At 37.5% G+C, this 72,089-nt stretch overlaps 1 protein-coding gene across 2 annotated transcripts; it reads left to right on the forward strand.

Moving 5' to 3' along the window:
* Nucleotides 1-11,938: 11,938 nt before the first annotated feature.
* On the forward strand, nucleotides 11,939-49,831 carry GRXCR1 (glutaredoxin and cysteine rich domain containing 1). Of its 2 annotated transcripts, XM_088056882.1 has the most exons (6): nucleotides 11,951-12,346; nucleotides 16,371-16,377; nucleotides 36,665-36,676; nucleotides 42,109-42,332; nucleotides 47,705-47,770; nucleotides 49,652-49,831. In XM_088056882.1, the coding sequence occupies exons 1-6, from the start codon at nucleotides 11,951-11,953 to the stop codon at nucleotides 49,829-49,831; spliced, it is 885 nt and encodes a 294-aa protein (XP_087913008.1). The 2 variants fall into 2 exon arrangements, with proteins under 2 accessions (XP_087913007.1, XP_087913008.1); XM_088056881.1 differs by lacking the exons at nucleotides 16,371-16,377; nucleotides 36,665-36,676 and having other exon boundaries at nucleotides 11,939-12,346; nucleotides 42,093-42,332.
* The last annotated feature ends 22,258 nt before the right edge of the window (nucleotides 49,832-72,089 follow it).

A 72,089-nucleotide genomic window follows, 5' to 3' on the forward strand; every position in this document is an offset into this window, starting at 1 on the left:
CTTTAGGCAAATGCATTGCTAAAACTTTAGCTGAGATTCCAAAACAAAAGAACCCTGCCTTTAGTTCCTGACAGTGTTTCTGACGGGAACTTTATCCCATTTTCTCATGCAAATTATAACTTGATTCCCTGCAATACTCTCTGTTGCCCTCCACTGTCTAGCTGCTGAAGGGAGAGAGCACAAAAAGCTCCCACTTCAATCACTTTACCCTTGACTCAGTGAGGTTTTAACCCTGTGCCTAACTGGGTGCTTGTGATATTTTTTAAAGGAAAGAGGGACTGAAACAACAAAAATAAAATTTGGCAGGTGGTCTAGAGTTCAACTTTTTCATCAAGAGAGACTTGGTCCAGCCATCTGAGCGCTAACAGCGGGCTGGCTCAGGTAAATGCTGTACAGTACCACAGCTACTGTGTAGTCTTTGAGCTGCTCAGAAACTCCTTCTCCTGTTATGAGATTTAGGTCTGTCCAGGAAGACTGCAGTGCCTGAGTGCCACTGAGGGCCTGGGAAGTGGCACACATTCTGTGTTTACTTCAAAGATCAGAGTGCTGCTTCCATTAGCTGCTGGCATGCATATTGTGTTCACACAACCTTCACAAGTCTCCCCTACCCCTGTAGTAGGCAATGTGAGCATCCCTCTGAGAAAGGTCTATGTCGACCTGGGATGTAATTAAATATTAAAATGCTGTCACTAAAATGATAATAAAGGACAGATGAACTATGGATAGCTCTGTATCCAGCTTCTGTAAAGAATTTCACCCCTGAGGTCCCTCCACACCTGGAGTCCTCCCACAGCAAGGGGTGGCAACTTGCTATCCAGCTGTTCCCTGATTAAACAATGTGGATAGCTGATGAATGCATTTGCATCACATTGTGAAGATATTCTAAAACAAGGTTAAGCGCTTATCCACTGTGGTAATATGGACCCAGCAAGAATTGACAGTAGAAATCCATGTGGCTAATGGATTATCAGATGTCAAGTGTTGAGATCTCACTGAAGAGGATAACTTTTGTTGTGTGAGTGAAAGGCTATATCGTTTTCTGGCCAATCCTTACACAATAGACTGTACAGAAGAGGTTCAAGACAGGTGCACGGTGCTGTATGCACTCTTTTGCAAAGCACCCCAAAATACTAGCTTTGGCAATTCTTGAAATTTTGTTGTATCACAATGACTGGTGATCTTCAGCACAAGATTGAAAAATTTCATTACTCAAAACCTGAGTGGACATGGTCATGGGAAACTGTATAACTGCTGAAGTAAAAAGATTGTATGGAGATCTTAGCTTCTCTGAAAAAATGTGTTGGTTCTCCATGTTTTTGCAAAGAAAGGTTTGAAAATAACCAATGAGTTCAAGATCAAAGAGAAAATAAACATGCATATTTTAAAATTGTACAATATTTACCCAGTCCTCAGATTTTAGGGGACCTGACTCAGTAGTTTTGAACATTTAGGGAATGTCATTGATAACTAAGATTCATTTGTGTCACTTACTGGGTCATCCTTAAATAACCGAATTTCTGTGCTAGAGATAAACCACCAAAATGTTTCATTTTCAAAAAGGAGTCTTTGCCTGCACAGCTGATTTAGCTTTCATCTGGGTTATTTTTGTTGAAAAAAAACAAAGCCTGCTGCAGGAAAATGAGAAACTCTTCCTCAAAATGTAAGATACAGAAACATTTGTGGGAGTAAATCTTACAAATTACTTGGCCTGGAATTGAAGCCCCAGAGAATGGAGATTTTTGGATCCAATAAATGCATGCCTTTGGAGACCACAAAAAAGGCATTCTGTGACATAGTGACATAGTGACAGAGCATGTCTATGAAAATTCACTGCAGTATCAGACATCCCAGGTGCCTATTTTATCAGGAATCATTATGCTGCTCAGTGTTCCAGGGACAGTTCTGGACAATGAAATAGCTTTTGCATTCAAAGAGGTGACATTTAGTCACCAGGCATTTAACTGCCAGGCATAAAGGCCACTGTTTGTGAATGGGGTTTGTTTGATACCTGTGTGGTTAACTGGAGACTAAGGGTAAATTTGAAAATTAAATGTGCTGCAGCTCAGTCAATATCTTGAGTTCAACATCATTGATATGGGTTGAGGAGGCAGTTTGAGCTCCTGCTAAGCTTAGAATTAGGACTGCCACAAAACGTCACCAAAAATTTGGTTTGAAGTTGTGCCTCTGAGAATACTTCAAACATTAAAACCCAGTAAAATGAGAGTGTGCATTTGAATTTGTCTCTGATGAATACACATCATGAAAGAAATAGTAATTTTCATATGTGTGTTCAGCTGAAGGCTGCATCCTTTGGAGATGATATAATTCAACTCCATGGAGCAAAAAAATAAGAAATACTAAGTTAACAGTTAGAGTAAAACTAATAAAACCAAAGCAATTCAATACAAAACAAAAAGCTCTTCCAAAATGTATTCTTAGCAGAAAGCCATTTATAAATGAAGAAATGTCACACTCACAGAAAGAATCTCATAACTAAAAGTGCATTAGCAATGTGATCAGAATAATGCTGTGGGGCTGGCTACACTAAAAAAGCTTGTACAGGCAGGCTCAGGAAGCAGCCCTCAGAGGAGTCTTCTGGAAGCAGTGTTGAATGCTGTCGCTGTCTCTCAGTAGTGACAAATCAAGGTAGAGCTAGAAATACAAAGATTCAGAGAGAGAAAAATGATTTATTTTGTTTTGAAACAACTTTAAGATAAATCAGGTAAAAAAAATAAATAAAGAGATTTAGCATACATGCCTTTTGGCAAGTCAGTCATTATTCGTAAAGATAAGACAAAGAAGCCTATAGAGAAAATCACATGCAACTTAATATTTAGTGGAGGAAAAGGAATTACTATTTTTCTTCGGTTTCTTTGCCACTTTTTTTCACCTACTGGATCCTATTTTGCAAGTATAAGAAATCAGACTGATGTTGCACCAGAACCTCCTGAGATTTTAAGACGCAGAGACCATTCTGACATTGAGAATTCCTGTGGAGATGCACCATCTTCCCCTTTCATTTGCAGTCTGGTTAATGAGCCTGTAAATTGAATTAACTCAGCTGAAGTGCTCAAAATCCAAGCTGCAATGAAAAGAAGACAAGATACGAGTGGAGTATGGTGTCTGTACCTGGTAAATAAGACTGAAATAATAATAGTAGTAGTAACAATAATAGCAACAACAACAACAACAGAACATGAGACTGAAGAGATAAGATTCACTATATTGTACAAAGCAACCCATTAAAGAGTGTTAAAATATCAGTGCTGGGTACTCAGTCAGTACATCAGTGTTTCCCAGCTCTAAAGAGCAGTCTCTAAAGAGATTGAGTAGCTAAGGGTGAAGACTTCATATTTCAATTTTTTCCCTGGTGCTATGGTATGTGCATATCTTTTTGGACAATGTTTGGCATCTCTTTTTTTAAACAGCAAATGAATGGCCCAGGGAAGTGACTGCAAATTGGAATCATAAATAACTAGATTTATGATAGCAACAGTGCATTCGAGTGTGAGGAAAAAGCTGGCTCTCATTGCATCATTTGTTCCCAATGGTTTTGAAACAATCAGTGCCAGAAGAAAAAAAAAAACAGTAATCTGTCCTTCCAAGCTTTTCTTTCCTTTATAGATCAAAAAGTACCTGTTTCTCTGTTGGCAAACAGAAAAGGAAGGCCTCCCTCTGTTGCTGTGCCTCTCCAGCCACCCTGCACCTGCCTGGAGCTGCTGTGTGCCAGGTCACCCAGACTGGCTCTGACAGAACCCGACATCCCTGTGCCAGTGGGTGAATCACTGCCCAGGCTGCTCATTTGCACTGACTACACTGAATTTCTGTTGGTATAAGGCAGTGATTTCACCCAGCTTCAGAGTGGTTTCATCAGTCAGCCCAGACAAGCATTTGCTGACATTGTTTCCCTGCTCACAGTAAGGGTTTCTCTGAATCCCACTGAGTGAAGTGATTCCCCATTTGTTCGCTGAGAAAACCGAGCCTAAGTGACTTAATGATTCATCCCTCTTGCAATTACCTCAGCCATTAGACTGACTGATACCCTCTCCCTGGTCTTTCTCTGTTTGCCTCACACAGTTATGGTTCACTCTCAGGTGGAAAAGTCAAACCTCTTCCATGTCTGTGAATGGTTCTCCTGCCTCCAGATATCATAAAGATTTACCTTTGGGAAGTCATGGCTATTAAACTCTCCCCAGAGGCACGCAAGAGAAGGCTATGTTTCTGATTTCCTGAAGCTGAATGAAATGCTCTCTAAAACTGAATATATTTGTATATAAATAAATATTTCTGTCACAAAAAATTATATCCACCTTAAATTAAAAACAGCACAGCAATTCAGGGATTGGTTGACATTTCTTATCAGCTGATGGGTGTATGGGGAATCACAGTGTATGCAAATCATCTTCTTTATATAGGAGTCAATGTGATGTTATGTTCAACAACAGCATTTGGAAGAAAACCCAATTTCACAAAATTTTTTCTTGTCTCAGCTGAAAAACTGAAAACATGGAGGGCAAACATAGAGATTTATCAAGTTTCGAATGAAAGAAACCTGCAGCAAGAATAGTAGAGGTGACATCATCTAGTAACGATAGAACTAAATGAAAGTCCTTTATCTGATTTTCATCACTTTTATTTCTGGGTATGAAATGAGACCTAAACTACATTATTATATATTATTGCTAGGGTGTCTGCTATCTACTATCACAATAATGATGTGGTCTTCTGGGGAGAAAAAAATGATAAAAAGAAAGCACTGAATATATTTTTTTCTCCCATGAAAACCATAAGTGACTAGTAGTCACATTTTTGGCTCAAAAATAAATGTCAAAAGTAGTATGTAGTGGAATGTTTGAGGAAGGCACACGAGATATGTGCTTCAAATCAGATTGAGGGTTATGGTAGACATTTGCAAGCTCAGCAGCAGAATTTTCCATCTTGTTAAGATCCAGTTGTTGAAATTATTAGAGAGATGTCTCTTCCCTAATTAAGGTGGAAATGACACCATATACCAAAGTCAATAGTACAGATTTTAATTTAACGGTAAATGTGAAGTAGAGTGGGAGAAGGAGAAAGAAACAGAAAAAGAGAGACTCTGTGGATCCTGTAGATCCTGTCCTGTTTATCCCCTCTTTTGGTCTTAGCAGTGAGTGTCCCAGTATTGTCAAAATGCTGGTGTCGGTCTTGATGGGGTGGGGCAAGCTGAAGAAACACAGAGTCCACTGGGTTTATATTCACTCAGGTTTGGGTGGGAATGCCCAGGTACCCCCGCTGAGGTGGGGAGTTTCATACTGGATGTTACCTTGCATCAGGGGCACTTCAGGAGTCTTTGATGGTTTAAGGTACCTTCTAAGACATTACAGCCACCTCTCCCATCAGTGAAATGAGTCAGTCATGGCCCATTACATCAGCAGGGATGAACACTTTCAGGCTATGTGTGAATGTCCTGAGTTCTCATGAAGGGGAGTTTTCACAGTGTATGTATATGTGCATGTCTAGGTATGTATGTATGTATCTACCTATCTATGGGAGTTTTCAGCCACTGTGTAAGGGAGGACATTGGAATGATGAAAAGCACTCTTCCACCTCACAGGATTTGCCTCTCATCAGCCTTTTCCCTCACCTTGTTCAAAATTCCAACCAAGGTGTGCATGCCCTCTGCCCTCTGAGCTGTTAAACAGTCAATTCTTTGTGTCATTAAACATTAATAGTCTAGTCTCTCAAGGTCTGAAAGCAGTAACCACAATAGAAGAACAAATCTGACCCAAAAAAGGGCTGATTACACTTTGTTTTCATTGATTCCCTCAGAGTGAGAGCCCCAAAATAACTTTTGCCCATCGAAAAACATCTGGTTGGATATAAACCAGCCCAAGAACATTCCTATAACCTAAGAATAAAATTTAAGAAAACATAAGCCTACTCACAGTACTTATAAGTCCTTTTAATTTCTCTATAAGAATCTCTGAGTAATTAAATGAAAACTGTATAATTAAACTTTTCTTGCCTCCAAAGAATATTTGGGAGATATGTTTTAATTAGGCTACTTAATAATGAAGTTTAGAGCTCAGCCATAGGACTCAGATGCTGTTTAACAGAACAAAACAATGTGTGTGGGGAAGACCTCCAACTTCAAAATTTAGCAATGCGACATTCAGTGACCTACTTGAAGTTTGTCCAAAATACAGTGTAGGGCATTCCTCTCTAAAGATTTTGGAAATGGACACTTCCTGCTCACTCAAGCAAAAATGATAGCAGAAAGTTTCCTTATGTCTCCCTAGGTCCTTGTGCATATCGTAGACACAGCTCTTGATTTCTTCATTCTATAAATTACTTCATTCTATAAATTGAACAAAAAATGCACCAAATTCACTAATATAAACAGAAATATAGACACAAACCCCTTGACGTTCTGTCTAACAATTGTTTAACAGAAGTTAAATGAAATCTACAAATAAAATGAGATGACAGTGTAAAGCTCTTGTCATGAATAATTAGGCATTACAATAGCAACAGTATGCTTGGTTTGTTCTTGTCTGTATTATTTTCATTTAGCAGCTGCTATACCTGACAAACAATTGCCAGATGCAAGAGTTCCCTGGTGGGGACCTGAACGTGCTCCGAGTGTCCTCATGAACTTTATTACAGTTAAAAAGTTGTTCTGGACCTGCAGAAAAGCAGACAGATGCTTTGCTGACTTAGCAAACGGGAATATTCTTTCTTTAAAGGAATATTTAAGCGGGAAATGTACTAAATTTGTCTCAGATTTGAGAAACAATTTGGTCAGCATTCACTGTTTAAATCATCTGCTTTTGTAATCTCTAAAGCATAGAGCATGTTGTTCACAAACTTTACTTACTCATAGCAAAATGAACAAACTCAGCTTAGCATGCATGCTTTTACAAATCAAAACACCTGTTCCCCAGCAACAGGAGGGAAATCTAGGTCTTTTGGATATCTGTGTCCTGATGATTACTCTGCTAATTTTGTATTAAGAATTAGAGATAGAATATGCTTCTGATTACTACCAGTGGAACAGAGTTGGAGGCACCTGCAAACAGTCTTTTGTAGAGTGAAAAAACCCAAAAAATTAGTATCACAAGACATGTCACTGGGAATTCATGCCATCTGTCTAATGATGAATGACGCCAGTGTGGATGGTATCAAGTCAGCCTACAGACTGGCTATATATACTTAGAAACCTGCAAATACATCACACAAAATGGCCTTGCATACACTGTGCATCAAAACACAGCACATAATGCTTTGTCACAGGGTAACCTGGTCTATTAAAATGGTCATGTGTTCAGAAATCAAGGTAGTTGCTGACTTCAGCTCATTTTACTTCTTTTCCTCTTGACATTTTTTCTCCTGAAGTCTCATTTTGTGATTCAGGATCCATTTTGCTGCTATTTGAATGCTACAAATTCTATTATTTTTTCACCTTTTATTCTCTGATCCATGGGAATGTCACTAGGTACATTTTTTACAGTAATTTCAAACAGAACACTCTACTCTTTTTCAGCAAAGTGCAAACAGTCTGTGCTTCTTAATACACGTCTAGATACTCTTTCAAACATTTTGCTACAGTTTATTGCTATTGATTTGTGGTTCTTTCCTGAGGTGAAGCTGGTAGTGTATGGATGCTAACTCTGAAGCAGGGAGCACAGTGCCTGTGGAATAGCAGGCTGCATAACTTCCTCAGTCTCACCTGAGAAAGAGGCCTGGGAAATCATAAGGAGGAATTAAAACAATCCTCAGAGATAGAAGACAGCCTTGCAGGTGCTGTTTGTCAGTTCCTTGTTTTCTTGCAAGAGAAAGTCGAGGGGTGGTGAACCCCACTGACCAATGATGATGATGTGTTAGTTTACTAATAAACCAAGAGAATTTCTCCAGTTCGACTCCACAAGAGAGTCTGTGTCGTTCTTCTCGCCGTTCCCAATAGAGTGACAGGTAGCGCTCCAAACTTAGTGAAATGGAACACCTAGGACAGATTCTCTACTTGTGTAAGCTGTAGAAATTGAAGTCTGTATATGTATGATGAACTCTGACATAAGATTTAACTATATATTAAAGAAATTACATCAGAATTATAAGTGAGATTAGAGTTTCCTTCTATACTCTTCTGCTCTTTTTTTTCCCTTCCTGATACATCTATAATGGTCTCACTTGGCATAATGCGATTGCTACTTTAGCTTAGTTTTTTCATTATAAAAGTATTAAAGGCTTCACCTCACTTGACCTAATATCAGTGATTTTAAAGGTAAACATTGAGACTAAGTTTATTATCTAGACTTCCCTGCTTTGTCGTGGATGAAAGATGTGGAGTTGCCTCTGCAGGAACCTTCTTTCATGAAGTGTGAATTCTCAGATGTCAGTCTCAGGGCAGATATTTGTCTTTCAGTTTGCTATGTACAGCATCTGTCCCCTGGTCTCCATCCAGTTCTGGTATCTTAGTTCTATAGTGATATATTGAACATGATAAAATCTGTGGGTTTTATTGGCAGCCATATTATTTATCACAGCATCAGGGTAATGGGTTGGTCCAAGTCCTTGTGAAATGAAACAAAGTCACGTTAAAAGCAGTGGATGAAATAGCTTATTTACAAGTGTTTGCTCTTTTTTTTAACAGACTGCTTCTCTACTCAGGTGAGATCTCTCTAGAGACACTTGATTTCCTGTGTGCTTTGACTTTCCTGTGTGCTCCAGGGGTTGCTGGACCCCCTGGACTCGAATTAATCAGTAGCAGAACATTAGAACCAAACTGAGCAGAAACAAAATCTAACAATAGCCAAATGTTTCAGGAAGAGGAATAATTATGGACAAGTAATATCGCACTACTGCAAAACCCTACTACATTAGTTTTTAATAGATACAGCTCATTAAGTGAGATAAGCCTTTCAATGAAAAGAAATGTGTATAGGAAAGCTAAAAATTATAAACAGAAATATAACAGTTGGTAGGATTCAGCATCAAACTGCTCAATTGGAGTTAGTTTAAGCATTTAATACTGTTTTAGTGTACAGGAGGAGCAAAGATGCTTAGTCAAGTTTTATCCTTTCTGCTGTTGTTGAGAACATGTACCCAGGCAGATGGTACAAATATGTGCATCTCACGTTTTTGAGCTCTCAAATGTCTTATGTCACAAATACAACCTGTTAAAAGTCTGTAATCTGTTTACTATTGGATATGTGCACTTAGCCCCAGAGTCACATATTTGCTCACAGAAGGTCCACAGCTGGAACACCAGGATGGAATCTTATGTGTGTAAATGTGTCTGTCAAGAGGCACACTCCACATTGCTTAATTTTTTTTTTCCAGATAAAATTGTACTTACAGTTCCTTATTTGTCATAACCAGACATAAAAATACCTCCCAGTGAATAATGGAATTACCATGAAACTAAACAATAAGCTATTTTCCTACTAACAGAGAGCAAGATGTGAACAGTGTTTGGAGTGTTTTTAAAATGTGGTACTGATTAATTCTGCATTTATTCAACACTACATTACCTTTTTAAGTCACTCAGGTAGCATTACAGTATTTGCAATTCAGAAAATACAAGCTTTCCTATTGCCTGCAACAGCAGTAAAATGGTTTGTTTAAAGGATATACAGTGACAACTAGAAAAGATAAAAGTATTACAAAATTTTTGTGCAAAATATTTCTGTTATAGAAGTTCATATTTTTTAATGTGTGACAATTAATTGAAAAACAGTTGGGTTGTATTATTTAAATGGAAACTAACATGAACAAAGTCAATCACTACAGCTTTCCAAGCCACTCATATAATCATGGAAATACTACTATACAGTTAACTTTGGCATAGGTAGAAGGCTAAGTAATTTCTCCAGGTATCCTGCAGCCCTGTTTGGATAATTCTATAAAAGGTACTTTGAAATATTCGTTCTTCTAGAGAATGTTCTTTGTTCTGAGTCACATTTTAGTAATAAAGAACTGTATTTCTTGTCAAAACTCTTGTGGGCAAGTGGCTATGACACAATCAGTGTGATTCAGCATCCTCCTCCTCAAATGAGTTTCACAAAGATTCTTATAACTGTATGCAATATTAGTACAGACTTTGATACTAGATGTTTCTCTTCTTTGAAAGATAAGTAACAATGTATTTTAACTCTTGTAACTTATTATTTTTACCTATTTTTTTCTGCATTAATTACAGTAGCTAATAATACAGTGAATCATCTTATTTAGAAAGAAGTGTGACAAACACTAGTGCTATGAAATGCCACTAATCATTTTCCATCTTGTGGAAATAAGGAAATAAGATTTCAGCCTTGAAAATTGTGATTTTATTTGGGCTGAAGAGCAATATTTTCATGCCTCTTGTTCAAAATAAAGTCAAAATAACCCCCACATAACTGTTGAAAGATTTGAACCTGAATTTTCAAAATCTTGACCAGAAAGTCTCAGATGCTTGAAGCTCTGCAGCTGCTTGTGAGTGCAGGCATTACCATTCTGGGTTGGCGGAGCATCTAGGGACTCATTTCATGCCTACATCTGTTGGGGGTCAGAGACTTCAGGAAGCTATTCAGTATTCATGAGTCTAGAGAGAAAATGAAGCTGTAGAGAGTGTCTAGGGAATGTTTGTCAGGAAAGTGAGAAGGGGATTGATTTCTCAGTGATGTATTTTTCTTTACATTAAGAAAACACAGAAATAGCACTGTAAGTAGGAATCATCATGCAAACTCAGAAGCAGCTTGGGGGTTTAAGGTGCTACTACATGATATTGAGTAGACATAGCCAGAAACCTCAAGTGTGGGTTGGTTATTTTTGCATCTAGAGCTGGGTGCTGAACACTGTGCAACCGCTACTTGTGATTTGCTAGGATAGGGCAATGTGATTTCCTGCTACCCTACCCTATCCATGTTACCCTGCTTCTTAGTGTTGATCCTTGCTGCCTCAATTAATGAGCTTTCTCCTACTCCTTGTTCAGATTCCCTTGCTCAGTCCTTGACAAAACAGAACATATGCTGTGGTTGCTGTGTGGTGTTAGCAATGGCCCAGTTGTATTTAATAACATTGTGTTACTCTGTGCAACAAATTCTGACTAATTGCTGCTCCTCTGCTCTGCCAGTCTGTGAAGAGGTCAGCATTGAAAACCACCAAGCAGGAGCTCCCTGCCAAATCTCCGTAAGGTTGTACAAAAAACAAACTTTGGAGAATGAGGTTTGACTGGTAGGAATGTTAAGTGTTTTGATGAAAGAAACGTGTTCATCATTGATCCAGGTGCTGAAGTTTTTAATTTTTCCCCCAGGTGCAATGAACATAAACAGTTTTGACTCGGTAGACTCTGTGAAAAACTCTTCCTCTTTGTCTTTATTAGCAAATCAAAGTGCTTTCATATAAAATTATGTAATTGCTGTTATTTGGTTTATTACAGAATCAGAGAATGAGCTGAAAGAGACTTATAAGAATCATCAAAGTCCAACTCCTGTCCCTGTGCAGGACGTCCCAAAGGTCACACCTTGTGCCTGAGAGTATTGTCCAAACAAATGCTTCTTGAACTCCCCTTCCCCTTCCCCTTCCCCTTCCCCTTCCCCTTCCCCTTCCCCTTCCCCTTCCCCTTCCCCTTCCCCTTCCCCTTCCCCTTCCCCTTCCCCTTCCCCTTCCCCTTCCCTCTTTATTTTAATCAATGAATATAATTTCTCCCTTTCTTGCTTTCTCCCTTAGTGCTAAAAAGTACACAATGTCTTTTTAATAATTAATTAATGAGATCACTTTACAGGTTTTAGTTTAAAGGTAACCATAGCACAAATGCATCCATTATTAACTGCAGAACGGCAGTGGCTTCTTGGGAGCCCTCTTTAGTTTAATATGAGAACCCCTGTCAACAGAAAACAGCGCTGATATTGTTGTTAAGTGTGACCAACTGGCAAATGCAATGGGCACCACGCTGGAACAATGCAAACTGCTCATATCAATGGAAGAGGCAATGTTTAAAAGCGAGGTGAAGGCGGACAGCGAGAGGCTGCTGAGGAAGGTTCGGTTCCGCGTGGCGTCCTCGCACAGCGGGCGGGTGCTGAAGGAGGTGTACGCCGACGGGGAGGCTGCCGACTCGCTGGACTCCGAGTATGCCAGCAGCTCAGAGACTGACCAAACCAGCCGGCTGAGTGAGGTGGACGGGCAGCAGAATGGACACGTAGGGTCGGAGTGTGATGAAAACGACAATGAGCAGGATGACTTGCTCATTTTAGTCAGAGCCACTAAAGAGAAGGGGTTTGGTACAAAGCGAGTCAACATCCTCAGCAAAAATGGCACAGTCAGGGGAGTCAAGCATAAAGTCAGTGCTGGTCAAGCCCTTTTTGACAATTTGGCAAAAGTATTTCAGGTAGGTGATGCAGTTCTGCTGGTAAGCTGTCCCTCTGTCCCTTTTAACTCCACACATTATTCTTCCCTTTGTTCGAACTGCTCTCATTTAGGATTTCTCAATATTCTGTCTCGTTCCCACTGCTATTCACTTGCAATGAGGGGTTCGTTGGTCCTTCTACTATAAAACTGCTCCACACGCCATATTGACTGTGAACTTCTTTTCAAAATTGACCTAATGTTTGCTGAGTAGAAATACGTATGTTGTGCTTCCCATGTCTGGATTAGGAAAGAAACGTAACAGAGGATTTAACTGGGGCTTTGCTGGAGATCTCTACAGGTCTCTTGTACAGGGATGTGTCATGTTTCCACTCCTATTATATTAATTCTAATGAGTTTACGATGTTATCTACTGTCCCCTGCATGTAAATATGTATACTTGCAAATTCCATTCTGTTTAATCTGCAAAGTAGATCAAACTAGGTGCAGGGTGGCCTCAATGACGGTTTTCCCACATGAAAATTTCAGGGGAATGAAATCTTAGCTGGAGGTCTCTTTTATTAATGTCTGTTTTCTATTTGTTTTGTAAAAGGAGCAGAATATCTGTATTTGAAACAGTATATGCCACACGAATGCTTTAGTCAGAGAAACACAGGCCTTCAGAAAAAATCAAGATAAAAGTTCTAAAATATTTATCTCATATATATAATTTATCTGTATATGCCATTCAAGCCTTTCAATCATTAATATTCACACAGCAAGAAGTGTGTTACCAGACTCTTTCTGAAGTTCTTAGAACCCAGAATTATGCTTTTCAAGTAAATTATCCTGTGATGGTTTCAGGGCATTATTTTAAAACTTTTATGCAGTTTTAAAGCATGGGGAATTTGATATTACTAATGACTCTTTGCATTTTGAAATTACTTTGAAATGAGGTAATTTCATATTACATTAATAAATGGCAATAGATTAACATTCTCTTGCTTCTGGATATGAATTTATCCTCTGTGTTGTACCTAAATTAACAGTCTTTTTGTCACTATGAATGTTCCTCTAGAAATTGAAGTTTCAGAGAAGAGCTTCCTGTTTATTTTTTGTTCTTTACATCACATTACATAGCACTTAAACAGTTTGCTTTCTTTCAAGCTACTCATGGAAGAGTTTGTCCTTAATTCCTTATTCTGATAAAACTTGTAACAAACTCATTTTTTTTAAAGTATATTTGAATCAGTAAATATTAACTGAGGCAAGTTTGGGTTCTTCTTCAACTTCAATTCCACTGTTCTGTGCTATTTCACTACACAGAGTACCCAATTTCACTCCACTAGTCTTATTCCCTTCTAAAAGTTGTCTTCTGCTACATCAGTTACACAAAGCTAAGAAATCTGAATCAATTTAATAAACAGACCTATTTGAAGACACATGCACCTTAATTAGTATCCCTGCCTTACTGCTGTTTCTATCCCCAGTTTTAGGTTGGAAGTTCTTCAGGAAAGGCCCATGGACTGAATTCAATGTACTTTGATTGTAAAGCTTCTTGTATTCCTAGCAGAGTTAATGGTAGGAACACCTATTTCCATGAGGTGTTTTGCCAGAAGAAAGTATTTTCTTGCAAGGAGGCATAACCATTTTATGCCTTCAGAAAATAAAATGTATCCAAGTCTACTGCAGAATTCCTTAATTAAAACCTGTATTAAAATAATGACTAATTTAAAAGGTGGTAAGGATTTATTTTTATTGACAATATTTTACTGTGGAAGAAAGAGGAAAAATTAAATTATCAGATGAAAACAAACCGAAGAGTTTTTCATACAGCATGTAATTACAATGAAGAACTCTGCTACAGGCATTGCAAAGTCCAAAAGAAAAGGCAGGTTTTAAAAGTGGATAAGTAAAATATGTGTGGACCTGAGAAGCTTCTTCCTAGGCAGGTCTAGATAAATGATTTGCAGAAAAAACTTTATATTCTTACATTAAGCACCTACTGGATCAAAGACATATATTCAACCATACAGAGAATATAATGATTTGAGGTGTCTACACAAATTCCCATTTCCCCAGAGATAAAGTTCCAAGTCTAATGAAAAAGAATGATGGTTTGCATGTCTTTTATGTCATACTCTGAGCCAATTTGTATGCCACATGGTGAGCACAGAGGAGAGCAAAACACAAAGGTTACCTTTGAGATGGATTTGAAACTGCTCAGTCTTAATGAGAAATATGATTGAAATCCATCCAATTACAAATGAAATAATGGGCTTTAGAATGAGATTAAAGGATGATTTCTGGTTTTCTGTAAGCATGTTCCAGACAATTAATTGAGCTGTAATAACAGAGAACAACAAGAGTTCTTCTTTCAAAGATTTAGTAAGATAGAAAGTTTATATAGAAAGTTAGCAGGTACAACACAGAATCCCTTGATCTGGGCATTTTTCTAAGTTACCCCCTTGATTATGCAAGGTCATTCCAAGTACATGTTTCTCTTAGACAAGCAGCAGCAAATGTATAACAGCAGTTAAGAGGAGAGTGCCCCTCCCAGAGGAGAGTCCATCTCTGTCCCTTTGATGATTCAGCAGCAGGAACTGGTATGAGATGAATTCATTGAATATCTCTCAGCATTAGTGTCAAGTCAGTATTTTTAATCTCAGAGTATGCACATGAACTCTGGACAATCCTGTATTCCAAGCACTGATATATTCTTGTATGCAAATGCTTCTTATTTAGTATTTACTATATCACTTCCTAACTAAAATGTGCATGTAAGAAGTCAAATACTGAGCATGTTTGAGTGTTCTGTGACCCTGAAACTAGGATGTGGTTTTTTTCTGCAATATCAGCATTCTAATTCTTCAGACTATATCTGCAAACTCCTGTAATATACTATTTCCCCAAATCCCTAGAGGCTTCCTGTGATAGAGGAGAGATCCTTTAAAGCAAATAACTTTGCTCAGATATTCTAGGGATAAGCAGGGATTCATTAACTGTGCTTCATTATGTTGTGCACCCAAAACCTTTGATTTTATCTGTTCAAATACCGGTGCTAAAAGCACTTGTGCATTTTAATGTTCTATGGAAATATCAGGATTTGTGAAAATTTTTTTTCACACTTTCTTACTACAGCCTTTCTAGAGAATTGGTTCAGACAGTTTCTTCTCACAACAAACTTATCTGAAAAAAAATCACACTTTCTGGAGCTTTTTTTCAATTTTAAGAGAGTGATGTAATGCAGGAAGTATTTCTAGATGAAAGGGTGCTTTTGGTTGTTGTTGCTATAAGATACAAGCCTGGTCTGAGAATGTATATCTAGTAGATGTGCTAGATATACATCCAGCTACATCTTCCCACAGTCAGCACTTCCCCCACCCGTTCAATCTGTGACCTCTCATTTCTGCTGTTCCCTGGGAAGTTGAGTCCTTCACATCACTCTGTCCCAGGACTGTCTGTGTCCCCACATGAGAGCTGCTCCAGTGCTGTGACAGTGAAAGGTCTCCCTTTAGGTCATCCCTGTGCACCAAGCCATCCCTGGGGGAAGCTGCTGCCGGGTGAGTGGGAGCAGTTGCGGCAGCTGGGGCCAGCACAGCCGTGGGGATGGAATGTGAGACAGGGTCCAGGGCTTGCTTCAGCTTCAAGGCAGAACATTCTGGGTGAAGAAAGGTGGGGAAGAGACCAGCTCTAGTGATGCTTCAGGACAGCATGGTTTCCATGGCAACCCCTCCAGCCTTTTCCTCCTTGGGTGGATGCCACAGAGAGACTGTTGACATAGCAACCACATCCTGGCAGGGTGAGGGAGTGGTGGGTGGGGTGGTGATGGGTGTTGACATAACAACCACTCAGGGTGGGGAAGGTGGGAGGGAGGTCACTGGTCATCTGTGGAGGGCCAGGACAGTCACATGTGACACCCAGCCTCCACCAGCACCTAACCTGAGCCTGGGGGTAGCCTCCCACAGTGCTGGAAATACAGGTGTCAGACAGCTGGGAACAGTTTATTTGTGAGAAACACACACGGCTGAAAATCCTGAAAAGCAGGAGGGAGCTGGAGCTCCCAGTCTCCCTGTTCATGCACCTCCTTGGTATAAATTTTCTCCTGCTGAGACTCTAAAGCTGACAGCGCTGGCAGCTCTGAAGCTGGGGACATGACTTGCCAATTGTGTCAGAAGCATAAGCCGCTTCTCTGCTTATCTGAAGTAATTCTGGTTTTATTTCAGAATACTACCAGAAATTTCGTATTCTAATATTACAACACTGTTTAAATGCCAAGGTATATGAGTATTTCCTGCAACTTTCCTTAAAAAGTAGTAGAGAAATAGTTCTTTTTTCCTTGAAATAAATGGAATTCTCTTCACAACCAGTTTTTATGTCTAAGCCATTCCTATGGCTGTGGCTGAGTCATGTAGAGCAAAAATTTTTGGGTTGTCTAATATATTACTAGGTAGTGCAATGATCATTTTATGCCAAACTGGATTTCCATCCTAATGTGCAATGTAATGGAGCTCAGCCAAAGGTTTTACACAGGTCTCTCCTCATTTTCCATGTTTCAGCATGGGTATTTTTCCTCCCATACTTACACAGTCCACTGGCCTTCCAGCCTCCTCTGAAAGGTCAGGTTCTACTAAATTAGCCACAGAACTCATTCTCAGGTAGGGCTTTCTGACGTCTATTGCAAAAGGGCAGGCCTGGTTAACAGACCTGATGAATGCCTTTGTGAGCATTGCGTCAGAGAGGATACGGATGAAGAGTCAGACATTACACACTCAGTCTTTACAATATTTCCAAACACAGTTTCTCAGGCAGAGCTCACATTTAAGGCTGTGAAGTGTAACTCATTATTCAGCCTGATGAAGAATGAGCTTATTAACATTTAGAGAGAAAGGTGGGAAAGAATAAAGAATCATGTGGAAGTTTGTTAAGAGGAGAACTTTTGGGGTGGTTAAGAGAACTTTCATCTTTCTTTACTTGCAGGTAACCTGGAAAAGTGAATATAGAGCAGGATATGCAGAGCTTACAAACCCATAGGGCTAGCTAGTACCACAAACAAAATAAAGTGAAATACAGCAGCTAAGCCAACCATCTTCTGAAGAAGTCAGAGGCTTCAAAGTGATGTTAAAGGAACAGTCCTTATGTAGTAGTAGGAACAAAGGTTTTTAGGGTGGGTGGCATACTGTATATCACTGTAGCCTCTGGAGCATATATCACTACAGTCCCCAAAAGTATGGGGAGATGAGAGAGATCTGCACTTTCACTGGAGAAGTCTCGATAAGGCTTTATAAAGAGAAAGTCTCTCTCTTGCTGATCAGCTGATGATCAGTGTTGAAACTCCAGAAATCATTTGACCATTTGAATTCCAAATCCTCTTCTGGATTTTTTGTCCAGGACTGGACAAAAATTGTAATAACTCTCCTGAACTTTGCTTTCATATTCTTCTCCATGCACACCACTCTGATTCCCAAATGGACGTAGCTTACAAATGTAAACAATGGACTGGATTTCTTGCATAGAGCATTTGCTGTAATAACTCCCTTATGTGGAGAGAGATAAATACCAGTGAGCTGCAGGTATCTGAGTTACAAACTTCAGTGTTTTTTCCTAGTGTTAGCAAGTCTGGAAAAGTAATTATTGTACAGTGTTGCACTGAAATCCACTAGAGAACAGGAAAAATTGCAATGACATAGAGGATCAAATAATTATGAAAAGCAGGTTTTTGCTTGTTACAGAAAAATCAGAGGGAGAAGAACAGCTAGATCACCACTGGAATGGGCAAAGCATTGCTTCACCACTTGCTTTGTACCTTCAGAAGGGCTTTGATCTGTGACCACACTGCATGGGACAGTGATTCAGCTGATGCTGTTGATCATGTCACAGTTATCAGAAGTGGTTTCCAGAGCAGATGTTTGAACAGATGCACTGAATTTAAAAGGGAGATGGTCAGGTCTGTGAGCTTTTAACTAGAACCTGGATTTGGTCAGTATTTAGGATATTGGTTTTTATTGCTCACATGTTGTAGAAATCAGTTGTAAAACACTGAGGTCAGACCAGTCTATTACTTGACTATTCAGGGCATTTTAGGATTTGCTTCTGTTGGATTTGAAATATATATTTGATATATACGTGATAGAATCAGTAAATATTTTAAATAATATAAATAATTTTTAACTATCTACACCTCTGAAAGTGATATACAAATTTTGAGTTAAAAAAGACTTGGCTGTCTCATTTTCAAAAAAGTGTAGATATGGGATGTCTTGGCTTCTCAATACGCTCGATGTTGGGAAGATTACCAACAAAACTATGGTTAAATGTATCAATTTTTTTAATGAATGAATCAATAACTGAAGAAAAAAAAAAATTAGGCTTTTATGCTGGCAGTCTGACCAGCATGTCCTGGACATCTATCTAAGCTTCCAGTGCACTGCATAGCCTTAAAATTCTTGCTCTGATGAGTCTTGATCCTTGTAAAGGATCCATAAATGAGGTCAGTGTCTTGAGCTGCTGGCCTTGTGCCTTGCATGGGAAAGAGCACAGCAAAGAAGGAGTGGTGTTACCACAGTAAACATGTATATACAGAATATGTAGTATTAAAGTGAATTAAGACTTTAGTTATAGATTCAAAAAACTCACAGGCCTCTGAGGAAAGACTTAGACATCAAGCTACAAAACTGAGATTCTCCAAATCTCTCTTGGTGCCACCTTGCCTCAAAGGCACCAAGAACCCTTGCTTAATGAAAATTTCACTTATGCTCTGCCTTGGCCATGTGCCTCAGCATGTCAGGATTGGCAGCACCTGAGAGTTACTTCCTACTTGTATCCTATGGGATCCATAAAATAAGGGTTCCGTTGCCTGTCCCCCCTCATGGCTTCATGCAGTTGGTGTTCCATGAGCATTCCTGGTGGATCAGCTCCTACATGAACTGCACAAAAGCATAAGCTGCTTTGTTACAAATTGTGTCTGCAGGAGGCAGTGCTGGGAGATGGACTTTGAAACTCGCTCACAAGATAGCAAGAATAAGTTGTTGGAGCAGGAGTAGAACACAGGCTTGCTGATTCTCAACTTGCCATACCAAATACTAGTGTTCTTCAGCATCATGCTTGACTTCCATTTCCTCCCTTCCTCCCTCCCTCCCGTGGTCACACAGTTCCATGTGCATGGAGGTATCCAAGAAAAAGCCTATAACCTACTTGTTAGGGAAAAAAGGTAGAGAGGAGGCTGAATCAGGTATTCAAGACATGGGAGATTGCAAATAATCATGTTCTGCTGCCTTGTTTCATCCTCTCTCTTCAAATCTTAAAATAAATTTGCTTTCTGTTTGAAAGAATGAACACAAATGCCAAATGGAAGAAAAGGCTTCCTGGTTTTACTAAGTGGGATGCCTAAGTCATATTGGCCTCAGGGAATTCTCTGAGCTGAAAATAGTCATAAAATGAAACAGTAATAGTAGGAAATGCCATATATGCTTTCCAGACCCTTACTTTTAATTATCTTTCTGGTAGATGACCTGGAATACCAGACGAGCACTGATCCTATGTACTGCTCTGGGACTCTTATATAATGTCCCTTTGTGGGACTGGTCAATAAGGTGCTCAGCCTTTGAATTAACATGGAAAATGCTTCATCTTACTTCAAACTAACTTGATAAAGGGTCATGTTACACAAGCAGCCTATCAAAAATATCTTAGGATGTTAGCACAGAATTTTTTTCTACTAATTCTCAAAGTAGAATTTTTTTTCCTGTATTGGCCTCTTACAGCAGAGATGAAAAAGATGAACTGATTAGCCTGAATCATTAATTAGTAGCAATGACTCTTTTATTTTGCTGTCTGTGAAGCTGAGCTTGGTAATTCAGCAGGAGAATAAGGAGAAAATGTGAAGTATTCTCATAAATAGGACTATCAAGAAAATTTGGGGCTATTCACCTTTTTTTGGCATGGTACAACAGGCTGCCTGCTAGTTCATTGTCCCTGAAACTTTACGTGCCTTCAACACAGCAAATACAAATTTTGTAGAACACATAAATGTGAAATAAATTACCTCTGTGCTTAATTCCTAGCATCATACTTGGTCAGTGACCCTTACTTTTGTGTACAAATAAATTACTCTGCAACCAAATATTTTGAGGTTCTCACTGCACTTGAGTGTCCTAGGTTAAGTATGTTTTACTTAAAATTTTACAAACATGGGAGGAAATATTTGGCTGCATTGGGCAAGTTTGTCACCAGAGAGCAAAACTGTGCAATTGCAAAAGTATGGTAATAATGAAGATGAAAAATAGATCCTTTATTAAAACTTAAAAAAAGATTCTAACACGTTAAGTGCACTAAAATACCATTATTTAGTTTACAGACCTTGAAACAGTTTCAGTTCTGAACTAAGATTTGAAAATACACTAAACTAGAAAATATAAATGGATAAGTGCCACAGGTATTGTGCACTGCTCCAGTCTGTCAACAGCTTGCTGTGATATTTGTCTACTAGGGTTGGCATTTTATTACATACTGCACCAAAACAAGGTACATGATTAATAGTTTGACAGAAGGAAATGGTCAGGAAAAAGACAATTTTTTTTTCTTTTCTAGAACTTTAGCCTGTAACCGCAATGTTTAGTGACATCACAATTTTGTAGCTGAAATAAAACATTCTTTAGAATGGAATTTACAACCAGAGAGAAAAAGGTATGGCTTTCATTCAGGAAAACCTTTCTAATTGCTGCAACATCCTTTGCAAGGTAGTACAAAACATGAAAATCAAGCCTCAATGAATTTTTCTAAAGCTTGTAAGAGGAATAATAGATAGGGCAGCATCCCCAGCATGTTGGTTTTGAACAGAAGCTGTAAAGTTACAGCTCCCCATCCAAACAGGCAATCTTGTTGTTTTGCTTGATGCAGTAGTTATATTGTGGAGAAGCTGGCACAGCACGACTCGTTATAGCCTCCATCATAGGAAGCAACAGAAATGGTCACAGATGAGCAGCTGGAGCCACAGAGGTAGAGACTCATTTCACGCATGGCGAGAAGGAAGACAGGAAAAAACATCATTCATTGCTAGTATGAATTGTGGAAAGCATTTTAGCAACCTTAGTACAATTTTGCTTTGGAACTTTATCTAGAGACATCATCCATCAATGTCAGATGAACATGTCCTCAATATTGCGGTAAAACCACACACAGACTCATTCTTTTTCCACTTCTCACAAAGAAATACAGAAAGACTTACTGAGCAATATTTGCACATGTTTACAACACCATGCAGTGTTATGAGCTGCATTGACAAATCAGCCAATGCTGGTATAAAGGCAAATAACAGTTTCTTTGGAATTCACCCTTGTTTTGAATAATACTGATTGCTAATTATCTAACAAGCTTTAAAACTATTAGGAGTTGTAAGGAGTAACACATTGCTATTTAAGGAAATTTTTTATCTCCTTGAAAGTTCTCTGAAACAGAAGGAATTCAGTCTCTAAAGAACTCAGTTTTTTAAAGAAAAAGCAACATTTTCCTGCCCCGCTGCTCATGTCTTGCTATTTGTTTACTACATCTAAAAGCAAGGCACTCTCCTTCCTAGCCCTACAGGCAATTGTGAAACATTTCTTTGTTGTTCAAGAGTGTCCTAAGAGGCAAACTGATAGACACAGTGAAAAATGGGAACTTTAAGCATTATTGTTTCTTTCCACCTGCCACATCTGCACCTTGAGAACTCCCCTTTCCAGGTGTTGGCTGATGAGGTCTCTGGTGAGACCCCACCTGCACTGCTGCATCCAGCTCGGGGATTCTCAACACAGGAGGGAGATTGACCTGTTGGAGCAAATCCAGAGGAGGGGCCAGCAAGTTAATCAGACTCTCTTATGAGGAAAGGTTGAGAGAATTGGGTTTGTTCAGCCTGGAAAAGAAAAGGCTTTAGAGTGATCTAATAGTGGACTTCCTGTACGTGAAGGGAATTGAGAAGAAAGATGGGGCAAGACTCTTTGCAAGAGCATGCAGTGACAGACAAGGAGGAATGGAATTCTTCAAATTCAAAGACGGTAGATTTAGATTAGATATTAGGAAAAGATTCTTTACTGTGGGGGTAGTGAGGCATTAGAACAGCTTGCTCAGGGAAGTTGTGGATGCCTGTCCCTTGGAAGTGTTCAAGGCCAGGTCGGATGAGTCTCTGAGTAACTTGGCTTAGTTGAAAGTATCCTGCCTATGCATTCTATGATTCTATGATGCTTTCAATCAGATTCACTCACATGCAGGGGGTAAATCTGGTTGTTCTTTCAAATCTCACAATGATTCAAAAATTTAAGAACCTACTCAGACCCTTCAAATTTAAATTGTCATAAAGATTTAAAAAGCTCCGTTTCTAAAGGACTTGTTCAGGAAATAGATTCTCTTCATCTAACTGGAAAATGGAAAAAACAACAGCCATGGCAGCTGTTGTATCTGTTGGATGGTCAAGCCTTTCGCAAGCCTGTCTGCCTGGTGTATGATACTCTTTTTCATCCTCATGTGGAAGATTGAGGGGTGGAAGGACGCTTTTACTGGCCAATATTTACAGCTGAATGCAGGTAATACTTTAGGGTTTTTTTAGCTGCTCCTGACTGGGAGCAGTCTTGAATCATGTAGTTCCTTCGGTCAGGTAGTTTCATCATCAGCTACTCCAGCAGTTCTCTTTTGAAGACACAACAGATGAGGGCAAGAGGTTTTAAAAAAGGAGTGCAGTCTAGTGAAATTTCTGACCTGTTTTTTATGCTTTCTCAATTATCATTTTGGAAGAAGGCAGAAATGCAATCAAGTATGGAGTTTCAGCATTGTTTGAAGACATGATATGAAGTTAGAATAAATGTTGATATTGATTTTTCTTGCTGCAAGGTATTAAATGATTTCTATGCCAAGAAGCCATTGAAATGTTATTCCAAAAGAAAAGCAGGCAGATGATTTAACAATCTCAGCTTCTTCATTTGTAGTCCTATTCCTTGAACAGAGCAATTTAACTCTAGGACATGATATAGATTCTAGGCTCACCGTAAGAACATTATTGTATGAAAAATATGATTATAAGATGTCCTGGGTTGACATTTTATTTAAAAAATACACATCTCTGAGCAAAATCCTGAATCAGGCTAGAACATAAATCTGCTTACACCAGCCTTGGTAAAAAAATTAGTCCACCTGCAGATATGCTATATACAGAATAACTAACTTGGCAGCTCTTTTCACCAACAGTTTTAGGAGCTGGTATAAAGCATACAACCTGCTGTATTCTGATTTTCAGACATTATACCTGTATGGTTAAAAACCAAATCAAAACAAAAGCTTACACCTTAGAGTCTTTCCAGCAATGAAGCCTATAATTGTGCCTCATGAAGTTGCCTTGTATTTTCCTCACAAAGTACTGGTAGATGAATCATCTGTCCCCTTTCACACATCAAGGCCAGCACCACACTATGGGCTATTCTAGGGCAGAGGTGGTTTATGTATGCTGTCTAAGAGTTGTATCTGCATAAAAATCTCAAGCTCTCAGCTTTTTTTGAAAATCTATTGCTTAAAAGAGAAATAAAGCACTTTAAGTGTGCAATGTAGGCAGATCTTTAATTTAAAAAATGGATATTGAGTATATAAGTAATAATTAACTTCTCAGGGTTTGAAGATGAAGGTACCAAATTTCTAGGTATTATTAAGTAATGAGATAGCTGAGAGCACAGTTCCAATTAGGTTAAGTAATATAGCAGGGAAACAAGGTCCTTCATCACTCACTGCTAATGCAGGACAAAGTAGTGCTCTAACTGCAAGATATTCCTTTGCATCACTTCCATGTATTGAGTGATAGGGCTCTCTGAGAGGTAAGGACTGAATCAGCACTTTGGTACTCTAATCACGCCATAACTTTCATCTCTGCCTCGTTCAAAGACCCGTGCAGAATTCATTACTGGTTGCAGAGGGCTTTGTGACCTCAGGTGAGATAGTGCTCCATGTCCACCTGACAAAAGGTTGTTCTTTTCCTCAACTTTGGTGTAGTGCAAATGACAACTCCAACCCTTACCAAATGGCCTGTTTCTATCTCTACCAGCATGAGTAACATTTTCATCTAGACTGCAAGTTGTATAAAGTGTCAGGAAAGAAAAAGTACATAATATGTCAGGTGTTTGGAGCTGAAAACTGAGGGAGAGTAGTGGTTTCCCTTATTTGCTCACCATTCCCTGGGACTCTCAGTATTTTAGTGCATCTCATTTCAGTTTCCATTTGTAGGAATATAATAAAAGATAAAATAACTTTTGACAGAAAGCTTGTTATCTGCTGAACATGAAAACTCCAGGGTATATCCTAAATCAAAACCAGAATCCATTTAACCCTTTTGCCCTGTTTTTATGCTTAGGAAGGTAAATTGTGAAGAATAATAGCAATTTTAAAATTTTCCCTGCTGATGACTGCAGCTGAGAATGGCACTTTATTTCATTTATGCTTTTACTCTCTTTAGTTGTTTTTTGAGTGAACACTCAAAGCTCTAGGCTGTAATTAATCCATGAAAATCTGAAACATTTTTCAATGAAAATGCAACATATTTTCGACCGAGCTAAGCGTGACTGATTAGGGCTTTCATGAATACCAGTTTTTACTTGCTGATTCTTTCCAGCACTAGGAAAATCACCAGTTGCAACACTGCAGCAAATATAAAGAAATAATGGACTATTGTGTTGTTTCCTATGGTATTCTGGTATACTGAAAGTCTTGGGAAAACAGTCCCATTTACCACACAAAGCAGAGCCATGTAAAATCATAAGCAGGATCTCATCAGCTAACTGGTTTATTCTCCAGTCAGAAATATGATGAATAGCATTTTTAAGAAGCTCAACAGACTAGCATACAGTTTTCATAGACCTCTAATGCCTGTCAATTAACCAAACTTACTGACATTTGGGAACTATAAAGGGGATCACTGCATACATTAACTCTACCTGGCAATGTTTAAACTTAAAATGAGTCAGAGATCCCTGTATGTATGTGTATTTTTACGTTATTATTAGCATTTATCAGTCTCTAGAACAGTCTAAAGACACCAAGGGAATATTTTAGAAAGAATGAGTAAGGAATTGGTGGAAGAGAGGAGCAAAGAGAAAGAGGGAGGGGATAGAAATCTTATTTCTTAAACTTCATCTGTCTGCCAGAAAACACTGTATGGGGTAGTCCAAAGCTGCTGCCAAGTTAAAAATAAATGGGCCAGAGCATATATTGTAATTTTCATGACAGCCATTTGCTGCTGATCACACAAGTCTGTTTCTCTGCAGTATGAAATGTTCTATTGAGTGAAGCAGCAGCTCTTACAGGCAGATGGGGTCAGGGCTCACAAAGCAGGAATCACTCAGAGCCATTCTGTTTGCTAACTTTTTCACATGATCTGAGATATCAAACACTTTCATCTTTATCTGTCTATCCTCAGCAAGTCCTGTTCTAGTTCACTTCTGACTAAAGCCATCCTTACTTACAGAATATTCTCAAAGAGGACATGAGGTGGCCAATGATTGTCTCCAAATAGACAACATAGATTCAAACACTTACAACAGTGTGATAAATAGCAAGCAAAATGAAAAGCTGCTCATGACAAGAGAAAATAGGATTTGAGCTCTACAATTGCTGTGTCAGGCAAATATATTTTGTTTCTTTTTTTTAAAAATTCAGGGTGTCGTCATGGGAAATGGTACATAAGTGAACAACAGAATTGCCACCAGTCTGAGTATGCAGTAGGATTAAACTTTCCCCTCCCAAGAGAAGTAAACATATTTGAAAAATCTTACTCATATTAGCAGAGAGAAATCCCCAAAGTAACTTAAAATGTCAACTGACAGTATGGAAAATAAATATGCCACAAAAATAAGTAGTCATGTATTCAAATATTTCATACATACATACAAATATAAGCAAGTCTAGAGGTGTTTGAAAGATTTTTTTAAGTACACTAAGTACTAAACAGAACACTTTCAAGTGGACCTACATGCTCCCTTCTTTTATTTCCAATCCCTGTTTTTTTGAGTAGAACCAGAAAACACAAAGGCCCAGAAGAAAAAAAATAAAAAAAAGCAAAAATTGAACAATTTTTTTTAAACTTGAGAAAAATTTCCATTTTATCAAAGTTCAATTTTCATTTCACTCAGTCTATTTATTCCTGTTGCTATCGATAAAAGATAGAAGAGAAATAAACATTGATCAGCTGTTGAATATTAATTGTTTTCGTACTCTTACATATAACTCTTTTCACCAAGTGGTAACTCATAACTGTTAAGCAGTACAAAATTAAATGATATAATCTAGAACAAAATTAAATTATATAATCTAGAACAAATCTTCTAAGAATGGTGACTAATTCTCAAATTTCTGGGGACTGTAATTTTTTTAGAATTGTGTAATTAATACTACCATTCTTCTCATGAGCCATCTGGGATCCATTGTTTCAGTTCTCTGGTCTTCCACACTATTAACAGCTTCAGGCAGGCAGATGTTATGCAGCTCAAGCCATACATTTTTAATTTACTGATAGCAGCATTTCCTTAGGTGACATGCTGTAGACTTTTTCCCCCTCTTTTACATTAATTACTTTCTGTTTGCAAAGTAGACTGAAATAACAGTGACCTTCCAGTTTGCCTGTTCTCAGTGTGTTGTCTCTTAGTAGACACAAAAAATGTATAAGAATGATAAACTGAACGATTTTTACTTTCACATTTAGTTTGATTTCCCAATTTCCAGACATTTTTAAATGCCTGTACCTTACATGAGTACCTGTACTCATGTCCAAGGCACAACAAAATAAATAAATAAACTGTTGTGCTGCTGTTCTGTGAGCAGAGTCTTCAGTAAACTGTCTCCAGATAAACAGCAGGAAATAGTCAATGTAGAAATTCAGCTCTTTCCTTGTCCTTTGTCATTGATTTAACAAAGTCATAAACCCTCAATGGGATAATTTAAAAGCTGAGTTCCTTTAGTTTCACATAGATCAGACATATTACTGTAGCCAAAATGAGTCTAATAAGTAATGAAAATTCAAGCCAAAATTTAAGCCTAAGTTAACATATCTCCAAATGCTCACAGGATTCATGCAACATAATGTTTACGTAGACATCATAACTGTGTGCAGTCTTGTCACAATGTCAGTCTTATCTGCCAGAAATAATATTCTCCTTGCAGAAGAGGGAACTTCCAGTTTGACCAGTGATGTGCAATGCTTCATAGCAGGTTTTTTGGACTGGGTGTGAATCTTATTGCAAATTATTTACACATAATCAAGTACTTCACAGCTTTTGTAAATTTTGTATCTGATGATTTTTAAAGGAATCCAACTTACATCAAGCAGTACAGGAGATGAGATAGAAAATGATGATGAGTGGATATTGGGATTTAATGGGTAAAACACAATAGGTTATTGGTGGTGGAATACCACTCTCCTCTCCTCTCCTCATTATTCTGTAGACATACTTGAAAAGGTAAAGCTAACCAAGAGCCAGAACTAGTGGAAACCAAGGTCATGGCAAATGATGCTGGCTGTGTTGTAGATACTGAGTTATAGTAATTAGTTTTCAGAAAATCTTGAGTGGTAATTACCCAAGGTCTGTGACTTTGAATACAGGGGATTGGCTGGAGGGAAATAAAATATGAACACTGTAGAACATAGCAGAGGAAATTCAGGAGATAAATCAAATATTTGGGGAGAAAACTGAGTTTGCCTGTGAGATGCTGGAGAAAGCTCTCTGGTATCTGGATTCATAGAGACATCTTGGAGGGAAATGAAAGACCTATGATTCCAGTTTTAGAAATATTGTTTTGGAGCCTGAGAAGATTATTTGTTGGCTGTTGAGAGACTGTAATAATTTTAAGTGCTCTGTATTTTCATTTTTAAGATGATTAGGTAAATGTGTTCACTTGGGTTCAGAGAATTCCTCAACAGAGGAGTTTCCTTCCAGGGTGGGGAGCAAAAAAAAAAAAACAACTGACTTTGAATTCAACACATTTCAGACATAAACTGTAATTAACAGAAAGAGCCAAAAGGGCAAAGTTCCTTTGAAATGATGGCATTGTACATGCTCCACGCATGGTGATGGAAGACAAGATATTTGTTACACTTTCAGTGAGTATAGCTGTCCAGAAACCAGGAAACTCTGTTCACCACAAATGCCCCTAGTTCCATCTGGGGACATCTATCTGCTTAGTGGTGTGAGACCTCTGGTGGGCTTCTGTCCCACTTTGGTTGATTCATTAAATGCTCAGCCCTGCTGAAACACAACAAGGAGGTGCTGTCTACTTCTGAGCTGGCACCATGGAAATCAGCTCCCAGCCACTCCTGCAGCCCACCTGCAGCACAGGCTTGTAATTCTGACCTTATGTAAATCTCACCAAAAGCTAAGGGCCTCCCTTAAATCAGTTCCTTAATAATTGTCAGACACCTCAAGTGTGGCAGTGGAGCACTCTTTCTTGAGAGAATAGAGCCAAAAGTGAGAGGCAGCAGAAAAAAGGCTTCCACATGCTGGCAGCATGAGAGAAAATAAAATCACTCCCGGAGGCCTGGCAAAATTGGATGCTCATGCTCATTTTAAAACTTCTTTTAAAATTAATGACTTTGATATGGGAGAGAGATGAAATCAAGCTTTCTGGGGGGGAAGGGAAGCTTACTCTACAATCTGGTCAGATTTTTGAAGTAAAGAAAGAAAAATGCATTAAGGAAAAATGAGTATTCGATTACAACTTGAATTCGGAAGTTTTGGCAAAGACAGATGAATGGAAGTACTCAGGAGGTTTTTCAACACTGTACTTCAACCACACTTGTTGATGACCAACATTGAGTTTAATCCTTTTGCCCATTCTTTTGATTACAGCTTAAAAATCTTGTATTTTAACTGAATTTTATAGTGAATTTTTTTGTAACTTTTTGTCGTGGTTTTAAACCAATAACTAAGAAAATTACTTATTTCTTGCTGTGAGATATGGATTAGAACAAGAGCAAAACAGGCATAAAACTTAAAAGGGAAAAAAAAGAAAAGTTTATTGACAAACTACAATAAGAACACCAGAATAAACTTCCAGAAAAACCTTTTCATCCCCTGTCTACCCACTATTCCCTTGTTCACATGACAAAAGAGACAAAACCTTTGGAACTTTGATGGTTAAAACAGTCCCAATTCTTGCTACAGTCTTTTCACCAGTCTTTATAGAGAAACAGAAGTTTCTTCCTGTTAATTTATGGAGTTTCTCACAAGAAAAACTATTTTTCTTATAGTTTTCCATTGCTCTAATGTTAGCTGCCCAGAGCTGCTGTTATTAGAGCCCACTCCTCCCATTTTCACATCCCAAGTGTGTATGGGCCATGAGTCTAGGGATGGGATTTTTAAGGATAAGTTATTCAAAGGCAAAAAGTCTTCTTCATCTGTTTCCGTGAGCTTCACTAGAAAACAGTTTTCTCATTGCCTCTCAAGGCTTCAAATCTTCCAGCACTTCACTGTACCATAATTACTCTACTTTTTACTCAAAATTTACACTTTGAACACTCTATTCCTCCCTATATACTGTCATGAATTAAAGGAGCGTTTTCAAGACCTTATTGTCCATTTCCATAGTTTTAACAGAAAGATATTTCAGCTTAATTAAAGCATCTTCTTAATTCTCTACCTTTTCTTTTCTTTCCTGTCACTAGTAGTTTATAAAGTCTCTTTTCATGTTGATCACTCTCTTTTCTCTGTCTGGATAAAAAGATTAATCCGCAAGTCTCATCTGGGAAATGAAAGAGTTAAAATCTTGCCCAGGCTGTTGTAGGTAGTTCTGTGGCCTCGGCCGGTGCAGGAGCTGGAGCCGTCTGCGATGGAAAGTTCCTCATGGCTGCTCTGGAGAGTGTAGGCGCCGCGCCCAGCCCGCTGCAGGTCTAGAGCCTCTCTCCTTCTTCACTCAGCAGTCTCCAGTGAATCCAGCCACAGCAAAAGCCTGCAGCCGAGCCAGAGATCGGCTCGGCCCGGCCCGGCCGGAGCCCGGAGAAAACCCCCTCCACAGGGCCCGCATCCCCCGGCCGGGAGACGCTGGGCCCAGCCCAGTCCCCGCCCGGCCGCATGGCCTGGGCAGGGAACGGGAGGCCTGGAGCTCTGCCGCCCTTCACAGCCAGGAAACAAAAAGAACCAAGAAAGCTCTGGTTTTACACTTTAAGGTAGGGTTCACAAGTTGATCCCACTTTTCAATGGCCTAAACTGCTGTCAATTCTCAGCAATGACCGATAATTGGTCAGGAGAAAAGACTCCAGGCAGTTCCCAGCAACTTAAACTTTCTTAAAGGTAAAGTAACTCCATGACACTTTTTTTAGCTAAAAGAACAAACTGTAGCATAATTTTCACCAGACATTCAGTTCTGACCACAAGGTAATTTGAAATTTTGCAAAATTTGTGAAGTTTTTTACCATTTAATTTTCCTGAATTTCACTCTTCATCTGTACCTGACTGGAGCAGTCTAGTTCTTAAGAGATGGTAATAAAATTTAATAAGCACTTCCAATCAGCATCTATTTTATGCAGTCAAAGACCCAAGAAGCAAATCAGAGAGCTAATATATCCTATAACACTGTAACACTATTGTGCAGAAGTATGGGTTTCAATTTCCTGATCCAGTGATTACATCAAACAAAGAAAAAATGTTTATATTGCCACTCAGATTGTTCAGCTGAAAGCCATTTATCAAACATAGCAGATAATCAAACATCAGGAACACTAGCTTATAAATCTCCTACTAGCACTGCACCTGTGGAAAACAAATGTTTCCCTGGTTGGATGCCAGGTTACAGCACATTACAACCAGCCTTGCAATGCAGAGTAGGCACAGAGGGGAAATATGGCATAACCCAATGCCAAGGAAAGTTCATTTTTAGGACAGGTGCTGACTGGAGCTTGAACCATGTGGAATCACAGAATCATAGAATGGCTTGTGTTGGAAGTGACCTTAAAGATTATCTAGTTCCAACGCCCTTGCCATGGGCAGGGATGCCACTTGTTAGATGAGGTTGCCCAGAGTCCCAGCTGACCCTGCCTTGCCCACTTCCATGGACTGGGTATTCACAACTTCTCTAGGCAATGTCATGTTCTGTATAAGTTAAGGTAGATCTTAAGCATGTCCATATTAAATATACTGTAGAACAGCCATGAAAAACAAAACTACTTATCAGAAACACCAGCACTTTCCCACTGAAAAACTGAGTTTGTTTTGCTGTAAAGAAAAAGTTTCGTGGTCTAGTGTTGTTTCCTGTTTCAAAGGAGCCTTTCTGAAAATATTGTTTTTATAAATAAAGTAATCCCAGCACTTTTTCTCTTGTATAACAAATCTTGTTACTCTTAAATGAATTGATGAGGGAAGAAAAGGATGATATAAGAACAGGCTGTTTGATGAACAGCATCAGAGCAATCATTAACTTTACTCTCTCCTTTCCCAAAGAGTTTGTTTCAGAGATAACAAAATACAGTTATTAACTAAGATATGAAAAAACAAGGCTGGGATGTGCCCGTGGCCTTGCCACTGAAGGCCGAGAAACACTCAAGCTCTCAGTGAAAATGAAGATCAGCGTCAGAAAAAGCAAGTGTATTTCCCATGTGGTCTGAGCCCATTCTGCTCACCTGACAAGAAAACCCTTATATTTGGTAAAATGCATACACTAGCTCCCATGGAACTTTATCCAGGTGAATAGTCACTGATGTGTAGTCAAAGAGTTATCCTCCAAGAGATAGAGAAGAATATTATGAAGTATATCTCCAGTCAGCCTTCTTAATGACAAATACTTTCCCTTTGCCTAGTGTATTCTAGGACATAACTGCTGTTTCATTCACTTTATTTAGTGAATGGCTTGTGATTTTCTCTGACCCAGTTACTTTTACAAGGCTGAATCTTGGTTACCAATTAGAACTGGTTAAAGGCCTCAAAATGTATGTATATTTTTAGCCAAACAAATAGATATAAAAGAATAATCCTAGAGTAACTAATTCTGCTGCTTATAATGATTGATAAACTCAATGGAACAAAAGCAATGGGGCAACACGCAATTCCTGATTTAAAGTGCTGCTTAATCCAGGAAATATCTGGCTACAGAGACATATTTTGTTGGAGAGATCATAATGAGGTTGAAATGTTGTATATGAGGTTTCAATCATCTATTTTGGTGTGAGATCCCACAGCAAGCTCTGGAAATGAAGGAGAATGTTATCATATGTCTTGCTGAAACTTGGCTTAGATATTTTCTGACTGCTGCCTTAATGTTGCACTGGGAGGTTCCTGCTGTAAATGGCAAAGAACTGAGCCTGTCTGTCCTCAGAAAATCATTGCATATTATTTTTCATGGTGATTGTGACGGTTGATGCAAATTTTCTGAAATAATTTCTCTGGGTAATGCTGTTAAGAAAATTGTACTATACTGAATTTTGTGTTGGACTTTTGTGAAGTGAAAGAAGTCATAAAGATGTAGTGATAGGACGAGGGGGAATAACTCCCAACAGAAATGGGGTAGGTCTGGATTAGATATTAGGAAGAAATTCTTACTTTGGGGGTGGTGAATGGGTTGCCCAGAAAAGTTGTGATGCCCCATCCCTGCAAAAGTTCAAGGCCAGGCTGGTTGGGGCTTTGAGTGACCTGGCTTAGTGGAAGGTGTCCCTGCCCATAACATGGGAAGTGCAACTAGGTAGTCTTTGAGGTCTACGTCCAACCCAAATCATTTTATGATTCTATAATTTTCTTTGGTAGTGGAAATTTCAAGGTTATTGGCAGTCCAACTTTTTAAAGGCAAAAAGATTGCCCGTGGGACCATGTGGCTGGCTCCAATATTGTACTGATATTTGTTTTGTGCTCCATAGTGTTGTGTTTCACTTGATGCCTTTATAAGGCTAATGTGAGGGGAAGAGGACACTAGCAAATTGAATCACAATCTCTGCAATGCTTAAGGGGTATTCAACTGTTAGTAACAGCTCAAATATTACCTCTCCTAGCCTATCTCCCACACAGGAGCCTGAAGGGGCTTCATACAAATGTCACAGGAAAGTCTAGGTACATCTTGTCTGGCTTCTGAATACAGGAATGTTTCAAAGAACTGCACAATGTGAAAGGAGGTCCTGATGGACCCTCCTTGTTTTGGCTTCCTGTGCCTCACCTAAACTGCTGAGAACAAAACTATTTTCAGTAGCTCCTGCCTCTTTCCCTTCAATCTTTGTAAGGAGTGTCCTTGCAGAATAAAGAAATTCTTCTCCTTCCTTACCAACCAGAGGAACATTTCCAAGGGTCTTCCCAGAGATTTTTTATTTGAGAAGAATTTCTTGGAGATGTCAAATTGGTAAATATGAGGTGAGAGAGAAGTAAGGACTGAGCAAGCAAAAGAGAAACAAGCATAATACTACAGTAATTCTTCCCAGGGGAAGTGCAGACTAGGTTAGAGTTAATCATATATTTGCTTCTGATTTTCAAATGTTTCATTTTATCCTATCATACTCTGAATGGCATAAATGTATTAATAAGAAAATACTGATAGAACTTTCAGCACTTGATAAATAAAATTCAATTAGACATGGACAGATAGCGATCTTCTTTCAACGCATTTGAACATATTTTTTGTTTATTTGAAATAAATTTTGCCCTGGCTGACTTCACAGCATTGCTGTGCCCTGTTGAACAGGAGCTGCTTTTACCAGAGTCAGAGCTAGATGTGTATCACACAGTTTGACTCTAGAGGCTACAGAGGCTACAGGATCTAGCAGGGACCATGAGCCCTGGGGAGATAACCCGTTCTCTTATCGGGGCTCAGGTCACCTGTGAGCAGGCTGTAGGCTGGTTGTGTGAGTGTGTGCTGGATGAGCAGCAATAAGGACACTGGGAGGAGAGTGCAGCTGAAGTCTTTGTTCCTTCTGAGCCTGCCGATAGCTGAAACATTACAAAGAGCAGGGAGAGGCCAGGTCGGGCCCTGCACTCCTTTGCTGTGGCATTATAAGTATTTTTTCTGCTTTGAAATGAAACACTTTGATATCTCTTGAACAGCAGTCTGTGCAGAAGATACATGGAAAAGCCTGTAGTGGGAGAAAAAGAGACATGATGTTGTGTTGTATTATTTGAGGAATGGAAAGGGTAACAACTCACATACATGTGGTCTCAGAGGATGGAAAGATTTCCTTTTGGTTTTCCACATTTTAGTATTCTACCTAGTGATTTGAGGATAAAAGGAACAGTAAAATATCACATGCAGTATTATTATTACTACTTTAGTTATTTTCCCCTGACATCCCTGGCATTGATGTACAATCTGAAAAATACACATGAATTACAAACATATATAAATACACTATACCGATATCTGAGATGCAGATATTGCATTCTGTATCTATTTTACACTACAGTTGAACAATTTTGAGGGTTTCAACCTTTCAGGGGGTAAAACTGCGCTATTTTACATTCAGCAGTATATGTTGTGTTTATAGATAAGAGATAAGAATAGCCCAGGAGTTAGAAGATCAAAGAATTCAAGTTGCTGGATCATAGCTCTTTGTAACTGTGCCCAGCTCCTCAGAGTTATCTAGCCCTATGAAATGCAAACAGAAACAAAAGAGGTGTCTCTTGCACTGTGTCACGACAGGCAGAGGAGCCTGGGCTCCTACACAGATTTTGGAAACTGATATATTCCTGGAGCTGTTGTTTGTGGGTGAGGTGAGTTACAGCATGCAGCCCAAGTCACACAAGTATTCGTGCTATTTTAAAAGCTGAGAAAAACAGTGATCTAACCACTTTTCTGGAGAATGCAAAGCTGGTATCTGTTTGGGAGTGTCCCAGACTCTCTAGCTTCCTTGTTTAGGAGTGCAGCCCTTGATGGCTTCACTTGTAAATTGATATCGGTGGGCTCATGCTGATAGTCATGAGGATGGCTGCTGGTGATATCATTCCACCGCCCTAAGGGCTACCAAAGATGACAAGTCCTACACTTTATAGTCCCTTTACACTGCCAAAACTGCATGAAAATAAGCATAGTGTTATTTTAAGAGACGGGCAGTACATGCTTTGACTTAAGTGCTTCAGTGCTGTGTTGCAGAAATCAGACTTCATTCTGTTGAGCTTTTCTAATATGCACAGTTTTCAGAATTTAACAAAGTTCAGAATTTTACCAAATATATAGCACTGGGTCCTTGAAGTCAATCAAACAGGACTGCAGTTTTAATGTAATAAAGTACTAAAGAGAGAGTGTAGATCCAAATTTATGTGTGCACTGTGCTTTGCTGTGTGAGAGCCCATTAAGGGCTGGACTGCAAACTGTGAAGTGGAAGAGGAAGGGAATGTGATTTCACATGAAGAATGCACACCATGCTTGGGGACTGCTTGCAGCAGCTTCAGTGTGTGTAAACAGATCTTAGTTGTCCAAGAAGAACGTTTTACTTTGGTAGATGAAGTCTGTGTGTTGGAAGAGGTCTTCTAACCAGCAAATTGATCTTCTTGCAAAATGGCATTGAAATTTTAATTTGAACCAGGCAACCAGCAAACAAAATGGACTTGTTCACAGCACCACTAGCATTGCTCTGTGTGGTTATGATGGCAAATTTTGTGGCTTTTGCTTGAACGTAGACCTTCAATCTTCAGCTATCTCATTGAAATGTTGCATGGTTTCATATAAACAATGACTTAATGAAAATTATGTTTTTCATAAAATGCTGTACAGTTTTGCAAACATGCATATTCTCATGGAGTATCATGTGGAAAAAAAATGAAACATTTTGGTCATAGCTTTTGGCTTTTAATTCATCTTTCAGAAAGCATTCACTACTTTTAGTATATATTTTAGAAGTCTTTTAAAATGCAAAAGCTAGTAAAAGTTTTTAAATCTTGCAGAAATTAAATGCTTAAATTTTGGTGCTTTTTTTTTCTGCAGAACTTCTTCAACAAGAAACTCATAGTTGTTTTCTTCTCTTCAATTTCTGAGTGTAAAATAAAACCAGAAATTTCAAACCAGATTGTCATCAGATTACTATTGTTAAATCAAAAGTCTTCTTGCCACTCAGTTATTAATACAAATTCAAGCTATAAATGATGCAATGCCAATTATGAAGTAAGCAGCTTAATCTAAAGTTTTTAGATGTGCAAGCATACATACAAAATTCATATATATGTATAACTCATTTTCTTCTGTTCAGCATTTTTGTCAGATCATGAATGTTGCATTTATTCACTGAAACATCTCTGACACAAGGTTTTTAATGTGCTCTAGATTCCTGCCTCAGCCTACTTAGTGAAGCAGATACTTCTGCCAGTCTGATAGTATCTAATTACAGAGCTAAGGGGTGCATAATTCAGCAGAACACTCTGAGATGTTGAAAGATGATATTGTGAGCCAGGGAAGGGTATATCAGCCCTTGATTTAGGTCACACAAGCAATTCCTTACTGCATGAACAACATGTTGAGTGTTATACCCGAACATGGTAAAAACCTTTAAAAATATCATATGTGATTAAGCATTTCAGCTTTTATCAAAGTACTATACTATTTTTTTCATCTATTATTTTGTTCTTTAAAAGAATCAAATGTAGATTTGAGAGTGATGCTTTCATTGAAATTAATGATCTATGTATATACATGGAAACAGCTGTTCTTTTCAACCAGTGGGTTAAAACACATGTTTATACTTTCTTTCTAGAGAGGATTAAAAAAAATGCCATGACTACTTTGGTAGTGTTGCTCTCATGGTTTTCATTTGCAATCAAATAAAAATTAAATTAACAGCATGAGTATAGTATTCTTACTGACAGTCTTGTCTGTTTAGTTGTTTGCAGACATGATCATGTACAAAGGTTCCCAAAAACCAATTTCACCACTGTTTTAGGAGCAATCACTTTATGCCCCAAGGGATAGGAGTGGTCCTTACACTACAATCAGAAAAGCATTGCCTTGGACCACTAATAGCTATTAGTCACACTGCAAAAATACCCATGTTAAGTGTTTTGGTCCAAAGATAAAAAAAATACTCAAAGTCAGGAAGGCAGACAAAAATGTCATAAAATGTATTAAAGAAAATCTGTAGTGTTTACAGAGTGATTTATGGCAGATATGCTGAAGAATCAATTTAGTATTGTTATTCAATAGCTAATTTTATAAATTCCCCTCACAAACAGAAGAGAAATATCTGCTCACACTGGCAGGACTGGTCAGGGCCAAGGTAACTATGAGACCAATAGAAAAACATGGACAGTTCTGCAGCTGATTCAGCGGCAGCTGCACCCAAAAGTCAGGGATAAGATAAAGTCAGGACAGTCTGAACCCAGTGATATTCATGAGAGATTTGTGGCATTTATCTGGCTTTCAGAAGCACCATGGAAACACCTGACTGTTGTACTGTTTTTTCAGAGCTACTGAGAAGTCTGTTATTATTGTCGAAGCAACAGTTATAGAGAAAATGTAAATTCTCAAAGACATGTTTTAGGAGTGTGATTCTCAAATATTTCATATTTCTGAAGCTCTAGTTATATACAAAAGATGTTTTTAAGGACACTCCAATATTTTTAAACAACATGGAGATTTTCTGTAATATATTTGTTGTACAGTTATATTGACTACTAGGATTTCTTTTAAAAGAGGTTCAGGATGTCTTATTTCAATGACCTTCTCTCTGTTTTATCACTTTGTTTTGTTTTACTGCCTATGTATTTTTTTTGGTCATATTTCCCATGTTTTTATTTTTACATTTAGTATATCTTACTCTTGCTCTCTCAGTATCCTGACACTTTAGGTTTTGGTTTATCATCTGGTTTTGGTTAGGTCTGTATTTTCAGCCCTTTTCCAGTCCCCAGCATCCTTTCATTTTGTTGCTCATCTGCTTGCTCTATTAAGCCTTTTCTTTTTCATCAGCAATTTCTTCCTTTTGTTGTGCCACTGGATAATGAGCTCACAAGTTTAACCTCATGGATGACATCCCTCAAGATATACCCAATAAAGGATTATATTTAGTTGCAACAATGTGAGATGCACACCAGTGGGATGACAGAGGGGTAGAATTCCTCGAGTTGTACATCAGGACCAGGATGGACGGCTCTTTGAACAAACTGGTCTAGTGGGGTGTGTCCCTGCTCCTGGCAGGGATATTGGAAGTAGGAGACCCTTAAGGTCCCTTACAGCCCAAACCATTCAATGATTCTATGATTCTATGATTTTCCAAAGCCCTGACTAAAAAGAAGTCTGGGAAAAGGCTGAGTCAGGCACAGAGTAAGTAATGTGGTTTCTTCATGTTCAATCACAAACAGGATTGAACTGGTGAAGCAATTACTTTTTCTCTCTAGACAGAAATAAAAGGGCAGCTGTTTCTCAGGCTGGAAGTAGCAGCTCTGCTGTGAAGTGATGCAGCTTATGCTACTGTTGTTGCTGGCTACTTGATGCTCCCAAGAAAAATGGAAGCTCTTCAGGCTGAGGCAGTAAAGCAGAATGTTCCCTTAGACTCTTGGGGAGATGGTAACAGTGGGCTGTTAAACAAAGGGCTCTAAATGATGTAGAAGATTGTTACTAAAGCAACTAAAACATTTCCTCCTGAAAACTTAAATCCCTTCCTTGGCAATCTTTCCATACAGGCACTTTCTCTGAAGCACAGCCTTTGCCCATGTGCACAGGGTTTCCTGAGTATGACACAATAGTTGCCTCCTTAGGCCAAATGGTACCCATAAATATTGCTTATAAATAAAAAAAGTAAAACTGCTTGCTACAGTATTAGAATAGTAAAGTAAAAAGCAGACCTATATTTGGAAGCTTCCAGTTGTCCCAGTGGTGATGGGCACACCTGTCTGGATTTCTGCAATTTTTATAAAGTTAATTAATTAGGAAATCTAGCAGGTAGATCCAATAGAAGATTCAGTTGCCCCAGTAACCCAGCCCTGGATCACAACCCCTTGGAGTTGGTCCTAGGGCTTCTTTGCCCCACTTCAAGTTATGACTTCTCAGATTCTGGTTGGAAAATGTTCTTCTTATAGACCCTCTTCCTGAAAATGAGACTGAACAGTATTTCAGGAATGTATTACAAAGTTAGCTTATTGTTTTAATATCCAGGGTAAAGGGTAGGAAAAGTACTGGAGCTACAGCCATGCATTAGCTATCTAAAAAGCTACAAATGTATGAAAAACATCTAAAAAGCTTAAGGATCATAAGCTTCTTGCTTCAAAGAGAATTCCACCTACAAGAAGTGCAAATAATTGGTTAATGTAAGTTGCTCAGAATCTTTTGGTACATTCATCTGTCCAACTTCCACAGCTTTACTAAAGTTTTGTCATGCCCCTTAACCAGAGAATAGACTTCTGTTTACTTCCACCTAGAGTTTTATGTGCATTTGTGAGCTGCATGAGGTGATTCTAATTTCAAGTTTGCAAAGCGAAATAGTAAAAGTTCATTTTCTAAAGTGTCTTTCTTTTCATTTGTTTACATGGTTTGTTATTTGTTATGCTTTTGTTACAGTTCTGACCTAGGAAGGAAAAGTGCAGTGTTTACTGGTTTACTTCAAGAATATATTCTGGTAATTAAATGTTACACTTTGCAACCTCTATATTGCTTAGGGAAATAAGAACTAACATAGTTTCTTACTATAAACCACCTGTTGTTCATTACCAATGTGGTTTTCAGACAGGTGACAAGCAGGATTTCTTTCTATGGTAAAAGTCCTTGCAAGGACAAGTTGTGTACATTTTTAGCACAGAAAAAAGGGTTTTTATCAAAATTTCCCTGAAGAATTGTTTAATCAATGTCCTTGATACTTTTTTGCAGGGCAAACAATGGTATTTCTTCACTGCAACATTAGGAAAATAGAAAGGAATAAACATAAAAGTGACTCTGTACACCCCTTCCACTCTTTCCGGATCACTTTACAACTTTCCATTTTTCCATCTCTTCAGCTGCTTATTTGTATGCTGTAGGGACACCACAGTCCTGATGCTTCACTAGATAATGACTGTCTGTACCTGTGCTGCCAGCCTCTGGTGTCTGGGAACAAGCAGCATTGGAGATGAGAGCTATGGAGGAACAAGAGCTGCTCATCCTGTTGAACCGTTTTGCACTTCAAAATATATTGTCAGTCCAAAGAGGAAGAAGTGAGAAATATGTGAAATTTTCTATCTAAGTAATATTTCAAGAACTTCTTTTGGTTACTTATGAAAACACCAAACTCCTCTTCCTTCAAGCAAGCCATGTGTAGTTACTAAAATATTTTGCAGTATTTATGTAGAGTACTTGCCTTTTATGCAGAGAATGAGCTAATTCTCTCACTTGGAATGTGTGAACAATATGCTGGAGGAGAGTCAATGCTGCAGCAGCATTATAACAGATTTTCAACCTAGAAAACAGGCTGCAGAAAAGTAGTCCATTTTCATAAAACTTGTTCCTAAAACTGAATTTCTGACATCCATTCTAAGAGAAAAAATATTGACCTATCACAACATGGTTCCTTTCCTGGGTGGGAGATGAAAGCCATGCCTACATATGTTGGCAGTGACACTCCCAGTGTTCTGTGAGTGATCTGTGAAATGCAAATACTTTTCCTGAGAACTCTTTACTATATGAAGAACCTTGTAAACACCTCTTCAAGCAGAATATATGCTCAAGGATATCCTTCTCAAGGGTTTTTTTTGATATTTAGGTAGTAAGATAAATCATTACTGTCCATATCACAAAATCTGCAATTGCATCTGCCTGATTTAACAATCATGTTTTTGTAGTTAATTCATGAGATGGGTAAAAAATTATCTATTCACCCATCAAGGTTCATTTTCCATGCAGTGCTACAGTGTAGTAGAGGTAGCCTTGCTTTTTATTTTGTAACTTGTGTTTTGACTCCTTGACTGAGTGATGAAATAATTATATATAATTTGCTGAATACAATGGATAATTTGGAAATCTTGGAAACTCATTACCACCATTTTAAAAAGCTGGGATTTTAGTTATATATTTGAACAAAATATCTTTGCTTAAAAGAATGATTCTCAGGCTTCTTGAAATCTACCACACTCTCTTGTGCAAATTAATTCTTGTAGTATTTACACTATCTAATTGTTGTCAACCTAGAAAGGAAAGAAACAGCATAAACTTTTACATATTAAAAAGTGGGGTAAAAAATAAAATCTGAATTGTAGTGTGAAACTTTTTTCCAGCTAGCTGCAGCAGGTATTTGATTGGATATTGAATACACAAAAAAATATACTTTTTTATTATTTGGATATTAAAGGAGTTTGTTGTGGAACTACATTAAAAATTAGGGATGCATCTGTACCTTCTGCAGTCATAATCTAGCTCAACATGGAGACCTAAAGTATTCTAAGTTAATGTTAGATCATGGACATCCTAAGGCTTAACTTAGACTCTTGTCTTGAAGCAGATTTTCAGCAACATCTTAGCTAACAAGTTTAGTCCTAGTCTGGGTACTATCAGACTGTGCAAACACAAGTGACTGTATTAACAGAATCAGACATCAGCAGAACAGTGTCAATTTATTCACATTTGGAAGTCCACCAGGATCTAAAATATATCTGTTTCTTGAAAATATATGTTGACTCACCATCTCTAAGACATTCCAAATAAGTCAAGTAGCACCTTACTTAAACAACTTAAACTGCCTCAAGTTGCTGTTTTCAAGAACTTCCTTCTTCCTGTTCCGTCTTCACATTTGAAAAAAAGTTGAATGTTGGATTGTGTTTTTAAGGTGCTGGGTTTGTTTCTTTGTTTGTTTGTTTTTAATAATATTTTAAATTAAATTACTCAATACTTGGAAGATATTAACCCTTTGCTTAATGTAATGGGAACTATTTTTTTTCCAGGTCTCATCAGTCCCAGAGTTTGGCCGCATAGTAATTTATACCACCAGTCTTCGTGTGGTGAGAACCACTTTTGAAAGATGCGAACTGGTTAGAAAGATATTTCAAAATCACAGAGTTAAGTTTGAAGAAAAAAACATTGCTCTGAACAGTGATTATGGAAAAGAACTAGATGAAAGATGCAGAAGTGTCTGTGAAGTTCCCTCACTCCCTGTTGTGTTTATTGATGGCCATTATCTTGGGGTAAGTAAAGCATGAACCTCTGTTTTACCTTACAGTTGGGAAGAACAGAAGAAAAATTCGAGGAATGAGAAGCAGGATTTTTAGAAAATTGCCTACAATGCTTCAGTGATGACAACAAGCTAAGACAGAAATCCTTCTGTAGTAAGCACTGCAGAGATCCTCGCTGATAAGTTTGATCTGAAGATGCAAAAGATAACCAAGGCTAGACTACCAGGAGGGGAATAAGAGGCAGTAATACATCTAAGATACTATCTGTTTCTTAAAAAATATCTTATTTTGTGGTTGAAACCATGAAAATCTAGAGAAATTGTTTTTTCTCCTTGTGAGAACCTGTATGTATGATTGACCCAGAAAGATGAACACACAGAGCATAAACCTGTCATTTAGTAATATCTGTGTTGAATTAGAGACTAACACTTTGGGGTGTCAGACTTCAAATATACATTTAGTTTTATATGATGTAGTCTGTATCAGGATCTGTCATCAACTGAACATATTTTAGATACAAAATTGGTTAATACTTACTTTTTAAAAAACTTAGCTGTAGAAGAGGGAGAGGAAGAGTCCAACTCTGCCCTACTGTAAAACATAAACTCTAAATGGAAAACTAAAGTCCCCATTTCTACACTAGTATTCTAGGTCTAAAAGCCTACTGACATTCAAAATGACTTTTTCATTGAACCTATACTTTTGAAATGTATTTCTCATAGACAGAAAAAAATAAAAAATAAAAAAAAGAGATTCTGGAAAGTGGCACAAAGAAAACAGTTTGAAAACTTGGAGAAGGTATTTGTCTTGAGTGGTGAAAGGCTAGCAATTAGTACCGACTGCTAGACTGTGATTTGTGAAGGCAAACTGTATTTAAACACAGTGAGGTTACTGCGTTTCCATCACTTAAAGCTTTCATTTCCACAAAACATTTAAGTAACAAAATGCAGTGTAGCCAACAAACAGGGATAATAAATATTGGGCCTATATGAACACTTTCTTCTCTTTTTCCCCATCCCTTCCAAGCTTTTCATGTGTTCTGCATGAGTTAGGTTTACCTGAGCATTATAACAAATGCATTTGCTGTCATAGACCTTGCCAGATCACTAGAGCAGCTGTAAAACCACCTGTGTGCAGAATATTAGCAGAATACTGCTTCATTGTAGAATATGCTTTTATCAAAACTCTGATTTGGAGAGTTCTCCAGCAGCCAGGAGCAAAAGTGTTACATTCAGGAGAAGTTTAAAATTCAACAGGATTCAGAGGAAGATTTGCTCATCTAATTATTATGTTAAAAGTGCAACTAGTGAGTTATGATTGACTCCAAGAAAATCTCAGTACATGTATGACCAATTTGTCAAAATAATTCAGATAAGATACTGAAATTGATTAAATAAATGATTTGCTTAACTGTAGGAAATGCCTGGATACAGTCATTTTGATATGATGAATGACCCATTAAGTTGTTTTCTTTTTGTGGTTTGTTTTTAAAGATTGTGAGAAACTTGCTTTCTAAAAGAGGACTGACCGTGTGAAAAACAGTAAAATCTCATTAAAACTCTTTAAATACTGTATGAGACTCTTTGGAGAGGTATAGAAAAGAAGACAAGTGATTTAGGAAGATAGCTTTCTATGGAAGAGACAAATCTACCTCCTATAGGTAAAAAAAAAATGAAATAATTTGGTCTTGTTGGTAACAGTAACTATTTCTATAATATGTTTTATAATAATTAACTTCTGAAATTCAAATGAAACACAGAAATCCCAAAGCCTGGTGTGTCAGTAAATAAATCATGCAATACTTTCCTCTTTTTTTTTTTTTTGAATATTTATTTCCTGAAAAATCCCTCCCTGAAGGAGATGGCATGTAGCAGTACAAGGGAGAATCTATATTGAGCTATGCAGCTTTCAGTGAGTAATAAGGAGAAAAAAACCCAGCCCTGAAATAAAATATGAACAGTTTTGAAAGGTGGAAGATTATTCTTAATGAGATAAAAGTAACAAAAGCACCAAAACCCAGCGAATGTACATCTGATAGGGCATATTGTACCCAAGTTATTCAGAAGCATGGACAAAGTTGCCTGAGCACTGCAGGCTGTGGGGATAAATATTCACAGTGCTGTGAAATTTATCATTGTCTGCACAGGGACAATGAAACAAATCCATGACTTGGGCAGTAGAAATAAAAAAATCATATTTAGCCCCTGTCAAGGAAAGTACTGCATGATGCAGTACAGCAGGGCTTTTAATCTCATTTTTTTCAGGATTGAATCGTTGTATTTCTTGACACACACTTTCTAAATATCACTCTGTCAGGAAATTGCTGTTTCTTTCTGCTGCATGTTCTTTATTGGGTGATCTAATCCCTTCTTTTCACCTGAGGTTGTCTCCATCTGAAATGGAATTATGCCATCTGGTGGGATACCAATGCAGAATAAAAAATTACTTCCAGAAAACAGAAAGCCACACATAAAAAAATGATGGAGCATTCATTTACTGTTATAAAGGCATTCAGAATTGTTAACGGTTTATGTTATGCAAAGATCCACTCTCCTGGAAAAGAGATGCAAATAAAACAGAAAAATTGATTCATTCTTTGTAAATAGGTTAACTCACAACATAATATTCTAAAAATACATGTATTTTCTTTTTCTACTTGAAATATACAATTGAATTTCGGAGTTCACTTGCCATACAAACCACCTTGATTTTTTCAGATATATGAATTTAAGACTTTTTTTTTTCTGAAGAAAATACCACCTGTTTAGTTTTCCCAGCTATAATGAATCCAAACCAGCATGAGATTAATAGTAAAATTATTTTACACATTGGTTATGATCTTCTCCAGAGTGATGAGACTGTTTTTTTAAGTGACTTTTAGAAAATACATGTGTAAAATATTTTTTTTTGTGAAAAAGGAATTGACAGCTTCCTTTTATCTGATTTCCAGTGGCCAGATATATTTAGTAGGTCTCTATAGCCTTTGTGTTTCGTTAAATGCATTCTTCTGGTATTCACTTGGTGGGAGGATATGAGTGGCTCTGTGACAGTAAAACTATTATGTAATTATTGCATTCAGTCACCTGGCCTTTTCCCACCTGTTTCCTCCATTTTTCAGTTTAAGGTGTCAGGAAACGCAGGGTTCAATTTTTACACATCAAACCTTTGACACATCAACCTTTCCCATTCTTTGCCCACCAAATCCAGACTTTCTGGTGCTGGTGCTACACTGCAGCACCATTCTTCTCTGCTTGTGGGCTGATTTCCAGGCAGTTGTTGGTACCCTCTGTGTACCTGCTGCCAAGGGGCCCCCGGCTGTGAGAGGTGTGGTGGGACCTTGCTGATGTGCTTAGCAAAATAGGAAATAGAGCACGGAATTTATCTGTGCTGCAAATGTGTCCACAAGAGGGATGTGGCAGGGACTTGATAATTTTTCTCAATATATAAGGAATGATGTGGAAGAGTGGCTGCTTCCCAAAAGCCACATGTATTCTAGTAAAGCCAAATGCAGAGCCATATATCTGTGTTTATTCCTTGATGAAATGACATCCTAGAAATGGTAATGGTTTATATTCGAGATAGGTAGCAACAGACAGGTTTATTGACAGGACAAAGGTGGGGCAGTAGAAAACTTAGTGGACCTTGTCCTAGTTCTACAGTTAATGGGAATTATATATGAGAATTTAATATTTGAAATATAATGTCAATTACTGCATGTTCTCAAGGGATAATTGGGAAGATAATTTTATTAACTAAAATGGTCTGGAAAAGTTGTTGAATGATTTAGCCAAGTCTGCTGCATTTTCTTGCCAAAAGAAGGGCAAATATCTGACTGCAACCTCTGTACTCCTCCAGCACAGTAGAGATTCAGCAGAGTTAGTAGATAAAGGAATTACAGGCTTCTGCCTTGAAATTTAACTGGGTAACAGAACTGAAAACTCAGTTTTCCCTGCTGATTCTCTAAAGATTATGCCCACTGTCCCTCATGCTCCTTTTGTTAGTCTCTGTAGGGACAGACTATTTAAGGTTTCAAGTACCTTTTTGGCTGTGGACTGAGCACAACCTAGGAAGAAAAAGAAAAGCATCACTTTCTGGTCAGAAAGCAGCCATTGATGTACTTGGCAAAAAGGCAAAAAGACTTTCTACAGAGAAAATAACCTTAGTAGGGTGTCATAAATGGACCTTTGAAAGGTTTGGTTGCCTCAGCTTAGATTTTGGGCTACACACTTGTAGTCTCAGTAGTCCCCAGCAAGGTTCTGTGAGTGGCTGGACACTTTGAGGTATATTAGAGGCACACGTGTTCCCTGTGCTCACCAGCAGCTTTTCCTGTACCTCCCAGAATCCAGGGGAGGTGCTGGTCAGGAGCTGGGGCTGACCACGGGCAGCTCAAACAATGGCACATCTGAGATGTGTGCCAACGTCTCACTGCCCCTCAGCCCTGTGCCAGTGTCCCACCAAGCTTCTAGTTAATGCTGGGAGCAAACTCAAAGTCAAAATTTAGCAATCTGGATATGCAGGGACCAGCAAACTGGGGCAGCACAATGGCATGAACTCACCATGTGGTGAAGATGAGGCCAATTTTCCCTGCCAGCAAGTAAGCCCTGTGTATCTGTACCTCAGTTTCCTCACCTTTTGTTGATTTCTGATTGAAAGTGTCTGCAAGTGTTCCACCATATATAGTGTTCAACAAATTTGGTAACATAAGTGAAGTATTCAAATGTGGCTGTGCAATTAGAAGAGAGGGGAACAAAATGTTCTGTGTTCTCCCTGTCACTTTAATTTTGTCTGCAGGTCTCTTGACATGCACTTCCAGGAGGAAAAATATCCCCAACACTTCAGGGGAGCCTTGGTTCAGGACACAGAAACCCTAAGAATAGTCAGACTAAGTTATTATTACTTATTATTTAGAGTATTTTCATTACTCTTTTTCTCCTTGTGTTATACATTAGGCATATTATGCCTTAATTCAATGCTCAGCTGTCAGAATATTTGAAATACAATTTCCTCTTCTCATTTTACTGCATTCTCTGATGCACTGTATATTTATATAATTGCAATTTTTTGACATGATAACTAGAAATATTCTGTCTGGAAACATACCCTGTAAAATAAAGGGAACACAATCAGAATTTCTAAGCTGTGTCACATTTTACAGAAAAGGCAATGTGATATGTCACCTGTTAATGAACTTCAGGCATTACTATCAGACCTGTGATTAGATTCTCCTCTCCTTCTAGCTTTACTAAGGGTGACCTAATTGCAATATAGTTAATGTGAGTCAAATTTGTCCTCAGCCTGTTTAAAATTTCAAGACCAAATCTTCTAATCATCTCTGTTTTTTTTCATGATAAAATGGCTGACATTTTTCATCTTTTTCCTAATAGGGTGCTGAGAAAATTTTACTAATGAATGAATCTGGGGAACTGCAGGATCTCTTAACCAAAATTGAGGTAATTCTATTTCTGAAAATAAATAGATGAATATACATTTGTTACTTGTAATCAAGTAGATTTTCTTTACCATTTCCCTTTTTTTCTGCTATAAACTGATGATCCCAAATGCTTTTTTTGATTTGCTATTTTTACACCCTGTTTTTGGGTGGGGGCCCTATAATGTTGAGTGTGTCCTAATCTTGGGATAAAAAGTACATTTATAAGACAGTGTCAGACTACAGGAAATTGATAATGGCTCACTGAATACAATCACTACTTCACTGCCTTTTGGTGGTTTTCTTTGTGCATTTGGTTAGTTTGTTTTTTTTCTTTCTCTCTTTTATTTTTTTTTTCTCAAAAATGAATTTGCTACAACTGCAAGAGGCAGCCAGGTTTCTTCATTACTAGAGATGCAGAAAGTGGTTCCACAAACTGTCCTCTGTTCAAGGAGGCCATTGTTTAAGAAACTGAGCTAAAGCAATTTTGCTTTGTTTTCTTGCCTTATTTAGTTATTTTAACTACATCTAAAGGTATCTCTATATTTACAAGCCTAACAAACAAAAATTAATGTAAAGATTAAAAATATTATTCCCTTAAAATATTAAGATTATTTGCAATAGTGTTCAATGAAGTAAACAATGATCAAAAATTACGAAAGACGGGAGCACACCTGAAATAAAAATAAATGTTAATTTTACATTAAATATTTCCAGTTGTTGTCCCTGGATAAGCTGATAGTAATAGGAGCTGTTTGACTTGTGAAGAAGAACAGTAAGTTTATGAGCTACAGAACATAAAGAAAAGAATGTCTTGTTTACATATTCATCTGAGTTTTCAATAGATAAATGTTATTATTAATGGGTTTGCAGAAATATTTTCATTTTTCTTGATGGTGCTCCAGGTTCTACATTCTCTGTGCGTATTTTATTATACTCTGGTAATAATTTGTCACTAATTTTTAGTGGTACAAAATTCATCAGACTAACACTAGCAGGAATTGTATGGACTTTTGTTCTTTCTTTGTGGATAAACCTGCAAATTTCTTACTCAGCAGGGCAATGCTAAAACGCACGGTGGTAAGTACCAAAATGGCATACCTTTCCTTTCTCTGATTTGAACTTTAAGGCAATCATTAGATAAACTAGACACATTTTCAGCAAATGAAACTTAAGAATGTCTTTGGAAACTCTTCTATGCTCCACTGTCTTTAATCCAATAAAAAATAGAGTAAATTTATTGTTTTACTTGGGCATTGGGACAATTGAGAGGCCTCAAGCCTTCCTTGAAGCAATTTTCTCTGGGTATAACTGCTGAACATTGATGATCCTTCTTCTTTATGCTTAAAGCTTCAGCACTCCACACCCATAAATTTGAATGCACCGTTTCCTTGAGTACTACTTGTCAGAAGCTATGAATTGTTTTTGGATATCATCAGCTTTAACTGTAATAGGTATAATATGCTCAGTATGAACATGCAAATGCTGAAAGTCATAATATATTAATATACAGCATAGAAAACATAACATCAGCATAAACTGCCTGGAGTTTGGATTCATTCATCACAGTACCTCCTAGATTTAATCTACCTAAACAACATCCAAGTAATGCATGCAAGCTATCCTTTAGCTTGCTATTTTGGCAAATATAAATGAGGCAGGCTCCTGAGGTAAAAAGTGACCAGTGGACCTGCAGTGAGCCTCTCTGATGTTGCATGTGGATGTGACCAAAGGAAAAGACAGACTTACTGCTCTTCCATGGTGGTTTGCCATGGGATGGGGTGGTGGGTCTTGCCCAAAATGGGAACCAGGATATTTTTAGCTGTCCTGAAGTCCTCATTGTCCTAGACCTTATGGTGGTTGATGAGGTAACATTTTTGTCTTTCTTTCATTCTTTGAGCAGAGAGTCCAGCATCCTCAAGAGTGCCTCTCTTGTGGAGGCTTTGGTTTCCTGCCGTGCTCAGCGTGCCATGGGAGCAAGATGTCTGTGTTCCGGAACTGCTTTACGGACTCGTTCAAAGCCCTCAAGTGTACTGCTTGCAATGAGAATGGACTCCAGCGCTGCAGGAGCTGTGCAGGCTAAAAATGGCATCTCCATGTGTTCAAATTAATTTTATCGTACTGCACCAGTTTGTAATATGATTTTTTTTTTTTTAAGTTAATCCATTTATCCAAAACAGTCAATAAAAGTCCATTTGTTGTATACTTCTGGTTTCAGCATTTGAGCTTTTTAATCTTTGGTTGTCGAGCATATAATGAACTCTAAAATATAACTTTCTAGTTTCCTTATAGACAACTTTGTGGTCTGTAAAACTAATCACATTATGTGAATGCTTCCTTTTTCTATATGTGATCATCAGCAATCATATGTGTTTGTGAGTAATGCACTCAAAATTGCAGCAAAATTAAGTTTAAACTTCAGATTATTGAGTAGTACTGCTTTCAAAATCAGTAGGAATAATGATTTCATGATGTGGACTAGCCCAAGACTGTTCCACATAGCATCCCTGAAAAGTCACTAGGGCTGAATTCTGTCCTGAATTCTATGCAGCAACAGAAGAACGGAAACATTTCCTGAAGGTCCCATGAATCAGCTTTTTCTTTTAGTACTGCTTTCTCTTTGTTACAAAATGAATGTTAGACAAAGTTACAGTTCAAACATTTAACATAGGAGATGTTAATAACCATGGTAGTATATCAGAGCTTTATGATTCCATATATCACAGCAGATCTTAGAATGATTCAGTGAGAACACCTGCCAGCTTTATAAATTGCAAATAGATTAATTGAGGATGAGATTTCAGGTTTTTCAGCTTAGTAATTGTTGAAGTTTGATGCCTAGCCTGGCATGATTGTTTCAGGGCATCTGTTCCCCAGGGAAGCCCAGGTCTATGCCCAGACAACTCCAGTACTGTATATACCTTTGCCAATTTTGGGTTGGGTTTCCCCAACACAAGCACAAGAGAATTAGCAGCAATTAGTCTCAATAGACTGTGGGCTCTCCACACTGAATACATTCCAGTTTGGAAGTGCATTTCCATTCATCCACTTCCACAGAATAATTTTTAACAGGGTAACTTTAGCAAGCCATCACCAACTGCTCATTTTGACATTTCCATCTGCCTCATGTTCGTGCTGTCAGTCTGTACTCACACAAGTGGCACAAAGGTAATAGAAAGCACCTTGCTGAAAATGGTGTTGGCTAGAAAAGTCTCCCCTGGGCTAACGCCCAAACTGCATTAACAATTGTTGACCCTTGTCATTTATGCTTCTTGTCTCATTCTTTGTAAAATTATTCTGACTGGGGTTTAGGTAAGTGCAGTTTGCTTTACTAGATGTTGTTTACTTTGGTTGGGTACTCTATTTCCCTTCCCTCCTTCCCATATAACCTTCCTTAATTTCTCTGTGATGAAAAACTGAGTCAATCTTTCAGTGTTTTGGGCACAGCACAGCTGTGTTATAAGCCAGGATAGCCGCAGCTGCACAAAACATGGCTTGCAAAAAAACCCTCTCTGAAATCCTTTGTTTTCCTGATGCCTTATTTTCCTCACCCTTATCAAGATGACCATGTTTCCTCCACCCCCCTTCCGCTTGCTATGTCTAGAGGTGGTAGCTGGTGCTGGAGAGTTGGACAAGTTGAGCTTACTTATCTCTTTCAACATTTGAATCTAAGGGACTTATGCATATTCTATTACATATTGAATGTGCAGGCTTGAAAGTATTTGTACAATCCCACTGCTCCTACGGATTCTACCTTAAGGCTCAGAGGAAGCATCTGGATTTTCGGCATAACATGAAAGAGATTAAATTTTATACAAAGGCCATCCATAATGCTTAGCAGCACCCCAGCTATAAAACTCTGAATTGCAGATGTGCTTTTTTACTGCATGGGTAAGAAGAAAAGAAAGAAAATAAATTACTCTTCTTTTATTTAATAATCATGTGCCTTCTATTTATGGCTAGTATTGCAGTCCAGACTGGTATGATAGAGAATGAAAGGCAGCATCAAGCAGAATAGTGATGATAAGAAAGTCATCATTTCTGATGCATGAAAACAAACTTTTTTAGTTTTTAACTTGCTATGGATCTAGAGAGGGAGAACATTCACAGTAGTGAATACTGAACTCAGGATGGCATACTTAAATTCATCATTGAGGGAAATTACTAGTGAAGAAAATGCCAGAGAATTTGTGACACCGTAGTTCCAGACTCTTCACCCCTGACAAGACATATTGCTTGATGAGATGGTTCATATCACCATTCACCCACTGAAGTACCAAATGACCAAATTACTGTGGCTTGACAATGTTAAACATTTTCAGTTTCATTGAAAACAAAATTTCTCCACTGACGTGCAGAAGCTGGTATTCTTGCCATTCAGGCAATCAGAAAATTACTTCTCTTCAGAGTGAAACAAATGCACTTAATCCTGTTTCTTTCCTCATTTATCTCCAGGGTCTGTGAAAGAAATCTAGAGAGACCTTCCTAGCCAAGGCTCTAACCCTTCACAGGCACTTAATGCCAATGAGAAAAAGATAAGGCAAAACCTCCTTGGTTTTCTTTATAGAAGGAAAAATGATGAAAGCAAAAGGTCAGGTTTTGCAGAATCTTTTTTTTTTCCCCCTCCAAGGCTCTTTATGGGAGATACTGAGCACCTAATGCTGACAAACAGCATTCTTCAGGCACTGAATATTTGTTGGTGTACTAGAAAAAGACCTTTTTTCTCCTCTCTCATCAACTGAATCACTAACTTTTTCTCTCCAGCTATATTTTTCTTGTTACATCCTGCCTGAAAAAAAGAATTTTTTTATTTTTTTAAGGAGATATTTTTGCTGCATTGTTTACAATCTCTGCTAGGGTTTTGGGTCTGGCTTCTAGCTCTCCCCAGCCATCCTAGAAACACTAAGTATGGCAGAATGACAGCATTACAAAGGCAAGCCCAGGAGCCAGCTGAGATATGATGGTTTCTAGTATAAGAAATGTATCTGGCAGGTAGCAATATAGCTTTTAAGTTAGTCTGAAATAAAATGAGGTATGCAACTCTGTTTTGATTTACACCAGAAGCACATCTTTACTTCCAAGGAGTTAGCAGCCATCTCCTCTGCTATAACAAATAGGGCTCATCCAGCTGCATCTTTATACAGGAATTTTTCTATTTCTAAATGCATCAAGCTCTGCTTCTCTTTTTTCTGGCCCTCATGACGTGGCTGAAGCACCTCAGCATATTGACATAAATGAGAGCTAGTACCAGAGAGCAAGGTAATCCTTAGGCTGTTTGCTTTGCAGAAGTGTTTTTGAGCTAAAGAGTCAGAATGTCTTGGAGTTCTCAGTCCAGTAGCTTGCAGCACTCTTTCCAGTGAAGTGTATATCTGAGCACAAGACTGTTCTTTAACTCCTTAGAGAATTTTGCTGTCAAAGGAGCAGAGGGTAAGAAAATTTCTTAATGCAAATAGTGAGGACCCCATAAAGCAAGGTGATCACCCTCCTCACTTTTTTTTCTTTGTAATGGGTTATTTCAGAGTAATGTGCTTCTAACTTGCACTGAAGGACTAGGGATTATAAAATTTATTTAATATTGCACTATTTAATAAATGTATTTTTTTTTCTCTTGGGGAGTAGTTTGCTCTTTTATCACACTAATGGGCATTGATTTTCTGGGGGAAAAAGTCTGGGCAATTTCAATAAAAAATAGTGCATCAGGGAGTTGATTTCCATTCAAATTCTTTGTTCCCATATTCTTTCTAAAGACACCTAGAACATACAGACTGTTTTACATGTCAACAGCCTACTGTAATAAATTTTATACAAATCTGGAATGGTGAGAGTTTCTGCAGGCAGTGCTGCAAAAACAAGTTTGGCCTTTTATTTAAAGCTCAAAACTACACCAGACACAGATCTTACTGACCTCCATACTTAATTCTGAAGTTTTCTGCCCTCAGACATGGTCCTGTCAAATCAATGAGAACCATTCTACTGATTTAAATTCCTGGTCAGCTGGGTCTAGCCTATTTTCCCTTTACAAGTGAAGTGCTGTGAAATATAGAATTATGTAATTAATGATATACTGTGTATAGTATAAATTTCTCTTTAAAAATAAGAATGTGGTGTGTCTTGAAGCCCTCCAACATGTTTACTCACTTGGTGATTTCTTTCTCCTATACCTGTGAACTCATAATAATGAATGAAAAGGATCTGATGTATCTTGAAATAAGACAAGATAATTCAGGTTTGTAAGAAAACCTGCTACTTTTGACTTTAGTGTTCTGTGAAAAAAGTAACAAGAAATTCTTGAGAATTTTGGAGTTTTATTAATGAAAATAAGGAATGAATTTTACTGACATGAGTTTCACAATTTTCATGAGTGAATACTTAGTGGAAGACACTTCACTGTTCCTAGCTATTGCCATCGTATTATTGCATTTAAATGAATTTTGTTCTCTTAGCTTGAGATACATTATTTGACCACAAAAGCATCCAACAGGAAATGTTTATGCCCTAAATAATTTAGTAAGGAGAAGAATTAAGATTGCTTAGCTTACTTTAAATAATTTAGAGATGATAGTAAAGAACATTGTAATCCAACAATAACTTGAAAAGTAAAAATTATTAGAACTTAATCTTTATGTTTAATCCAATTTTTCTTTCTTCTAGCATTAATTTGTTAGAAGTGAATCAGGAAATAATTGCTTTAGAAGGAAATGACTGTGAAAAAGCACTTGCAGTTTAAGCTTCTTCCAGCTTATCAGCTCTACTTTGAAAAATTTGTTTCAAATGAGTTAAAAGATTTATGAAAACTAGCAAGTTTCCTAGTCAAGTAAAACCACACTCCAATAAGACATGTACTGCCTGTGTCTCTTTGAGGTCTCGTATTTTTGCTACTGATGGAAAAATCATCTTATTGAAAACAAAAGTTTATTTAAAAGACCCCCTCCATCCCAATAATCAGAAAGTTATTTCAACAAAAATATTTTTTTTTCACTAGCTTGAAATTTGGAAATTTCTATAAAAGAATAATGCTTCAGGGTAATCCCCTTTGTCAGTGGACAGTTATATTTTGATCTGTAGAAAAAGCCTGTTGTGACAACACAAAACAAACAATAGTTATATGACCAGTCAGAAGAGTTGACTACAAGTTGTTATTTTCATTATTGATTGTGATCTGTTCAAAGTAGGCAAATAATGATCAATAAAAATTTATCTAGCATCACCATATAAATGTGAGCACTCATCAGCTTACCACTTAAAAGTGGCTATTTAACTTTATAAATATTTAATCTAGTGGATGCATTCTTGTCTGTCAGACATAGGCAAAATTCTCTCTGATTTCAAGTAAGGTAAATTATAAATGAGTGAGGATGACAAATATACAAAATATCATCTAAATGTGAATCCTCTCTGAGCTAACTCCCAGTACCAACATTATATTACTTATTTGGGGCTCTCCCCTGATTTGAGCCAACATCTGAGACTTTGAAGAACATCTAGACACTGTCATGCCCTCAAATTTCATTTGCACATTAATTTACCCCATCATATCACATGTGGGAATAGGACACAGAAGGAGAGGGATGTTATACTCCTGCAGAAATCCCCCAAACCTGTGGGATGATATATTTAATCCTTGTGCATCAATAGAGCTGCACAGGCAATGAATGCTTTATACTGCCTCAGGGATCTAACCAGACTGAGAGAACATCAGATCCATACTTCAGCCCACAAAATTAAAGGACTCAGTAAAAACTCATTTTTTTTTTTAAGTATAAACACCAGCATAATAAAGTCATCAACATTGCTCTTATATTTGAGATATTGCAATCTTCGCTTTTAACATTATGAGAAAATCATACTGTCTCTCATTACAACTTGATGGTAATAGCTGATGCTGATAAGTTTTTCTTTCCAACATAATCACTGAGTAAAATTTACTAGAACATTATCAAGCATCAGAACTTTGCTTTTAAACATAAGTAGAATATTATTATCATTATTATTCCCTCCATCCTTTAGGCTCTCTCTCAGGAAAAGCCAGAATAACCAAAGCAAGATTAGCAGAAAAATCTATTAGAAAGTTTAGTCTGTAATCCTCTTCCTCAGTGTTTTAGAGAGATGCATTAATGTGTTTTCTGTGGGATGCAGTTTCCCAGCAGAGCTCCTTGCTATTTGATGTTGTACTCTTGTGATATCCCCAACAGTGCTCACAGTGCTCCGAGACAGGTGGTGCTGTGCCTCCTTTTTCTGCATCCCATGTGCTTCTTCCAGTTTGGAACATAATGATCCTCAATTTTCCAGTCTGTTCTCGTGTGCTTAACTAACTGTACACATCCTGTCTCAAAGAAAAGATAACAATTAAACCATCTCCTTTCTTTATAAGCACCAAAAAGTCTTCTAAGACATACTTCATGAGCAATATGGTTTGAAAACCCTGGAATATTTTTTCTGCATTTATTCTCCAGTCCTTTATCAGGTCTATGATGGCAATAAGTCTTTCCTATTGCAGCTTATACTTCCTGCAGTGCATCTAATGTTCAATAATGTCAAATCTGTCATGCCACACTTTACACTAACCTTCAGACAACTTGCTTACATTCTGCTTACTGTATGATTTATAGCCTCAGGGACCACTCACAAATCCTATTGTCCTCTCTTGGATGTTTTCTGTCTTCTGTCTTTGCTGTACTATGAATTATGGTCCACAACACCTTGCTATACCATCACTTGGTTTTAGAATTTGATCCCAGATCACTCGATGCAGACCCTCTCCTTCAAACTGTTTATCTATCCTGTTTATTACAAATAGTTTTTCCCACCCTTCTCTCCTAAATCCTCAAGTGGTGTCACCTTTGTCCTTCAGATCTCTTGACAGCCACCCCAGGGGGGCTATCAACCTACTGTAACCAACTGTCTTCATCCAATACACCTACAGAAAAACAACATAAAGCCAAAGCAGACAGCATCTTCTCAGTTTAACTTCAGAGTGAGCTTTGTTTTTTTCAGGTTATACTAAATCTGCGTAGCACTTTTTTCCTAACACAGCATTTCATATTGATAATGACAGTAATAATTACAAACTGATAAAGAACTATTTGGCTGTGAATCTGAAAGTATTTCATAAACAGAGAAGATCTGCACAACAATTTTGAATGGTAAATCAGATTAAACATCCCTGTTTTAATGTCCCATCTTGCCCCGAAGGCACAGAAAATAAATCTCCAGACAAAATAAATTTTTATTAATGCTCAGATTTGTGTAGATGCTATCAGGCAGAAATTGGAATACAATAAGTCTTCCAGCCCTAATTTTTTTTTTTTAAGTATTTATCTTGCTTAAGTATAAAGTTTTTCCATAAGCTTTATACCTGAGCACCTTAATCTCTATCTATCCTTCTTTCCATCCTCTATTGATGGTATTAGATACCTAGAAATAATTAAATGTTAAACATAGATATAACATTTGCTTTAACTTTTAAAATCTAATTATGTATAATAATTGATTGTGTTGCAAAATACATAAAAAATAATCTTTCTGTGGCAAACTTGTTCCTAACATGAAACAGCAGGTTCCCCATGTCATCATTGCTTATTAAGGATAGATGTTGATAGAGACATGCTAGTAGCAAGTTTGGTAACTCTTTTTAGCATTCTCAATATTTGATTCTATGACATAACTATTAATATCTTCAGCAGCCATTTTATTCTGAGTGCTTTTATGTGATAATACAAAAGGATCAGACCAGGTCTGCAGAAGCAAACATTTACATTTCATAATAATAGAGGCTGTCGCAATTGTTTGGAAAATTCTCCAGTTTTGAGCATTGCACTTGTGATAGATTTTTTTCTCCTGTAAGTTGCAATTGAAACTGACTGCCAATATTTTGTAATTTCACACAGAACTATGATAATTTTTCAGTGCTTTTTCTATTGACCAAATACTAGAAAATGCATCTTATCCATGAAGGACAGCTGCTACCTTGATTGCAAGAGAAAGGATTTAATGATGACAAATAAATTAGCTGGATACTTTATCTACCTGAAAGAAAAATATCTACCACCCTTCAGGGATGAAATAGTTTATGCATTTTGCTATTAAATGAAATCAACCAAATAAAGATTTATTAACTAACTACATTTGAGCTTCCTACTCTCATGCACTTTTGTTCTAGAACTTGTTATATGTGCAATCTGCTCATGACATTTGCTTTCATTTGAAGGAAGATTATGAAAAACTGGAAGCATTATATTTACCACAAGTGACATCAGCTATTGCCTAAACCCTCACATAGTTCAAACCAAAATTTAGAAATGTAAAACTCCATTTTAATTCCTTTGTTTCTGAAGAAAATAACTTGAACTCTTCTGTCATTTTACTCAGCAATTTGTTTTGATACTCTCACAATGCCACATGCCAATCTCATTTTTATTGCAAAATTCTCAGAAGTGGGTCCAAAGTGGAAAAACCTTTTCCTTGCACAATATTTATGAGTTGCTCTAGGCTCTGCTGGAGCAGACTAGTTCACATTCTCCATGAACACTTTTAGTCCTGTGCGAGACTTGGAGTAAGACTGCAGCCCTTGAGCAGAGGTTTTGTGTATTGTGTCATGTCCTACATGCAATCATGCCTTCTGCAGCCCACTGAGTGAGTTTTGGATGCTGTAGCACATATTGGCACCTGTCCTAAAGTACCTCTGTGAATGGGCCAAAATCTCTGCTGTAACTGGGAACACATGATAGATCTTAAGTAAGGTTTCTGTATTTCAGAAAATAAACTTAACTACCTGTCATGTTACCCAACTGAAACATGATTACTCTGATTTTTTGTTACAGTTTTGAAGTAACTTTTTTTAGCATTTTACTTTATACCATCTATTTTAAGCTTAGAAGTTCCTTCTAGTAACTGTATATAGACCTACAGCTCACAAAAGAACTTCAAATAAGAAACAAAACCTTCCATTCACACCTGAAAATAAAAAGGAGCTAAAATGCACTCTGAAGAATTCTGTTTAGAATGAGACTTTGTATATCTTCAGTTCCCTTTTCTCATTAACCACTTCATTTCAGAAAGAAATGTTCAGAGGAACATTTTTATCTATACAAAATTTATATTTAATCAGTTACAGTGTTTATACTTATTAAGTCAAAGATGTCTAGTAGTTACTTTATAAGATGCAAGAACAGTCAGAGTGATTTATCCTGGACCATATGCATCCATGGACACTGTAGGACAATCCTTCTCACAAGGTCCCATGTTCAGCCATGTATCTCTAGTGCTTTCCAGTAATATCCACCTAGAAATGTTTAAATGCCAGTTCTTGCAGATGAAAGAGATTATACCAACTCAGCTCCTAAGTCAGTGAAATTTAGCCTCTTAAGTAAAATTAAAAAAAAAAAAAAAAATTCTTGCCCAGAACAAACACAAGCTGTGTATTCAGTTATTTTTTCCATCTAACCTTAAAATAACCACAAATAAAAGTCCTCCCACAAATGTATAAGTTCACATCAGTCATTTAATAGTAATAAAAATCACGCCATTTCAAACATTTACCACATATTTATCTGGTAGTTTTCCAGCCTTTCTGTCACTGAACAAAGGACAGGCTCTTCACAACCTTTCTTTTCTTTTGCCTCATCTCAATGACAAATTAAATGCTTTCGCTTCCACTCTGCTCTCAGTGGCACAACATAGCAGTGTCTGACACAGACCTCACACCTTCCTCTCTAAAGTTTTACTGTGTCTGCTAACTTCTTAGGTTTTCTTTCTATTATGGATACTCTTCAGTAATTTTCTTTCTTTTATACCAAAAAACCCTGAGTTTTCCACAGAGAGCTGGGTTTGCCCTTTTTGAGAGAAAATGCAAAGAAGTGATAACTTTTCTGGTCTGTGCTGGGGCAGGATAACTTCAGACTCATTATTCCTTGGATAGGGAATTATATGGAATTATGTGTTCTTGCCTAATTTGTTGTTTGCTGGACTATTTTTTGTTCTGGAAGGCAACTATGAGATAATCCAGGTCAATCTTGCTACTCTGAATAGCATCTCTCTGAAGTACAAGCACATGGTGAAAGTTGGCTTTGGCATAGGCTTCTTGACCAGTTTCCTTTAGGTAACCTTGATTTGTTTCTAATTTCTGCGGTGTCAGTAATTAACCTAAGATAATTAAATAAGCAAAACTTTTGTTTGAGCAAAACTGTCTCATAGTTACATTATGTAACAGTTAAATTCCTAATGATTTGAATAGTGAGAAGGTTCCTTTGGTGCAAAGCATTACTGGCATCACAGTCTCCTTGTGTAAATGATAACAAATTTTCTTCTTTCCATTAGAATGAATTAATTTTTTAATGACAGGGAAAATTAACCTGATTAAATTTATCAAAACCTTATAACAAATGGAAATTTCTGCCTCAGTCCAGAGACAGGGATCATGTTAAATGCTCATTGAAACTAAGAGCATTCTCCAATATGGCATTTAAGTATCTTTGATGTGCAACTGCACTAAAAATGCCCCATCACTGATGACACGGTAGTCTCATGTTGCCTGCAATAAAAAACAATGACGTTGAGTTGTATTCTAATATTAACCATAAATGTTCCTTCTGTGAAGTTATGATGTTACTGTTTGGTTAGTTTTTTCTTTCTGTCTTATGATATTGCAACGAATCACCATCCAGTACAAAGAAATTCATAACAGCTACACCAGAAGCCATGTCCTTTCTCCTTGATATAACCCAATTTATGCATATTATTTTGTTTCTGGGAGGAAAAGGACTGAGTAGAGTAGCCCTAAACTAGAAATAGTCTGTTAGACAAACCAGAATGGACAGTGAGACTGTGAGAATTCTAAAAGGGAAAAAAAAAAAAAAAGATACATGATACTGTAGTTTCTTTAAGTTATACCATGCAGCCTTTTATTGAGTTTCTAGCAAGTTTAGAATTTTTAGCACTGTACTTTCTGCTGCAAACTTTGTATTACTGTAGGAGATCTACAGCAGCTGAACTTTGAAATGCAATTTTAGAATAGATTTTTGTCACCACTGAGTTCTTGAACAAGAGAAAGAATTTGAGACTTACACGGCAATAGCCGTAGATAAGACAGACTGGGCAGAAATGTTTCCTAGATGCCTTCAAAGTTATTTGATCTGGAGGTAGTCATTTGTTGGTCTATTTTTACTTCATGGGGAAAGGTCATGGAATCCTGAAAAATATTGCTGGAAAATGACAGCCTGCACACAGTAATCAAGCAAAGATCACATGTCTTCTGGGTCGAATGCAACAGAAACTCTGTCACAGCACAAGTGATATTGAAAGACTTTCAAAGCATTGCTAAAGTAATTGGCATTACAACCAAAAGGGCAGAAGTATTATTCAATTCTAGGGAAAGTAGAGATCTTTTTGGGGAAGAATGATTAGCCAAAAGTTGTCCCTGCATGTCTCAAATCATGCTAAATGATGTAACTATATACATAATGTAAGTAAGAGGGAGATTGCTGCAAATGAGCAGGGCTGAACAGGCAGTGAAACCATTCCTGCCTTGTAATGATGATGATTTCCTTTGGATTTTAAGTTTCTGATGAAAAGTAGATGCTGGTTCCTCCTCTCTTAATCTATGGGGTTGCGCTCTCTAATTTCAGCTGCTCTAAGCTCATGATTTAAGTGCATATCATGTATCACAAGAGATCACAAGCTGGATGAGCTGGCTGAATTTTAATGATGCAGAGGAAGAAATCTTTGAGAGCATTCCTGGTGATCCAGTGACATAGTGCAGATGCTGAAGCTATGCAAATAATCATAGCATCACTTGTCCCTAAATATTTATATGTATTTTCTTGGAAGAAAATACTTTCTGCTTAAATATTTCACACCTCTTCTCTCACATGGCCATGGCATGAATTACAGCATATGCTGAACTTACAGCAGGCCCTGGCCTATTACATTACCCCGTATGTCAATCAGAAATGTGACACAGGGGAACTAAGTAGCCTTGTTATGTCAGCAAGTCATGATGTCTGTGGAAGGCAAATAAAATACTGACTGTCAAAAAAAACCCAAAACAACAAACCAAAACAAAACACTAATGCTGGTCACAATTTTTAGGGTACCTTGTCAACTTTGGTGCACTTTTATTACAGACCTAGAAATCAAAATTAGTGTTTCATAATATATTGGGGATTTGGCTGGCTTTTCATCCTCAGAGATAATATAGGAAGGATCAGAGAATGAAAATAAATAATTTGTCAGTTGCTAAATCCTTGAATCATAATGAAATAAGTAGGTGTTACAAGCAAAGTCTACTTTTTCTCATCTCAAACCAAAAAATAATAACAAACAGGATTTTTCTAGTAGGGCAATACAAGAGATTGATTGTTCATAGTAAAAAGGGAGCATATCCTAATTCCAAAACATGAGATTTCATTTTAGAACTAAAATAATTATTTGGAATATATCACATAAGTTTAGAGGCTTGAAGAAAGTCAAAAATAATAACCCCCCAATCTAATAAATTATAAAAGCTCAAAGCTGAGACTGCCCTTCCCTTACCACTTCTTTAGTCTTTTGGCAAATCCAGTTTTATTGGCAGAGCTGTTGAGGGCCTTTAGCTTGAGCAGCACTTGAAGGATTCCTTGAAGCACCTTTCAGAAAAGCCCAAAGTGAGGATTTTGAGTAAGAGAACTGAAGTGCTCTTGTTTGCCTTCTCATTGCTGTTCTGAATTATTAAGGAGGACAAAAGGTAGGAAAGAACCTGTCTTTGGCATGGATGGAGATTAATTCCTCTTTTTAATCTGCACCAATTCTTATGAGTGCCTCATGTTTGATTTTCCTCACTTGGAAAGCACAAAGTTGCATGTAGGTAGAGATACAATCAAAAACTCCTTTGAATGGTTTGTGCTGGGAACTTCCACATCACAGCAGCCATTTCTGGAAGTATGAAATACATGGCTTATAGTGCTAGCAGTAAACTACAGGGATTAGAAGAAATATTGCCAACAATATTCAAGAAAGCAGTGGTACCACAATTTTGATGAAAACAGTACCTGGAGGACAGCAGAGGAAAATGTTCTTCCTAATATTGCTGTAAATGAGAACCCAGCAGAGTAGGTAGATGTCCATGTGGGAAATGTTGTATATTATCACTGAGCTTCTTTCCTGAAACCATTTTATTGTCAGGAGTTTTACAGATACCAGAACCAATTCAAAATGGTTAGAAAGCTCCTTAATGGCTATATTGTTCATATGGTGGGCAAAATTTGTGGTCACACTGAAACATCAAGTGATACTATGGACATGTTCTTACACAGCGTTACATTACACTTTTGTCGTATTTTTGTCTTTTCTGACAATAAAAAAATGCACAAGAGCAAAAAATCTGCAAGAAATTGGCTGAACTTTCTCGTTGTTCAAGAGTGTTTTCTGCAGTCCCAGTTGTTTCTGTCCCAGGCAATTCAGCTCATTGAGCGTATCTTCAAGCTCTCTTTTATCATGATGGCAAAATTGTCATTGTTTTTCCCAAAGCTGCTCTTGCTTCTTGAGGGCTAAATCTGTGTACCATGATGTAGGAGGGAAAGATCTGTTTACTTGCCTGCTGCTTTCTTCATTGGCAGCACAATTCCCTGCTTCCCTATTCTGTTTCTCAGAAAGCTTGTGTCACTTTGATCAAAAATGAGTCATAAGAAAAGAGGCACAATAATGTAAGAGAAACAATTTCTTTGAATAAGAAAAAGAATCCCAAAAATCTTCAGGATTTTGGTCAGGAAACCATAAGGTTAAAAGTGGAGGACAAAGCCTCCAGCTCTGGAACAGTGGTTTTATGTCATCTCAAGAATAATTAGCTGCCTGTGGAAAAGGGCTGCTCTTTTTCATGGGAAATATATTACACTGAGACAATCCAAACAACATTGCCACTGGACAAGGAGAAGCCTGGTGAGCATCAGCAGTAGCTGAGGACCTTCGTTCACAAACAGTTACACAGAAAGAGAGGCACCCTTGTCTGAGATTAAAGGAATAAATAATGAACAAACTCAAAAGGGAACTACTTCTTTTGCTCTAATGTCTTTAAGCCATAGCTTAAAAGAACCTGCTTCAAAGAAATTTTCTTCTTCGGTGAGTCAACCTTTTCCAACCCAGAGAAACAAACTAAATTGTTGTGGTGTTTTCTCTACTGACCCATAAAAATATTACTGCATTTAGGCTAGCAAAAATGCACTAAAATAAATTTTCAAATGCTCATGATTATTTGGATGATGTAAACAGGTTTGAAAATGTAAGAGTGAATCTATAGTGTCTGGACAACTGTAAATATATGCATATTTTTTTCCAAAATGAAACCATGTCTCAAGATATCTCAAGTAGGACATGGGTATGTTAATTATAGACAAATACATATCTATCTATCTATCTATCTATCTATCTATCTATCTATCTATCTATCTATCTTCATATATCTATATATCTATTTATCTATATATATCTAAAATAGATATACTATTGGTCTAGCATCTATAAGTATATATATATAAATATACAGATATAAACCAAGAAATTTACACCATGAGCAACATATTGACCTCTTTAAGCCTTCCTTTTAATGCTTTGGTATGCATCATCATTCTCATATTTAGAGTGCATGCTCTTTAGGGCACTGAATCATCTCTTAAAATTTATGTTAAATATATTTATTGGAGAAAGTGCAATAAATGACTAGAATATTTAAAAATAATGTTAAATTTATATGAACTTATAATTTTTCTGAATTCTTACAGCACCTCTAAGAATTTGATAAACAAGACTGATCATGACATTGTAAGACAGAGATTATTCTGCCTCCAGACTTGTCTCTGAAACAGAACCAAGCTAAAACCTTATTTCTGTATTCTGGGAAGATGTGGTAGGTTATAAAGAAGTTGATGAGTTAATGTAGGAGAAGTTATCAAGGTAGAACTGTCTCTCGATAAAAAATAATTATTGTAAACAGAGAAAGCATGAAAATATATTGATCACTGATAACATTATGAAGCACAGATGAAAAGGTAAAATAAAATGTTCTTGTATGGAATAACATATTTATGATAATTTTTATTTTTCCTCTGTAAAAACAATTCCTGTTACTGCAGTTTTCACTTGGCTATGAAGATAAATTCATATCAGATAAATATTTTAATAGTAATTACTCAGCTTGGGGTATACAAAGACTTTAGGCTCTTCTATATGGAAGGAAAAAGCTGCTTCTGTTCCTAATTTCAAACCAGTGTTTTTACTTATGTTCCTTTTTTTTCCTTCCTCCATCACTAAACTCTGCTCCGACCAGGCACAGACCTTCAAAGACAAAAAGTACTGTATGGCATACATATGGGACTGTGTAATTCCCACTGAAGCACCACTGGAAAGGAAAACCTGTTGGGTGTAAAACCTGCTGATCCTCAGGGATGACTTGGAGGATATTTTGCCTTTAACAGCTTCATCCCTCGCCAGACTATAATTCACTTGAATTTTTGTTAACAGCTTCATCAGTGTAAGACTATGACTTTACTGAATATTACCTTGCTGTAAGACTTTCTGTACCGTGTGACCTTAATTGATTGATACATGGGAGCAGAAAGACAACAGAGCCATTATACTGATTATTTTGTCATCTGCTAGGAAATAAAATGACCAGAAGCACCTTTGCAAATTATTTTTATATGTCTTTGAAAAGACAGCAAGTTAAAGGGCAAGTGACCTCAATCAGCAGAAATCCACAAAAAAAACACAGAAAGGCACCTGAAGTTAAAAATGGTGTTTAGGCAGGGATTTGACAGTCATTCCAGCCCTTGTTTATGTGGGTACATCTGCCAGGGACTGATTTTAAAATCAAGGCCTTGCTGGCACTGAGCCCTGGGAAATCGGTTCCCTTCAAGCCTTTTCTTGGAGACACCGACAGCAATATGACAACCATAACTCAACACAGGAAGAACCAGGAGCTTTTGGCTGAGTACAGTAAGTTATCTGGATCACATAGTAAAGCACAAAGGAAGACTGAGGACAATTTGAGCACAGTTTTGTTGTTTCACTGGAGGCAATGGTGTTTCAGTGAAGGAAGTCCACATGAGCAGGGCTGATATTACTGTGCAAGTTGTGTGAGAGTGGTGTAAATGAAAACTGGCTTGCCCCAGCTCAAGGAGGTCAGCATGCATTGACTGAATCAGTGTGTGGTCACACTGGGACCAGCTGGTTATGAAGGAATTTAATTGACTTCGGCAAAATTTGGGAAAAGACAGATGTTTCAGAACTGGCTCTTTTCCTGCAGCATGATTGTCATAGTGTAATTTCCCACTGGTGTGTTTCACATCCTCGGAAGCCCAATTAGCCAATGAAGCTTTGCTTGCAGCAGGCAAAACTAAGAATGCACTGGTTTTCCCCTGAGCAGCTACTTTCTTGTTTTATGCATGCAAGGAAAAATAAAAAGTCGTCTTTTTCAGTTAACTGAGCCATAGCACCAGCACTTCATACTAGCAAACCTTTAAAAAGAGGCTGTTCTCTATATTCACAATGCCTCATATCTCCAGAGCGCTCTAATGTTTTCCTTTCAAAATTACACACTCAGGATTTTTTGTCCCTTTTTCTGGGAAGCACATAGTTTTATAACTGACTCCATCTCCCCTTCTGCAAGCTATTTCCAAAACACACTTTTTCTTTAGCGGTACAGCTTTATGACCACTATTTTCAGGGCCTTAATCCTCTCATCCAGATGAGTCTGCTCACTTTTCCTCCCTGGACTCTCCTGTTCCCCTTGTCTCAACCAAAATCAGATACACTGCAGCCCAGGCCTCATATAGAGCATTTTTTAATTCTTCACAGAGTTCAGGGAAGACACTAGAGGTACTGCCCTTTGCCAGTTGGTCTGGATGTTCTACCTCTTTCACATGAATGAAAATGTGTTGAGCACTGCATCAATCAAAGAACAAATATGATAATAGAAGGTTTCTACTCTTACTGTCAGAGAAAGAGTCTTCTAGATTTCTCCTTCCTTTCTCCAAGTCATGTACCCGAATTTTTGCTAGTGGTGCTCTGAAGGAATTTGGCTGTTTTTATTGGTATCAGTTTCCTTATATTGAGCTCAACCACCAGAATTTCTTGTCAGTGTAAGCTTGTACATTGCCAAAGGTACTGTGAAAATACTTCTCATGAAACTCACCGAGCTGTTTAAGAGAATGTTGTCCATTAACACAGAATCCATGCAGGAAATTAATTTTATTACCCTTATTCCGTGATAACAAGATGGAAGCTCAGCATTTGAAGACTGATTATAAACACACAATCAACCAAGAGTATCTACTGCCACTCTGGACGGCTTGAAAAAGCAAATAAATAGTCTTAACTTCTTCATCATCTGAATCTAGAGGTCTTGAGAGGGAATAGTTCTTGGTCTTTGCAGCAATCCCAGAGCGGGCCTCCACTGTGAAACAAAAGAAACATATGCACATAAAAAGCGCACATGTAAAAATGACTGTTTTAAGGGAGAGTTCCTAACTCTTCATAAAATTCATGTAACTAGCTATGAAGGTACTTAATTTTTTATGATCTATCTCCATTTGTTGAGGTTCAAGGCTTATTAAAACTCCAAACTGAAAGTTTGTGACATAATAACTTACAAAACTTGTTCTGTTATGATAAACAGGGAGACTTTGAGAATCACAAATGAAAAAGGGGGCTTCACTCTAACACAAAATGTTACATTGGTACTACATGTGAGCTGTTATCACTGTGTGTTCTTGGACTTCCCCAAAGAAGGTTGAGTACAGCCGAACACATCCTTCCATGTAGGTTAATAGTTTCAGGATAGAAAACAGTTACTTTTGCAATACAGGAAGAACTCTGTGCCTTAGAGACATTGCACAGGTCTTGTCCTGATGTATAGATCTCCAGGATTTATAGACATTACAGAATCTTGAATAATTTTCTATCACCTACTTGACAGCAAACAGGTTGCTTTTAACAAATTTATATCTCCAGGAGAGACATTTAGTCTTCATACAAAGACATGAAACAATTAAAAATTCACCATTTCCCTTAAGATTCCCTATAATGATTAATCATCGTCATTGCTGGAAAAGTATCATGCCAGCAGTGTCTGGCATTACTTTCTGTCCATATGTTCTTATTATGACCATACCATATTAAATATCTTCTTAATACATAATTTATTACTGTGAAGGCACTTGCAAGCTGTAGTCAAGCCACTTCTCAAACCCCTCATCTTGGGCTGAACAGATTGGGTTCTCAAACTCTCACTGCAAGGCAATTTCTCCAGCCTTTAAATCATTTATGTTTCTTTCATCTAGAGATTTCCTAGCTACCTTTTTACTATGCAGACTTTTAAACTATACACAGTTTCATAATATTAATGTCTGTCTTGGCATAGCTAAAAATAAATTCATTTCTCATACACCTATTGCTAATTTAAGAATCAAGTGACTGCCAGCTCTTTTTACTGCTGCATCACATGAGTGCTTATGTGGAGTTGTTTTTTTATTAGGGGTTTCTACCAGGTCCTTAATTCCTTTGGAGCCTGCTCTTGGTTTCTAATACTAAAACCTCTCTCAGATGTTTATTTTAATATTTACTAAAATACTAATTTAGTTCGTTCATCCTGCTAATCTATTCAGCTTTTTTTTTTTTCTTTTGCCTTGTATTTATTTATCTGTTTATTATGGGTAAACATTTTGGTTGTTAATGGACAAAAGGATTCTATGATGCTTCAAGTAGAAGCAGAAAACACTACAAAATAAAGTAGAAACATTAAAGAAAAACACCCAACATATTATTTTCAAATACATTTGCACTTCCATGTCCTGACTGGCTATGCTGACTTTTCCTTAAGTTTCTCCCTTTTTTATTTTTTCTTGTCATTATTTTAAACTCCATTTTAGAAACCTTAGTTCTCTTTAGTATAGGTATAATTTTTTTTTTCCCATCAATATCTTTAGCTTTGATTATTCATTTGTAGCAAATTGATTGCTCATAAACATTTTTTTTGATTCCATGGCTTTTTTCCCCTTCTACATGCATTTGCCAGATTTCCCACACTATCAAAACTGTTGCCTTGACTTCAGTGTTGATCCAAGTAGTCTTCTAAATATGATTTTCCTCCATTTTGAAAGTATAAGTTTTAAAACAGACCTATTTTTATTTGTTTTTTTTTTAAACAATATTCTAGGAAAAGGGTCATAATTTTTATTTCCAGTAGAATTTTTACTTTTATGTATCAGTCATAATTTTAATGAAGTTAGGGAGACAGACTGCCTAGAGCTTGTCTGCCTTTCCCTAAAAAGCTATGCTTTAAATATCACTACTAAAACAGTCTACCAAAAACAGAGAAAACTTCAAGTACATAAAGGCCATAACAAATGCCTGGTAAGGCCTAGGATATAAATGTGCACAATAAAGCAACATAAAAGAATGCTCAAGGTAAAACATAAAATGAACAACTAGACCACACTTCTTAGATAGGTTTATTTTTAACTGACAAAAAGCTTGTTCTACTTAAATAAGAAGACCAAACAAACCCATTATACCCTGGTAACCTACATGTAGTCTGAATACTGTCAAAAACAAGCAGAGGCAGAAACAAAACAAATCACTCCATTTAACAGTGCCTACATAATTCTCTAAATTCTCTCCTTTCCCTTTCTCTCTTTTTGTTTTTAAAATCTCTCTTTTCATTGTGTATCACAAGCCTCTGTTTAACAAAGGTTTTGACTTTAAATATATTTAACTTCAACCATTTATTTCCCAGCTAAGGTGCTGCCAAGCCTAAATGCTGATTTAACTCATTAGGCACCTGTTCACAATCTGACAAAGAAAGGCCATTCCCCCATAAAAAGGGCTGTGCTGCTGAGAGCTGCTAAACCCATGTGTAGCTTCCCATAAGTGACAAAGGAACAGAACTACTTTCTCACCCTTAGCTCTCTGTCCTGCTGGTGTGTGGGATGGGTGTTAACTCTGCAGGCTGTGAGATATGGCAGAGTAGTCACATTGTACCTTTGGAACACCTTACAGCTCAGAACCCATTTCTGGGTGAAATCAGCCCTTTTGGTAATGATGTGAGACTGTTGTCACCTATGAAACCATGGAAGATACTTTGGATGTCTCATGTGACCCTTAGAAAGGTCCAGTTGTAGAAGGAATATTTAAAGCACTTAATGTGGGGTTTTTTCATGACTGGTTGATAGTATTTTTCATTTCCTTTTGGTTTATGTCCCTTTTCCTCCACTGCAGCCTAAGGGACCATATTGGGTTTTCAGGAGTGTCCATCTCTCCCACTGTGTGGAATCTTGTTCTATCTTAAATAGGAGATATTAATGAAAGGAAACACCCAGAGGTTACTGAGAAGCTTCACCACCACCCTAGATGCAGCTTGCTTGGTATTAGAATTAGCACAATGGCTAAGTAAAATATGCTAAGTAACTGTGTAACCGAATGCCCTAGATTTTCCAGCAGATTAACAGCTGGGGTGTGACAAGCACGCATGTAGTCCCAGAGGTAGTAAAGTCAATATCTGTAAAAAGTTTCTACTGGACTTTTCTTCACAGAACAGCAGACACTTTGCTAGAATACACTTAAAAAAAAAAAAAAGTTACAAACAGCTACTTAATTAAAACTTGGTCAAGAAGATCAAGTAGAGGAAGAAGCTTCTCATCACCTCTTGTGGGACACAGCCCTTCCAGCTAACAGAAAAAACACTAAGCACTGATCTTGATAATTAGAAGCTTGAGTAAGTACAGCAGGAGCTAATAAGCCAATCCTACATGTGGGGTGTGTTTAATATTAATAACCTCTGTGAGTCCACAGATACACTAGTGAAATAATGCCAGAACAAAGCCCTTAATGTACCTTAGCAAGGCTAAAGCCTTAGAAACCTGCATCAAAAGAGTCTGGGCTAAGGGTGTGTTTCTCAGAAGTCATACAAAACTTTGCTATTCAGTTTTTGTGCATATGATATTTCCTTTGCCTTTGTTGTTGTTCCTTTTTTTTTTTTCCTCTGTAGGTCTGTAGCCCTTTTCATCCTTCTTGCTGCCCTTGGGGACAGAAGCCAGCCAGGACTTGGGTACAGAACACCCACACCACAGCACTGATTTGCGCTATCCAGTGATCTCCTTGAAACACCTCTAAGTTTTTCCACACTTGAACTGGATCTTGGGGCCTTCTTCACAGAAAGATTATCACAGAGCTTGTTGCGTTAACAATTGCATGTGAAAACAGTGTATCAGTAGGGTTGTTTTACCTAACTGAGGTATCTTCCAGTTGATTCATTCTGTGATTTAGAGAACTTGGAAGGCTTTCTCTAGGATTCAAACTATCCTGGGTTTTTGTCTGGTCTTTTAAAGTGGGGAACAATTATTGTTTAGAGTTTTTGCAAACTATAAGAACTTAGAAGTAAGAAAAATGCTTGCTTCCTGTCTGGTGCTCTTGCTCTTGAACTGGATTCATTGTCACATGGATTAGTGGCTACATACCAACCAGAGGTCTCCTAAGAAGGAATCCTTTATTTTGTTGTAATTACTTTTGATATTTTTCTTTATCTTCTTGTGGTTCCCCCCAATTTTTCTTTATATAAGCTGAAAAAATAGAGGTTTCAGTGATTTCTATGCAGAATTCCCATCCTAAGAGTACTTCAGATCATTTTCTCTGGTGGAGGTAGGTAGTGAAAACCACCATTAGTTTTCTTTTACAATTGATTTACAAATTTTGCCTGAGTAAAAAAAGACACAATCTTCTAATTCAAAGTTTAATTCAGCCTGCCCCTACATGATCACAATATAAAGGATACTTTTGTTATTACAATCTTTTATATCTGGTTAAAAATTGCATAGTAATTATAAGAGTGTTGCCGTAAATGGAGGAGAGCAAAATCAGAAAATTGAAAGACTAGTGGTTAATTTTTATAATAAAGCTGTTTATTCTTACTGTGAAAGTCTGCTTTTCTACAAAGTAGATTTTGAGACAATTAATATATTATGTTTTTATTGAGTCAGCTTTGACAAAGAAACTTTCATTGCAATCTTTTCTCCTTTCACTACTCCTCTCTCTATATCAGCTGGATGATGAGAGTAAGTCTCTTATTTAACCCGGCTATCTGTGTAAAACTCTGCAGAAGGAGTTTCAGCAGATGGAGCTAGTGTGCTTCCAAACTTTGACACCTGTACTCAACATGGAACGAGATGAGCAGAATCGTTTACAGAACTCTGGCTGGGGATATGTCAGGGTCAGGTGTCAAGATTTTCTTTTGACTTAGCAGAAAAGCAACAAATATAAGAGGGAATTACCTATCATTTATCAAGGTAGATAAGAGGAGGGCAGCTTAGTGATTCAGAAAC

This window comes from Pseudopodoces humilis, chromosome 6 (genome assembly GCF_049639895.1).
Source record: "Pseudopodoces humilis isolate 2021_Gansu_Grassland_sample_001 chromosome 6, ASM4963989v1, whole genome shotgun sequence".
NCBI classification, from domain to species: domain Eukaryota; kingdom Metazoa; phylum Chordata; class Aves; order Passeriformes; family Paridae; genus Pseudopodoces; species Pseudopodoces humilis.

What these genes read in the sequence shown, in the direction of transcription:
- GRXCR1 (XM_088056881.1), top strand. Translation starts at nt 11,939, where the DNA reads ATGGAAGAGGCAATGTTTAAAAGCGAGGTGAAGGCGGACAGCGAGAGG. An exon ending in TTGATGGCCATTATCTTGGG is followed by an intron (nt 42,333 to 47,704) that starts GTAAGTAAAGCA and finishes TTTTCCTAATAG; the next exon opens with GGTGCTGAGAAAATTTTACT. An exon ending in ATCTCTTAACCAAAATTGAG is followed by an intron (nt 47,771 to 49,651) that starts GTAATTCTATTT and finishes TTCTTTGAGCAG; the next exon opens with AGAGTCCAGCATCCTCAAGA.